At 36.4% G+C, this 54,564-nt stretch overlaps 1 protein-coding gene and 1 long non-coding RNA gene across 3 annotated transcripts; both read right to left on the minus strand.

The window, feature by feature from the left end:
* Positions 1 to 17,608: 17,608 nt before the first annotated feature.
* On the minus strand, positions 17,609 to 33,042 carry LOC140864829 (uncharacterized). 2 transcript variants are annotated; one of them, XR_012144367.1, is made up of 4 exons: positions 32,845 to 33,036; positions 32,704 to 32,750; positions 30,939 to 31,276; positions 17,609 to 17,880 (listed from the first exon to the last, which is right to left on the minus strand). It is a non-coding gene; the product is annotated as an uncharacterized lncRNA (long non-coding RNA). The 2 variants fall into 2 exon arrangements; XR_012144366.1 differs by lacking the exon at positions 17,609 to 17,880 and having other exon boundaries at positions 30,722 to 31,276; positions 32,845 to 33,042.
* LOC140864828 (uncharacterized) lies at positions 17,936 to 20,086 on the minus strand. The gene is made up of 2 exons (XM_073269212.1): positions 18,941 to 20,086; positions 17,936 to 18,837 (listed from the first exon to the last, which is right to left on the minus strand). Exons 1-2 carry the CDS (start codon positions 19,514 to 19,516, stop codon positions 18,643 to 18,645), a joined length of 771 nt encoding a protein of 256 aa, XP_073125313.1. The 5' UTR covers positions 19,517 to 20,086; the 3' UTR covers positions 17,936 to 18,642.
* Positions 33,043 to 54,564: the final 21,522 nt, after the last annotated feature.

The following is a 54,564-nucleotide window of genomic DNA, read 5'->3' on the forward strand; positions in this document are numbered from 1 at the left end:
CATAATATTCGGTATGAAAATAGCTTAAAGTTAACATATATCGGATAAATTCCGGCATAATATTGGCCTATTTTAGCACATAACAAGGGTATTCGAGCACATATATTTGGAAGAAAGATGTGTTACACTTTCAAAATATCTCATCTCCTTGAAGTAGTTTAGTGGTGGAAATAAAATTTTTGATGTCCTTTGCATCTAATGTTAAGAAATTATTTTTATATAATATTCGGTATAAAAATAGCTTAAAGTTAGAATATATCGGATAAATTCCGGCATAATCTTGGCCTATTTTAGCACATAACAAGGGTATTCGAGCACATATATTTGGAAGAAAGATGTGCTACACTTTCAAAGTATCTCATCTCCTTGAAGTATTTTGGTGGTGGAAATAAAAATCTTGATGTCATTTGCATCTAATGTTAAAGAAATTATTTTTACATAATATTTGGTATAGAAATAGATTAAAGTTAGCATATATCGGATAAATTCCGGCATAATCTTGGCCTATTTTAGCACATAACAAGGGTATTCGAGCACATATATTTGGAAGAAAGATGTGCTACACTTTCAAAGTATCTCATCTCCTTGAAGTAGTTTAGTGGTGGAAATAAAAATCTTGATGTCATTTGCATCTAATGTTAAAGAAATTATTTTTACATAATATTCGGTATAAAAATAGCTTAAATTTAGCATATATCGGATAAATTCCGGCATAATCTTGGCCTATTTTAGCACATAACAAGGGTATTCGAGCACATATATTTGGAAGAAAGATGTGCTACACTTTCAAAGTATCTCATCTCCTTGAATTAGTTTATTGGTGGAAATAAAATTTTTGATGTCCTTTGCATCTAATGTTAAAGAAATTATTTTTACATAATATTCGATATGGAAATAGCTTAAAGTTAGCATATATCGGATAAATTCCGGCATAATATTGGCCTATTTTAGCACATAACAAGGGTATTCGAGCACATATATTTGGAAGAAAGATGTGCTACACTTTCAAAGTATCTCATCTCCTTGAAGTAGTTTATTGGTGGAAATAAAATTTTTGATGTCCTTTGCATGTAATGTTAAAGAAATTATTTTTACATAATATTCGGTATGGAAATAGCTTAAAGTTAGCATATATCGGATAAATTCCGGCATAATATTGGCCTATTTTAGCACATAACAAGGGTATTCGAGCACATATATTTGGAAGAAAGATGTGCTACACTTTGAAAGTATTTCATCTCCTTGAAGTAGTTTATTGGTGGAAATAAAAATTTTGATGTCCTTTGCATCTAATGTTAAAGAAATTATTTTTACATAATATTCGGTATGGAAATAGCTTAAAGTTAGCATATATCGGATAAATTCCGGCATAATATTGGCCTATTTTAGCACATAACAAGGGTATTCGAGCAAATATATTTGGAAGAAAGATGTGTTACACTTTCAAAGTATCTCATCTCCTTGAAGTAGTTTAGTGGTGGAAATAAAATTTTTGATGTTCTCTGCATCTAATGTTAAGAAATTATTTTTACATAATATTCGGTATAGAAATAGCTTAAAGTTAGCATATATCGGATAAATTCCGGAATAATATTGGCCAATTTTAGCACATAACAAGGGTATTCGAGCACATATATTTGGAAGAAAGATGTGCTACACTTTCAAAGTATCTCATCTCCTTGAAGTAGTTTAGTGGTGAAAATAAAAATCTTGATGTCATTTGCATCTAATGTTAAAGAAATTATTTTTACATAATATTTGGTATAGAAATAGCTTAAAGTTAGCATATATCGGATAAATTCCGGCATAATCTTGGCCTATTTTAGCACATAACAAGGGTATTCGAGCACATATATTTGAAAGAAAGATGTGCTACACTTTCAAAGTATCTCATCTCCTTGAAGTAGTTTAGTGGTGGAAATAAAAATCTTGATGTCATTTGCATCTAATGTTAAAGAAATTATTTTTACATAATATTCGGTATAAAAATAGCTTAAATTTAGCATATATCGGATAAATTCCGGCATAATCTTGGCCTATTTTAGCACATAACAAGGGTATTCGAGCACATATATTTGGAAGAAAGATGTGCTATACTTTCAAAGTATCTCATCTCCTTAAAGTAGTTTATTGGTGGAAATAAAATTTTTGATGTCCTTTGCATCTAATGTTAAAGAAATTATTTTTACATAATATTCGGTATGGAAATAGCTTAAAGTTAGCATATATCGGATAAATTCCGGCATAATATTGGCCTATTTTAGCACATAACAAGGGTATTCGAGCACATATATTTGGAAGAAAGATGTTCTACACTTTCAAAGTATCTCATCTCCTTGAAGTAGTTTATTGGTGGAAATAAAATTTTTGATGTCCTTTGCATCTAATGTTAAAGAAATTATTTTTACATAATATTCGGTCTGGAAATAGCTTAAAGTTAGCATATATCGGATAAATTCCGGCATAATATTGGCCTATTTTAGCACATAACAAGGGTATTCGAGCACATATATTTGGAAGAAAGATATGTTACACTTTCAAAGTATCTCATCTCCTTGAAGTAGTTTAGTGGTGGAAATAAAATTTTTGATGTCCTTTGCATCTAATGTTAAGAAATTATTTTTACATAATATTCGGTATAGAAATAGCTTAAAGTTAGCATATATCGGATAAATTCCGGCATAATATTGGCCTATTTTAGCACATAACAAGGGTATTCGAGCACATATATTTGGAAGAAAGATGTGCTACACTTTCAAAGTATCTCATCTCCTTGAAGTAGTTTAGTAGTGGAAATAAAAATCTTGATGTCATTTGCATCTAATGTTAAAGGAATTATTTTTACATAATATTTGGTATAGAAATAGCTTAAAGTTAGCATATATCGGATAAATTCCGGCATAATCTTGGCCTATTTTAGCACATAACAAGGGTATTCGAGCACATATATTTGGAAGAAAGATGTGCTACACTTTCAAAGTATCTCATCTCCTTGAAGTAGTTTAGTGGTGGAAATAAAAATCTTGATGTCATTTGCATCTAATGTTAAAGAAATTATTTTTACATAATATTCGGTATAAAAATAGCTTAAATTTAGCATATATCGGATAAATTCCGGCATAATCTTGGCCTATTTTAGCACATAACAAGGGTATTCGAGCACATATATTTGGAAGAAAGATGTGCTACACTTTCAAAGTATCTCATCTCCTTGAATTAGTTTATTGGTGGAAATAAAATTTTTGATGTCCTTTGCATCTAATGTTAAAGAAATTATTTTTACATAATATTCGATATGGAAATAGCTTAAAGTTAGCATATATCGGATAAATTCCGGCATAATATTGGCCTATTTTAGCACATAACAAGGGTATTCGAGCACATATATTTGGAAGAAAGATGTGCTACACTTTCAAAGTATCTCATCTCCTTGAAGTAGTTTATTGGTGGAAATAAAATTTTTGATGTCCTTTGCATCTAATTTTAAAGAAATTATTTTTACATAATATTCGGTATGGAAATAGCTTAAAGTTAACATATATCGGATAAATTCCGGCATAATATTGGCCTATTTTAGCACATAACAAGGGTATTTCAGCACATATATTTGGAAGAAAGATGTGTTACACTTTCAAAATATCTCATCTCCTTGAAGTAGTTTAGTGGTGGAAATAAAATTTTTGATGTCCTTTGCATCTAATGTTAAGAAATTATTTTTATATAATATTCGGTATAGAAATAGCTTAAAGTTAGAATATATCGGATAAATTCCGGCATAATCTTGGCCTATTTTAGCACATAACAAGGGTATTCGAGCACATATATTTGGAAGAAAGATGTGCTACACTTTCAAAGTATCTCATCTCCTTGAAGTATTTTTGTGGTGGAAATAAAAATCTTGATGTCATTTGCATTTAATGTTAAAGAAATTATTTTTACATAATATTTGGTATAGAAATAGATTAAAGTTAGCATATATCGAATAAATTCCGGCATAATCTTGGCCTATTTTAGCACATAACAAGGGTATTCGAGCACATATATTTGGAAGAAAGATGTGCTACACTTTCAAAGTATCTCATCTCCTTGAAGTAGTTTAGTGGTGGAAATAAAAATCTTGATGTCATTTGCATCTAATGTTAAAGAAATTATTTTTACATAATATTCGGTATAAAAATAGCTTAAATTTAGCATATATCGGATAAATTCCGGCATAATCTTGGCCTATTTTAGCACATAACAAGGGTATTCGAGCACATATATTTGGAAGAAAGATGTGCTACACTTTCAAAGTATCTCATCTCCTTGAATTAGTTTATTGGTGGAAATAAAATTTTTGATGTCCTTTGCATCTAATGTTAAAGAAATTATTTTTACATAATATTCGATATGGAAATAGCTTAAAGTTAGCATATATCGGATAAATTCCGGCATAATATTGGCCTATTTTAGCACATAACAAGGGTATTCGAGCACATATATTTGGAAGAAAGATGTGCTACACTTTCAAAGTATCTCATCTCCTTGAAGTAGTTTATTGGTGGAAATAAAATTTTTGATGTCCTTTGCATGTAATGTTAAAGAAATTATTTTTACATAATATTCGGTATGGAAATAGCTTAAAGTTAGCATATATCGGATAAATTCCGGCATAATATTGGCCTATTTTAGCACATAACAAGGGTATTCGAGCACATATATTTGGAAGAAAGATGTGCTACACTTTGAAAGTATTTCATCTCCTTGAAGTAGTTTATTGGTGGAAATAAAATTTTTGATGTCCTTTGCATCTAATGTTAAAGAAATTATTTTTACATAATATTCGGTATGGAAATAGCTTAAAGTTAGCATATATCGGATAAATTCCGGCATAATATTGGCCTATTTTAGCACATAACAAGGGTATTCGAGCAAATATATTTGGAAGAAAGATGTGTTACACATTCAAAGTATCTCATCTCCTTGAAGTAGTTTAGTGGTGGAAATAAAATTTTTGATGTTCTCCGCATCTAATGTTAAGAAATTATTTTTACATAATATTCGGTATAGAAATAGCTTAAAGTTAGCATATATCGGATAAATTCCGGAATAATATTGGCCAATTTTAGCACATAACAAGGGTATTCGAGCACATATATTTGGAAGAAATATGTGCTACACTTTCAAAGTATCTCATCTCCTTGAAGTAGTTTAGTGGTGAAAATAAAAATCTTGATGTCATTTGCATCTAATGTTAAAGAAATTATTTTTACATAATATTTGGTATAGAAATAGCTTAAAGTTAGCATATATCGGATAAATTCCGGCATAATCTTGGCCTATTTTAGCACATAACAAGGGTATTCGAGCACATATATTGGAAAGAAAGATGTGCTACACTTTCAAAGTATCTCATCTCCTTGAAGTAGTTTAGTGGTGGAAATAAAAATCTTGATGTCATTTGCATCTAATGTTAAAGAAATTATTTTTACATAATATTCGGTATAAAAATAGCTTAAATTTAGCATATATCGGATAAATTCCGGCATAATCTTGGCCTATTTTAGCACATAACAAGGGTATTCGAGCACATATATTTGGAAGAAAGATGTGCTACACTTTCAAAGTATCTCATCTCCTTAAAGTAGTTTATTGGTGGAAATAAAATTTTTGATGTCCTTTGCATCTAATGTTAAAGAAATTATTTTTACATAATATTCGGTATGGAAATAGCTTAAAGTTAGCATATATCGGATAAATTCCGGCATAATATTGGCCTATTTTAGCACATAACAAGGGTATTCGAGCACATATATTTGGAAGAAAGATGTGCTACACTTTCAAAGTATCTCATCTCCTTGAAGTAGTTTATTGGTGGAAATAAAATTTTTGATGTCCTTTGCATCTAATGTTAAAGAAATTATTTTTACATAATATTCGGTCTGGAAATAGCTTAAAGTTAGCATATATCGGATAAATTCCGGCATAATATTGGCCTATTTTAGCACATAACAAGGGTATTCGAGCACATATATTTGGAAGAAAGATATGTTACACTTTCAAAGTATCTCATCTCCTTGAAGTAGTTTAGTGGTGGAAATAAAATTTTTGATGTCCTTTGCATCTAATGTTAAGAAATTATTTTTACATAATATTCGGTATAGAAATAGCTTAAAGTTAGCATATATCGGATAAATTCCGGCATAATATTTGCCTATTTTAGCACATAACAAGGGTATTCGAGCACATATATTTGGAAGAAAGATGTGCTACACTTTCAAAGTATCTCATCTCCTTGAAGTAGTTTAGTAGTGGAAATAAAAATCTTGATGTCATTTGCATCTAATGTTAAAGAAATTATTTTTACATAATATTTGGTATAGAAATAGCTTAAAGTTAGCATATATCGGATAAATTCCGGCATAATCTTGGCCTATTTTAGCACATAACAAGGGTATTCGAGCACATATATTTGGAAGAAAGATGTGCTACACTTTCAAAGTATCTCATCTCCTTGAAGTAGTTTAGTGGTGGAAATAAAAATCTTGATGTCATTTGCATCTAATGTTAAAGAAATTATTTTTACATAATATTCGGTATAAAAATAGCTTAAATTTAGCATATATCGGATAAATTCTGGCATAATCTTGGCCTATTTTAGCACATAACAAGGGTATTCGAGCACATATATTTGGAAGAAAGATGTGCTACACTTTCAAAGTATCTCATCTCCTTGAATTAGTTTATTGGTGGAAATAAAATTTTTGATGTCCTTTGCATCTAATGTTAAAGAAATTATTTTTACATAATATTCGATATGGAAATAGCTTAAAGTTAGCATATATCGGATAAATTCCAGCATAATATTGGCCTATTTTAGCACATAACAAGGGTATTCGAGCACATATATTTGGAAGAAAGATGTGCTACACTTTCAAAGTATCTCATCTCCTTGAAGTAGTTTATTGGTGGAAATAAAATTTTTGATGTCCTTTGCATCTAATGTTAAAGAAATTATTTTTACATAATATTCGGTATGGAAATAGCTTAAAGTTAGCATATATCGGATAAATTCCGGCATAATATTGGCCTATTTTAGCACATAACAAGGGTATTCGAGCACATATATTTGGAAGAAAGATGTGCTACACTTTGAAAGTATTTCATCTCCTTGAAGTAGTTTATTGGTGGAAATAAAATTTTTGATGTCCTTTGCATCTAATGTTAAAGAAATTATTTTTACATAATATTCGGTTTGGAAATAGCTTAAAGTTAGCATATATCGGATAAATTCCGGCATAATATTGGCCTATTTTAGCACATAACAAGGGTATTCGAGCAAATATATTTGGAAGAAAGATGTGTTACACTTTCAAAGTATCTCATCTCCTTGAAGTAGTTTAGTGGTGGAAATAAAATTTTTGTTGTTCTCTGCATCTAATGTTAAGAAATTATTTTTACATAATATTCGGTATAGAAATAGCTTAAAGTTAGCATATATCGGATAAATTCCGGAATAATATTGGCCTATTTTAGCACATAACAAGGGTATTCGAGCACATATATTTGGAAGAAAGATGTGCTACACTTTCAAAGTATCTCATCTCCTTGAAGTAGTTTAGTGGTGGAAATAAAAATCTTGATGTCATTTGCATCTAATGTTAAAGAAATTATTTTTACATAATATTTGGTATAGAAATAGCTTAAAGTTAGCATATATCGGATAAATTCCGGCATAATCTTGGCCTATTTTAGCACATAACAAGGGTATTCGAGCACATATATTTGAAAGAAAGATGTGCTACACTTTCAAAGTATCTCATCTCCTTGAAGTAGTTTAGTGGTGGAAATAAAAATCTTGATGTCGTTTGCATCTAATGTTAAAGAAATTATTTTTACATAATATTCGGTATAAAAATAGCTTAAATTTAGCATATATCGGATAAATTCCGGCATAATCTTGGCCTATTTTAGCACATAACAAGGGTATTCGAGCACATATATTTGGAAGAAAGATGTGCTACACTTTCAAAGTATCTCATCTCCTTAAAGTAGTTTATTGGTGGAAATAAAATTTTTGATGTCCTTTGCATCTAATGTTAAAGAAATTATTTTTACATAATATTCGGTATGGAAATAGCTTAAAGTTAGCATATATCGAATAAATTCCGGCATAATATTGGCCTATTTTAGCACATAACAAGGGTATTCGAGCACATATATTTGGAAGAAAGATGTGCTACACTTTCAAAGTATCTCATCTCCTTGAAGTAGTTTATTGGTGGAAATAAAATTTTTGATGTCCTTTGCATCTAATGTTAAAGAAATTATTTTTACATAATATTCGGTCTGGAAATAGCTTAAAGTTAGCATATATCGGATAAATTCCGGCATAATATTGGCCTATTTTAGCACATAACAAGGGTATTCGTGTAGCGACCCATCCCGGATCCACTACCTAATCAGAGATAAGAGCATAATAAAACATGCATTAAATAACATCGCTGCGGAAGACTTAAATATAAAAAGACCGGCGGAATACAACCGGTTAAACAGATTCGATCATACAACCCAATCGAATAACTTTAAATAAAACCTACAGCTAATCCTGCTGTCTTCAAGGTCACTGATTTCTCCAAGCTCCTGGTGCTCAAACCCTGCACCTAAATCTGCCCCGTCGAATAGGGTGTCCAGATATACAGAAAAGACTGAACGTGAGCTCTAAGCTCAATACGCAAATACGGATAAACATACAAATATGATGCATGCAAATGACACGGTATCCATATCTGGGATAACTGTATACAAACTGCTCAGACTGGCGCCTGGAATATAAGCTCGTCACATCGGGGTAGCTAACCACTGTGTGCGACCACTCATTCCCAAATCCCGGACGCGGACCGCGGAGTCCTCTAGATATCAGTACCTAAGGGTACTCAATATCAAACGTCCTAACAGGGCTGAGCAATCCTAACTGGCTCATCTCGAAAGATATACAGATGTACAGGCACAAGATGATATGCACATGTCGCATAACAATAATAACATGCAAACACATAAATGCAACATATAAGCATGCATATCCGCTGGCAATCTCAGTCAGTACTTACGTACCTTTCTAAGGCAGTCCTAGTAGTCCCACTCTAGGTTCCAAGCCTATCATCAAGTCTACAATGCAAATACCCATGCATCATTCAATAAGCGCTAAAAGCCTTAACTAAGCTATTGCATACTCCTAAATAATTTAAGGAGACCATAGCTATACCTGCGTCCGTCGTCAGCCCACTGATGGCGACTATCCCGCAACTAGGGGCACACCCCTGCTGCAGCTCCACAGCCTCGAGCGCTGCTCCGCTAAACGAGTACTGCTCAGCTACTATGTCAGACACTGTCTGACTATGCTAAAATATATTTTCTACTCCAACTCTAAAATAAGAGTACCCAAAGCCCTAAAATAGAGCTACTAGGCGAAGGAGAGGAACTCGGAATTGGCAAAAAATGAGGAGCTCGGACCTCATATTTATAGGCATCGATCGGAAGCTCCGTTCCTTGATCGGAAGCTCCGTTCGTTTAGATCGGAAGCTCCGTTCCCCGATCGGAAGTTCCGTTCGCTACGTGTCAATTCGGTCCACATGCAACCACACACCTGTCACCGACAGCCATCGGAAGCTCCGATCCTGATCGGACGTTCCGATCTCCCTGCTTCCGATGTGGTTCCGAACTCACCAAGATCGGAGGCTCCGATCCTGGATCGGTGGTTCCGATCCCACTCGAGTCATGAAACCCTCTAAGCCATTTTCGAGTGTCCTGGATCCATTTCTGGAATCCGTTAACCCTTCTGGAATTTCCTTAATCATGTTTTACTTAATCCCGACATGATTATACGATTTAATTACTCATTACTCATTAATCATTAGTTTTGGATACGGGCCACTACATTCCCACCACCTTAAAAGGATTTCGTCCTCGAAATCTAAGGTAAACCTTGGAATATAGTACAAACCACTTGTCCAATTCAGTAATAGTTCCGGTTCCAAATATTGGGTCGAATAACCTTCGACAGACCCAATCCTTGATAAAATAGTGTAACACTATTGGCTACCGTCAGTCATCCATCGATAACCTCAACAACAAGGCACCTTCGGTCCAAATTGCCCATTGAATCAGTCACACTGCCTACAAATCTTAGCAATGACACCCTTGCTAAGATAGTAATTAATCAGCAGTTATCTATAGATATGTACGAACTCCATCGCAGTCCAACTAGAGAACAAGATACAACACATTGTATCTCACTGGTCTAACGGTAACATCTCATCTCTTGATGTTATCGAAAAGCCCTAAACAATCGACCTAGATTCAACTCTCGGTCAAATACTAGATATCCTTTTTCCAAGAACTCGTGTGAGTTACTTTTTATCACGAAGGATAAAATATATTTTCCAAAACAGTACCTTATGCGAATAGAAATGGCAGCTACCGGCCACCCGCTCGTAGAGCAATCGCACCACTACACGCGACTCTAACCATTTGAAATCCTTAGAATAATTGCGATAAACCTTGATCCGAATCTCGCCATCGTAGATAGCATCTACTCGATTACATTAGTCATCCTGCCATGGATAACAACAAAATCCTGACAATTTCTGGCGTCATAGTATGTACTTTCAGTACTCACCCTGCCATTGGCCAACAAATGTTCCCAAAGAACAACAACTAGCAAATAAAGATTACTAACCCCAATTGTGATAAGATCCTTATACACAATTTCTTGTCTAAAAGCATTCTTCGAGGTCGTCGTCTCGAAATTCACTAACATCATGCTGAAGCTCCCAGATGGACCACACCATCCTCAGCAGTAGTCTCAATCAGATGTTTACTTCCATATCAGAACTAGAGATAGTATCAACGAAAACGATTCCGGTTAATCCTGTTCCAGATAACCAAACCCTTGGCTCCCTAGCGGGGATAACCAAACTGATTTACCGCAATCCCGCACAGAATCTATCAATACGGATGGCAATTACGTTATCAAATCCTTTCAATGACACAGCATATCAGAACGCACTGGGATATCAGTGACAACAATCCTGCCAGACTCAGAAACACAAGTCTCAGCTGTTGTCTCATCCCATGAAACAACTAATGCTATCATGCTAATGCTCATTGAAATCCAAAAGCACTTGTCGAATTACCGCTCAAGAACAACTCTTGAGAAATCTGCTGGAAGCACCCAAGCTGATCATTCCGACTAACAGTCTCCAAAATTCGTTCACTGACAACCCTGGAACAATCACTGAATCCTTTTTCCGCAACTGAATAAATCATTGCTAAAACCAAGCAATGTTCAGATCAAAATCCGTCACTGGTAGCCAAAGCAACGTTACCAACAACTACGATCGCAAAAGAAAACTAATGACCACTTTCGTGATCCGCAGAATCCAAAAGTCTCAATTCCCGCATCCCTGGAGATTCCTTAGCGACTAAAGAATTTCTTAAATGCACTTGAATCGCTATATCATAGCATACCATACTTAAGTACTATTCCAGCACTTCTTGATTCACTATATCCCAATCAGTACCAATTGGAATATTCTGATCAATCAAGTTGATCTACTGTAGCTCTTGTTATGCCTGACGATACAAATTCTAATCAGACAATCACAGATCAAAGAAAAATCCCATGGCCGATCACTATCAATGATCTCACTGCCACACGTCCGCAGATTCCAAATACTTGAAATCAAAAGAATCACAGCTAATTCAATCACTCATCTTTGACAGAGTCAGACAACAGTTACAAGTAGTCACTAGTGCTAAACCTGCACCAGTCTAGACATACTATCCACTGTCTATCTTCATCCAAGATGATCATAAGGACTTGTTCAACTCAAGCCGCAATACAAGTCCGAATGATTTCAACTATCGTTGAACATACTCCTGATAATTATATCTCTTGCTAAGACTGCAACAAATCGAGACTGAGGTTGCTTGCCGCGGTGTCCCACCTGAAATCACCACCAAGTGTACACTGGCACAAATCACGCTATCCTCACGCCTCAAATCGTCATGTACAATCCTTAGCATCGGATATAATCTATCACTGAAGGAAACCATCAATGCTGAAAGAAATACTAATCCTTGAGTCAAACGTTATAGGAAGTTCACAAACCAAACTCCTAGTTAGCCCCTATCACCAGAGCATCCAAACACCGACTAGATCCACTAGTCTAGCAGCAACCAATAGTCTAAAACTATCTGCTCAGAGTACGCACTTGTCAAGGAAATCCCTCCAAGACTGGTCCTTATGACAAAATCCAAAGCAACATCTCTGACGACAGTCAGACGATATCTAAACCACAGATACTTAAACAGCCAATATCTCTGACGACAGTCAGATGATATCTAAACCACTGATACCTAACCAAGGCAACTAATCCAAATTCATACCCCGTTGTGACTGTTACCACAACTCTAGACTAGTAGCCTTCCAACCGCCAATCCTGAAGCACGAAGGCTTCCAGACATTCTCCAAAGTACGAAAGACTCCCAGAGTAACATTGGCATAGGGTCGCGCTCCATCATGTCTAGTCATGGTCATAGTCCACAACTCTCGGTATATATATACTCGACTTGGTATCCCGATGAAATCCCATCATCACGAAGTCTCAACCTATGAAGGTTAATCAAGTTATTGATCTACGGAAATCACCTAGAACGAAACTCAAAATTCCAAAACAAGATCAATAATCCCATGCCCCCAGATGAATCATCTCATCAATGGCACTAACCCAGTCAAATGACTAAATAGGTCAATCCTAGGAAAACACCTAGACTAACCACACTTCAATTCGTTACCGTTGGCTTACCCAAAATCCATGAGCTAACCTAGTTGATTACCAATCAACTAATTCCAAGCCAAACTTTATAAAATTACTTGCAATCAATCACGAATTGCTGAATAAATAAAACATGTATCATTACGTCAAGTTATGTACAATTTCCTTTATTACAATCCCATGTAATACATACAGTATTCAAAATACAACGAATGTACATCCAATAACTTGAACTGATACAACCACATTCTGACGATTTATTACAACTGAAATACTGTTTACAACTACAACAATACAGTATTTAAAATCATCAAATCTTGTCTTCGTTCCTTGAGCATGAAGCTTCCCATCGACACACGCATCGATACAAGCATACTCTCGTCCAAGTCTCTCTACATGTCCTCCCGCGAAGAACTCCGGAGAAATGGCACGTAATAGCTAACCAGCTATGCTCTGCGTCAGTGCATGTCGGTCGATTTCTTTTGCTCGCGATCTACCATCAGCGTTCTTTTTGTATCCGAATCATGCTTTTGAACATGAAGTTTCCCGTATGCCTAACAAAAGCATCAATGCAAGCATACCGGCAAAACCATGTTCTGCATGAGTTTACAGACCTTACGCTAGGAACCTGCCATGCCTTAGGCACTCGAAGCATTCCTTGGTAAATATATATCTGACAATCTCTCCAACTACGAGTGGAGAATATTCGAGGACTGGAACCACATGGATTATTAAACACCATTCGTTCCAAAAAGCCCTCAGAGGTATCTGACGCGATATACTCGATCTTCTCTTCCAGTCTTCCTTGGCTGGAATGCATATATTCTTCGATCAACATCCCAATGCATCGAATGATGAACTGTCCACAGCAGTCAGTCTATCTATCGATATGCTACTACTGGTGTTCTCATCACTGTTGCATTCCTTATAGTAAAGACTTATGTCGCAAACCTCGGCAATGAAGAACCAAATCTTCTTTCGCTGGGCCTCAATCAATCCTACAAGGATAATCAAGAAGTCTAATTATCAATTTCCTAAGTCCCTTGCATGCATTGCTCTGATACCAATAAATGTAGCGACCCATCCCGGATCCACTACCTAATCAGAGATAAGAGCATAATAAAACATGCATTAAATAACATCGCTGCGGAAGACTTAAATATAAAAAGACCGGCGGAATACAACCGGTTAAACAGATTCGATCATACAACCCAATCAAATAACTTTAAATAAAACCTACAGCTAATCCTGCTGTCTTCAAGGTCACTGATTTCTCCAAGCTCCTGGTGCTCAAACCCTGCACCTAAATCTGCCCCGTCGAATAGGGTGTCCAGATATACAGAAAAGACTGAACGTGAGCTCTAAGCTCAATACGCAAATACGGATAAACATACAAATATGATGCATGCAAATGACACGGTATCCATATCTGGGATAACTGTATACAAACTGCTCAGACTGGCGCCTGGAATATAAGCTCGTCACATCGGGGTAGCTAACCACTGTGTGCGACCACTCATTCCCAAATCCCGGACGCGGACCGCGGAGTCCTCTAGATATCAGTACCTAAGGGTACTCAATATCAAACGTCCTAACAGGGCTGAGCAACCCTAACTGGCTCATCTCGAAAGATATACAGATGTACAGGCACAAGATGATATGCACATGTCGCATAACAATAATAACATGCAAACACATAAATGCAACATATAAGCATGCATATCCGCTGGCAATCTCAGTCAGTACTTACGTACCTTTCTAAGGCAGTCCTAGTAGTCCCACTCTAGGTTCCAAGCTTATCATCAAGTCTACAATGCAAATACCCATGCATCATTCAATAAGCGCTAAAAGCCTTAACTAAGCTATTGCATACTCCTAAATAATTTAAGGAGACCATAGCTATACCTGCGTCCGTCGTCAGCCCACTGATGGCGACTATCCCGCAACTAGGGGCACACCCCTGCTGCAGCTCCACAGCCTCGAGCGCTGCTCCGCTAAACGAGTACTGCTCAGCTACTATGTCAGACACTGTCTGACTATGCTAAAATATATTCTCTACTCCAACTCTAAAATAAGAGTACCCAAAGCCCTAAAATAGAGCTACTAGGCGAAGGAGAGCAACTCGGAATTGGCAAATAATGAGGAGCTCGGACCTCATATTTATAGGCATCGATCGGAAGCTCCGTTCCTCGATCGGAAGCTCCGTTCGTTTAGATCGGAAGCTCCGTTCCCCGATCGGAAGTTCCGTTCGCTACTTGTCAATTCGGTCCACATGCAACCACACACCTGTCACCGACAGCCATCGGAAGCTCCGATCCTGATCGGACGTTCCGATCTCCCTGCTTCCGATGTGGTTCCGAACTCACCAAGATCGGAGGCTCCGATCCTGGATCGGTGGTTTCGATCCCACTCGAGTCATGAAACCCTCTAAGCCATTTTCGAGTGTCCTGGATCCATTTCTGGAATCCGTTAACCCTTCTGGAATTTCCTTAATCATGTTTTACTTAATCCCGACATGATTATACGATTTAATTACTCATTACTCATTAATCATTAGTTTTGGATACGGGCCACTACAATTCGAGCACATATATTTGGAAGAAAGATATGTTACACTTTCAAAGTATCTCATCTCCTTGAAGTAGTTTAGTGGTGGAAATAAAATTTTTGATGTCCTTTGCATCTAATGTTAAGAAATTATTTTTACATAATATTCGGTATAGAAATAGCTTAAAGTTAGCATATATCGGATAAATTCCGGCATAATATTGGCCTATTTTAGCACATAACAAGGGTATTCGAGCACATATATTTGGAAGAAAGATGTGCTACACTTTCAAAGTATCTCATCTCCTTGAAGTAGTTTAGTAGTGGAAATAAAAATCTTGATGTCATTTGCATCTAATGTTAAAGAAATTATTTTTACATAATATTTGGTATAGAAATAGCTTAAATTTAGCATATATCGGATAAATTCCGGCATAATCTTGGCCTATTTTAGCACATAACAAGGGTATTCGAGCACATATATTTGGAAGAAAGATGTGCTACACTTTCAAAGTATCTCATCTCCTTGAAGTAGTTTATTGGTGGAAATAAAATTTTTGATGTCCTTTGCATCTAATGTTAAAGAAATTATTTTTACATAATATTCGATATGGAAATAGCTTAAAGTTAGCATATATCGGATAAATTCCGGCATAATATTGGCCTATTTTAGCACATAACAAGGGTATTCGAGCACATATATTTGGAAGAAAGATGTGCTACACTTTCAAAGTATTTCATCTCCTTGAAGTAGTTTATTGGTGGAAATAAAATTTTTGTTGTCCTTTGCATCTAATGTTAAAGAAATTATTTTTACATAATATTCGGTATGGAAATAGCTTAAAGTTAGCATTTATCGGATAAATTCCGGCATAATATTGGCCTATTTTAGCACATAACAAGGGTATTCGAGCACATATATTTGGAAGAAAGATGTGTTACACTTTCAAAGTATCTCATCTCCTTGAAGTAGTTTAGTGGTGGAAATAAAATTTTTGATGTCCTTTGCATCTAATGTTAAGAAATTATTTTTACATAATATTCGGTATAGAAATAGCTTAAAGTTAGCATATATCGGATAAATTAAGGCATAATATTGGCCTATTTTAGCACATAACAAAGGTATTCGAGCACATATATTTGGAAGAAAGATGTGCTACACTTTCAAAGTATCTCATCTCCTTGAAGTAGTTTAGTGGTGGAAATAAAAATCTTGATGTCATTTGCATCTAATGTTAAAAAAATTATTTTTACATAATATTTGGTATAGAAATAGCTTAAAGTAGCATATATCGGATAAATTCCGGCATAATCTTGGCCTATTTTAGCATATAACAAGGGTATTCGAGCACATATATTTGGAAAAAAGATGTGCTACACTTTCAAAGTATCTCATCTCCTTGAAGTAGTTTAGTGGTGGAAATAAAAATCTTGATGTCATTTGCATCTAATGTTAAAGAAATTATTTTTACATAATATTCGGTATGGAAATAGCTTAAAGTTAGCATATATCGGATAAATTCCGGCATAATATTGGCCTATTTTAGCATATAACAAGGGTATTCGAGCACATATATTTGGAAGAAAGATGTGTTACACATTCAAAGTATCTCATCTCCTTGAAGTAGTTTAGTGGTGGAAATAAAATTTTTGATGTCCTTTGCATCTAATGTTAAGAAATTATTTTTACATAATATTCGGTATAGAAATAGCTTAAAGTTAGCATATATCCGGTAAATTCCGGCATAATATTGGCCTATTTTAGCACATAACAAGGGTATTCGAGTACATATATTTGGAAGAAAGATGTGCTACACTTTCAAAATATCTCATCTCCTTGAAGTAGTTTAGTGGTGGAAATAAAAATCTTGATGTGATTTGCATCTAATGTTAAAGAAATTATTTTTACATAATATTCGGTATTGAAATAGCTTAAAGTTAGCATATATCGGATAAATTCCGGCATAATCTTGGCCTATTTTAGCACATAACAATGGTATTCGAGCACATATATTTGGAAGACAGATGTGCTACACTTTCAAAGTATCTCATCTCCTTGAAGTAGTTTATTGGTGGAACTAAAATCTTGATGTCATTTGCATCTAATGTTAAAGAAATTATTTTTACATAATATTTGGTATAGTGAAAATAATCACAATTTATTGAAAATAATCACAATGCAAGCAGAAGTTTATACTCACTAGCAAACAAAGATATGACAAGAAAGTAAAATTGGGCAGAAATGATACAAATTTAAAATTTCTACAAAATATGCATATTCATGTTTGCAACAGAAAGTATACCTACCCAGAACAAGAAGAAATAAGTCACTGAAAACAAGTCGAAATCACCACCATATAGGTACATGGCTTACGACTAACATTATAGAATAAAATAAAATAGAGTCTTGCAAAAGGATCAAGGGTATGATGCATCACTAATACTTCCACCGGATCGAGTAAACCGTTTTGTAGACGTGGTTTCACAAAGTCTGTGATCTACCATCCTCATTTTCCTATGAATTAGAAAACATATTAGTTTCTTTTTTCAAATAAATCATAATATTTCAAGACACAAATATAGGATGAAAATATTACTTGTACGCAAAACTACCAAAACATGTTAACAAAAAATAATCCAAAGGCTAGGAAATGGGTTCTTTGCAACTTCGTCGATTGTGGCCTTGTTTACGACACCGACCACACTTTGACGCCCGGAGTACTACTTGCGATGGTATCCTTTTTGTTCTTCTTCGACCAGGTTGGCTTCGAACACCGGGAGGATTGATTACAAGCATGTGACTGACATTAGATTCATGCATTTCAAATGTAGGAATTGGATTTAGGATTCCTGCGTAACTTTCATGATATAACTCCATCGTAAAGTATTTGTCACAAAAGTCATATATAAACAATGACTTGGACTCTATCGCGGCACATGCATGCTTGCATGGAAGTCTATTAAGCTGCCAGGCTTTGCAGGAACAACTTGTAGAAAACAAATCAACAGCTAACTATTTGTCCCCGTCCACAACCTCAAAACTCCAACCACTTGCCTTGCGTACTTGCAAGTTGCGAGATTCAGCATATGTTCTTGCAAGAACATTCTCTTTTGATGGACTCAACCTTTTTTTCATCTTCATTGTCGCTTCACGTCGTCTGTGCATCATGTCCATAATTTGAATGCGTATGTGGTCCACCATGCCCACAATAGGAAGAAATTGTGCCGCTTTAACCCAACTATTCCAACACTCTGCCATATTATTGTTTATTACACCTCATCGATTTCCACGAAACAATGCATTTGCCCACCTTTCTAGACATGAATAGACAATGAAGTCTTTGGAAAGTGGCATTGACGTAAGAATATTGTTAATATGTTGTTCAAACTTCGACTTCGATGGAGCATATGCAGCTTTTTTGAACACAGATGACCAATGTTTCTTGTTGTGAAGCGGGTATCTTCGCATCACCTACGTACAAAAAACGTATAAAATATTGTAAACAAAAAAATATATAATACTATAATATTTTAAAAAAATATGTCACGACAAAAACATTAAATTATTTACCAACCTGTTTCACAAAATTATCTACCAAATGACGTAGACAATAAGCATGTTGACTGCTTGGGAATATTAACTCAAGACCCTTGATTATTCCGGGATGCCGATCAGAGAAAAAAGTGTACTCATCGAACCTCGTACAATTATGTAAACACAGATCACCTTTAAGTTGGAAACAAAACCATCTCCAATTATCATCATTTTCAGCATCCACAACTGCGTACGCTAATGTAAAAAGATCATCATTAGCATCTTTCACAACAGCAACCAAAATATTTCCCTTGTGCTTACTTTTTATGTGTGTGCCATCCAAGAAAACCAATGGCCTACATCCATGGACAAAACCAGTTGCACATGCATTGAAGCATATGAATAGCCGTTTAAATTTATTACTGCATTGTTCAATTTCACACTCAACAATACTTCCAGGATTAGTTTCTTTGATGGCACTACAATACCATCTTAATTTATCATAAAACTCATCATCCACACCGTGAATGTCATGCATAGACAATTCTTTCCCTTTCCAAGCCTTGTGGTAACTGAGCTCGACCCCAAAATCTCTTTGTATATCTTTCAAAATCATACATGGTATATGACGGCTCTCCCCTCAGTCTTTCCACCACAATATTGGAAACCCAAGCAGAATCAGCTCTAGGATGTCCTCTAGAACGAAGATTGTCATCTCCACATGTATGTATCAGATTACATTTTCTAATGCCAAAGAGATTGTCAGCTTTATGTCGCGAGGCATAAATTCTCCAAGAACAATTGTTAGCAGCACACACAAGAATGATCTTCTCATTATCATTCTTTTTGTACAAAAAAGAACGTCTCGTACTAATTGCATAATTTTTAGCATAAACTCTAAATTCAGCAGCGTCTTTAAAAACCTGACCCTCTCCACGGATGCAGTAACTCCAAACGTCTATGGAGTTTCTTAAAAAACCAACTTCAAGATGATTATCATTACTACTCACCATCTCATCTTCACATTCAACCCTATTTTAAGTAATGGAAATATATGTTAACCTTCCATTTTGTACCTTCTACAAAATTATTTGTAGCACCAAGAACTTCTAAAATTTGAAAATCATGCCAAAAATTATTTTCAGTATTTATATTTTAAATTTCTTGAAGTTAATTGTTTAAGTTTCAGTTAAAGTTAGCCTTGCTTGACTTATTTGAATTAAATGCCTTGAACTGTTTAGTTAGTAATTTTTATCCAGGCAGGCGACGACGGTGGGCTTCGGTGGTTTATTTTCAAGATTTTTAATTTTAAGATTTTAAGTTAGAGGTAAAAGAGGGGTTTTGGCCAAAAATGCAAATTTTGAATTTTTAGGGGTCAAAAAGCAATTTTATCATTTTCTTGGGTTATTTCCTAAATTTTCCATAAAATAGGATTTTATTAAATCCGGGTTAGTGAAATTTCAATTAAAATGTTGAGAGTTGAAATTTTAAATTTAGAAGTTTGAAAATAGCAAAAAGTTTGAGGTAAAAAGTTTTAATAGTACAAGTAGTACTTTTGCTAGTACAAGTGAAATTTTAAAACACTACACACAATACACTACACTTTTAATTTACACTATCATTAAAATATTTCAATTAAAATCAAGACACAAACCCTAGCCCTAGCCGCCCACTTCTCCCCTCTCCCTTGAAGAAGCCGTCCAACCCCTCCAGCCGCCGCCCAGCCGCCGTCCGCCGCCGCCTGCCGCCGTCCCAGCCACCGGAGAAGCTCCCCTAGGTGCTTAGCTTGGTTTTTGGTTGAAGTTCCACTCTCATCTCCTCTTCTTGTTCGAAATTTGTTGGTAGATTGGTGAAGGCAAGTGTAACTATTTCTTTGGGCTAACATTCAAGCAATATCTACCCCCACCCCTAAGACTTCTTGCAATAATTTCGAAAATACATGATGTTGTGATGTTAGGGTTTTGAATTTGGGCATTTAAGGGGCTGATTTTGCTAAATGTGTTATGGGGTTGAGTTTATGTGATTTAATGTTGAGTATATGTGCAATGACATGGATTTATATGGATGTTCTTGCCAAAATTCGAATTTTCAGAATGTATAAGGACCTAAATTTCGAAATTTTGCATGTGTAGGGGCTGAAATTTAATTGATGTTGAAGTATTTAATGGTCTTGCATTGGTCTTGATTGATTGTTCAACATTTTGGAGTTTTGATGGTTAATTCTTGATGTTCTTGATATGTGTTGTGAAAGTGTGGATTGAGTGTAGCCCAAGTGTTTGGGAAAAGTCCTAAGAGAGGTTATTTGAGGTGTTTGGGTGTTTGGTGTGGAGATAAGTTGAGGAAAATGGGCTAAGTGTTTGAATTGTTGGAATTGGAGGTGTGTGAGGTGCAGGGCAGTACTGTTCACGGGGCAGGGCAGGGCTGGTCTGAGGTCTGGGCAGTGTTTGGTCTGAACCATAGTAAAGTTCGTGTCGTTGTGGTCGCATCGATATAAAATAGGCTCGATTCGGATAAGAATTGAGTGAGTTATGGATTTTTCAAAATTAGGTGTAAGTGCAGATTTTTCTTTTGAATAGGGGCTGTCCGATTTTTGTGTTTTGAAAATTTTCTCTTTTGATCTTTTGATGATACCACCTATTCCTTGGGATGATTTGGAGTGTTTGTTGAGTGTCGGTTCAAGCGGGACGGGTTTTGGATAAGGCATGACAAAGTTAAGGGCTTTTCGGTTTACTTGCTCGAGTTAAGTCAAGTTTGAGGATTTTGTTGGGTAAGTTGTCTTCTTTGGACTTAGGGGCAGCCACTCATCCACCTTAAACTCACATTTTCGAGTCGAGTCTCATGTCTTAAAGATTGCTTATTCGTGTGCATTTGACGTGTTCTTGAGTTTAATAAAGAAAAAGGAAGTTTACTTGTTTGCATGCCATTTAATGTATGAGTTGAGTCTTTATAAATGAAAAGGGAAAAGAAAGCAAATATTTTTGAATGAAGTGATCTGTTTGTGACAAGAGGGGTGTTGCTAGGCCGGGGGATGCCTCGGTCTACTCACCAAGAGGTTATAGAGGTTAGGCAAGGAGCAAGAGACATCTTGTTTACCCTTGCCACAGAGGGGCAATGTGGGATCGGGAGGCATCTTGGTCTCCTTGCCATAGAGGGGTTAAGTTCGTCGGGAGAAATCTCGTCGTCTTGCCGGCATAGTGCACTGCAGCCATGATCATGATCGAAACAGAGGGTCACAAATCAGGGATCGGATTTCTAAGAGGAAAAAGTAAAGAAAAGTTTAAAAGTTAAAGTTTCACAATTTTAGTTGACTCGTTTTGCATTGATGTCAGTCTTTCAGTTATGCATGAGTCTAAGTTGAATGTTATGAAAGTTAAAGTTTATCATAGTGTGAGTTCATTAATGCATGATTTCTATATCTTTCTAGTTTCATGCATATTACAGTTTAAGTTGAGTTTTTGCATCACGTATTTTAAACCCTTGTTATTATCCTAGTTATGCTTGTTGAGTCTTTAGACTCACTATGCTTGAATGTTTGCAGGTGAGGATTTTGTGGAGGAGACGGAGGGGCGTGATCTACTGGGATGAGGCCATCGGTAGTGCGAGGCCCAGTGACCGTTGCTTCCTTTTAGTTTATGTTTTTCCGCACAGTTATCAAATTTGTAATAATGAAGTATTATTTGAGATCTTGTAGTACTTATAGCCAGGATGTGCATTCCCTGTGCTATAGCTTATGTTTTGAAGTACGTTTTCCGCTTTTGCAAGTTTATGATTATCGTTGGAATTAATTTTAAATGCTTTAGTTTACTTTATGCTGTAACCGGGAGGTGGTTACTAGGATTGCATGTTTATGTTTAACGCACTTAAGTTTTGAAGTCAATTTTCTTTCCTTATTTAAATTGATGTTTGAGTCTTGATGGCTTATTTGTTTTACAAATAGGTCATGGCAAAATTTTTAAAAATCCGTAATTTTCCTTTATTTTAATTATAGTCTAGTAGCGAGTAGTTAGGGTCGTTTCAGTTGGTATCAGAGCACGGTCTTGGTTTGGGCTGAGCCTACTGCCGGTTGCTGAAACTCAGGGGATCTCGCCTCAAAGTCTGTAAGATTTAAGTTTAATGTCTCTATCTGTTTAAGTTTTGATGTATTAGTTTCTTGAGTTATTGAGAAGTTTAAATTTGAAGTAAAAATATTTTCTAAGGCATGAAATTTGAATGTTGGATTTTCTCAATGCGTTTAGATGGCTCGTCGTCGTGATCCGCGTGCAGTTATGCCTCCACCGCCGCCGCAGGTGGATATAGGAGGGCAGGTGCTAGCAGGATTGGCCCGTATCCTCAAGCGTCATGCGGATGCTCCTAGAGCTGGGATGGGGACTGTTTATGAGCAGTTCCGGAAGATGAATCCGAAGGACTTCGCTGGCACCACTGATCCATTGATAGCGGAGGGTTGGATTCGCTCACTAGAGGTGATCTTTCGCTACATGCAGCTGGGAGATCCAGATAGAGTGAGGTGTGCTGTGTTTCTCCTCCAGGATTATGCCGCCCTCTGGTGGGAGGGAATGGAGAAGATTGTGGACCCAGCTACTCTACCTTGGATTGAGTTCAAGAAGCTGTTCTTTGAGAAGTATTTTACTGCTGATGTGAGAGGCCGTTTGAAGACGGAGTTTATGAGCTTGAGACAGGGAGACTTGTCGGTGGCACAGTTTGTGGTGAAGTTCGAGAGGGGCTACCATTTCGTGCCTTTGATTGGAGATGATGAGAAAGAGAAGCTGGAGCACTTTCTTGTAGGGCTTCGACCTACCATCCGTAGGGATGTGCTGATGGCTGAGCCATATGATTATGCTTCAGCACTGAGGCGTGCCTTGAGGTCCGAGCAGACGCTGAGAGATATTAGCACGGAGGCGCATGGCAAGAGGCCCTTCCCTCATCAGGGACACTCTCAGCAGCAGCAGCACGGCAAGAAGCCGTATCATGGACCCCCGAGACAGCAGGGACAGCAGGCACCGCAGGGGCGTCAGGCCCAGAGATAGGTTCCTCCCAAGGCTGGGGAGAAGCCTATTTGTCAGTTTTGCCATCGTCCGCATTTTGGGAAGTGTTTGAAGGATGCTGGAGTTTGCTTCAAGTGCAAGAAGCCAGGACATATGTCTACCCATTGTCCAGAGCTGAGGAGGCCCGTGCAGGGCAGAGTGTTCGTGATGGAGGCCGAGCAGGCCGACCCAGACACTACTCTTCTCACAGGTAATATCTTAACTTTTGGGTTAGAGCAGTTAAAGATTTGTAGATGCATGTGACTCTAAGTCTTTGCTTGTTTGAGGTCTTCTCTAAGTATCTTGCTGTTTGTCTTAGGTCTTTTGACTGTTTAGCATGAATAGTATCTTGTTTGGGAATTGTTGAATTAGAATGAGCCTAAGTAGAACTCGTGGTTTTAACTTCAACCTTTTGTCGTTGTAACTAATGCTATGCAGGTAGGATTGTTGTGGCAGGCGTAGCCACGAGGGCCTTATTAGACTCAGGGGCTACCCATTCCTTTATATCGGAGTCTTTTGCCCTTGAGAGGGGCATTCAGAGCGAGGAATTGGAGGTTGGATTCTCAGTTACTATCCCCTCAGGGGAAGAGCTATCCACCAGGAGCTTGGTGAGAGACCTTGTATTGCTTTTGCAGGGTCAGTCAGTGGTAGCAGACCTCATAGTGCTACCTTTGCCAGAGTTTGACCTGATTCTTGGGATGGATTGGATGACGAAGAATGCAGTGATGATAGATTTTCAGCAAAGGTCAGTACTAGTCAGGCCTGAGGGCGAGGAACCGTTTTGGTTTGAGGCTGCTAAGAGCTTGAGGAAGACTCGAGTCATTTCTACTTTGCAAGCTCAGAGGCTTGTACTTAGTGGGTGCGAGTCATTTCTAGCCAGTTTATCTTTGACAGAGCTGCCAAAGCGACCAGTTATTTCTGATGTGGCTATCGTCAGGGAGTTTGAGGATGTGTTCCCTAGCGATGTTGTGGGAATTCCGCCCGATAGAGAAGTGAGTTTCTCTATAGATTTGGTTCCCGGTACTGTGCCTATCTCCAAGGCACCGTACAGGTTGGCTCCTACCGAAATGAAGGAGTTAAAAGAGCAGATTCAATAGTTGCTTGACAAGGGATTCATTCGCCCTAGTTTCTCCCCATGGGGCGCACCAATTCTCTTCGTTAAGAAGAAGGACGGTAGTCTAAGATTGTGCATAGACTACCGAGGTTTGAACGGAGTGACTGTGAAGAACAAGTACCCATTACCTAGGATCGAGGACCTCTTCGATCAATTGCAAGGTGCATCCGTCTTTTCGAAGATTGATCTTCGTTCAGGTTATCACCAGTTGAAGGTGAAGGAGTCAGATGTGGCGAAGACAGCTTTTAGGACTCGTTACGGTCATTACGAGTTCCTTGTGATGCCGTTTGGGATGACGAACGCGCCCGCGGTTTTCATGGATCTTATGAACTGCGTGTTTCAGCCTTACTTGGACCGCTTTGTCATTGTTTTCATCGATGACATCCTCATTTATTCGAAGGATAGAGTGGAGCATGAACAGCATTTGAGGACCGTTCTTGAGATGCTTCGAGAGCACAAGTTGTTGGCCAAGTTTGATAAGTGTGAATTCTGGTGGGAGAAAGTTGCTTTCTTGGGTCATATTATTTCTAAGAGCGGTGTGGAAGTAGACCCTTCAAAGGTTCAAGCAGTGAAGGAGTGGTCTATACCGAGGAGCGCATCTGAGATTCGCAGTTTTCTTGGATTAGCCGGTTATTACCGAAAATTTATCAAGGGTTTTTCCTCCATTGTTGTGCCTATGACAGCGCTGACTAAGAAGAACGCCAAGTTTGTTTGGAGTGCCGAGTGTCAAAGGAGCTTTGATACTTTGAAGGAAGCTCTTACGACAGCGCCAGTGTTGACCATGCCATCCGGGCAAGGTGATTTTGTGGTGTATACTGATGCTTCCAAGTTGGGATTGGGAGCAGTTCTGATGCAGCGAGACAGAGTTATTGCCTATGCTTCTAGGCAATTGAAGGAGCACGAGAAGAACTACCCTACTCATGACTTAGAGTTGGCAGCGGTAGTGTTTGCTCTTAAGATTTGGAGACACTATCTTTACGGAGAGAAGAGTCAGATCTTCACAGACCACAAAAGCCTCAAGTACTTCTTCACCCAGAAGGAGTTGAATATGAGGCAGCGTAGGTGGTTAGAGTTGGTGAAGGACTATGACTGCAATATTAGCTACCACCCTGGTAAAGCTAATGTGGTTGCAGATGCTTTGAGCAGGAAGACTGCAGTGATTACCTCCTTGTCAGTGTCTAGACCGTTGCAGGTTGAGATTCAGAGGTATGGTCTTGAGTTTTATGCGAGTGGTAGAGCTCCCCGTTTGTCTTCCCTTAGTGTGCAGACTACACTTTTTGATCGTATCCGTGCAGCGCAGTCAGTTGATGAGAAGATCAGGAAGTGGAGACAGAGAGATGAGGAGAAAGGCAGCGGTTTGTATGCTGTGGTAGATGGGATTGTGAGGTACAGAGGTAGATTTTGGGTTCCCGCAGGTGATTCTCTGCGAGTTACTATCATGGCAGAGGCACATACATCGCCGTACTCAATCCACCCTGGTAGTACGAAGATGTATCGGGATCTTCAGCAGCTTTATTGGTGGCCAGGCATGAAAAGTGACATTGCCCGATTCGTGTCAGAATGTCTGACATGCCAGTAGGTTAAGGCAGAGCATCAGAGACCTGCCTATTTGCTTAAGCCTCTCCCTATTCTGGAGTGGAAGTGGGAGAATATCTCCATGGATTTTGTCGTGGGATTGCCGAAGACATTGAGAGGTTTGAATGCCATTTGGGTGATTGTAGACCGTCTCACTAAGTCGGCTCACTTTTTACCGGTGAAGATGACTTTCACGATGACTCAGTTCGCGGAGTTGTATATCCGGGAGATAGTCAGACTACATGGTATTCCAGTCTCCATAGTGTCTGATAGAGATCCACGGTTTACTTCGTCTTTTTGGAAGAGTATTCATTCTGCTATGGGTATTAAGCTACTTTTTAGCACCGCCTTTCACCCGAAGACTGATGGCCAGTCAGAGAGGGTGATTCAGATTTTGGAGGATCTTTTGAGGGCATGTGCTATTGATTTTCAAGGTAGTTGGGAGTCGAGACTACCACTAGTGGAATTCGCGTATAATAACAGTTTTCAGTCCACTATTGGCATGGCTCCCTACGAGGCACTATATGGGAGGAAGTGTAGATCTCCAGTGTTGTGGGATGAGATAGGTGAGAGATCAGACTTTGGTCCGGAGATTGTTCAGTTGACCACCGAGGTAGTGGCTAAGATCCGTGATAGGATGAGGACTGCCCAGAGTAGGCAGAAGAGCTATGCTGATCACCGGAGGAGAGACTTGGAGTTCTCGGTGGGTGATCATGTTTTTATCCGTATTGCACCCATGAAGGGTGTGATGAGGTTTGGAAAGAAAGGGAAGTTGGCACCGAGGTTCATAGGGCCCTTCGAGATTTTGGATAGGGTAGGGGTACTGGCTTATAGAGTGGCCTTGCCGCCTAACCTTGATAAGATCCATAATGTCTTTCATGTGTCGATGTTGAGGAAGTACATCTCGAACCCATCCCATGTGCTTAGTTCGGAACCGCTTCAGCTATCTCCTCACTTGACCTATGAGGAGAAGCCCATCCGGATTTTGGATAGACAGGAGAGAAGACTCCGTAACAAGTCGATTCCAATGATCAAGGTGAGATGGCAGAACCATCCGGATGAAGAGGCCACTTGGGAAGCAGAAGAAGATATCAGAGTTCGATATCCGAAGCTTTTTGGTAAGTTTTAATTTCGAGGACGAAATTTCTTATTAGGGAGGGAGGAATTGTAGCACCAAGAACTTCTAAAATTTGAAAATCATGCCTAAAATTATTTTCAGTATTTATATTTTAAATTTCTTGAAGTTAATTGTTTAAGTTTCAGTTAAAGTTAGCCTTGCTTGACTTATTTGAATTAAATGCCTTGAACTGTTTAGTTAGTAATTTTTATCCAGCCAGGCGACGACGGTGGGCTTCGGTGGTTTATTTTCATGATTTTTAATTTTAAGATTTTAAGTTAGAGGTAAAAGAGGGGTTTTGGCCAAAAATGCAAATTTTGAATTTTTAGGGGTCAAAAAGCAATTTTATCATTTTCTTGGGTTATTTCCTAAATTTTCCATAAAATAGGATTTTATTAAATCCGGGTTAGTGGAATTTCAATTAAAATGTTGAGAGTTGAAATTTTAAATTTAGAAGTTTGAAAATAGCAAAAAGTTTGAGGTAAAAAGTTTTAATGTACAAGTAGTACTTTTGCTAGTACAAGTGAAATTTTAAAACACTACACACAATACACTACACTTTTAATTTACACTATCATTAAAACATTTCAATTAAAATCAAGACACAAACCCTAACTCCCAAACCCTAGCCCTAGCCGCCCACTTCTCCCCTCTCCCTTGAAGAAGCCGTCCAACCCCTCCAGCCGCCGTCCGCCGCCACCTGCCGCCGTCCCAGCCACCGGAGAAGCTCCCCTAGGTGCTTAGCTTGGTGTTTGGTTGAAGTTCCACTCTCATCTCCTCTTCTTGTTCGAAATTTGTTGGTAGATTGGTGAAGGCAAGTGTAACTATTTCTTTGGGCTAACATTCAAGCAATATCTACCCCCACCCCTAAGACTTCTTGCAATAATTTCAAAAATGCATGATGTTGTGATGTTAGGGTTTCGAATTTGGGCATTTAAGGGGCTGATTTTGCTAAATGTGTTATGGGGTTGAGTTTATGTGATTTAATGTTGAGTATATGTGCAATGACATGGATTTATATGGATGTTCTTGCCAAAATTCGAATTTTCAGAATGTATAAGGACCTAAATTTCAAAATTTTGCATGTGTAGGGGCTGAAATTTAATTGATGTTGAAGTATTTAATGGTCTTGCATTGGTCTTGATTGATTGTTCAACATTTTGGAGTTTTGATGGTTAATTCTTGATGTTCTTGATATGTGTTGTGAAAGTGTGGATTGAGTGTAGCCCAAGTGTTTGGGAAAAGTCCTAAGAGAGGTTATTTGAGGTGTTTGGGTGTTTGGTGTGGAGATAATTTGAGGAAAGTGGGCTAAGTGTTTGAATTGTTGGAATTGGAGGTGTGTGAGGTGCAGGGCAGTACTGTTCATGGGGCAGGGCAGGGCTGGTCTGAGGTCTGGGCAGTGTTTGGTCTGAACCATAGTAAAGTTTGTGTCGTTGTGGTCGTGTCGATATAAAATAGGCTCGATTCGGATAAGAATTGAGTGAGTTATGGATTTTTCAAAATTGGGTGTAAGTGCAGATTTTTCCTTTGAATAGGGGCTGTCCGATTTTTGTGTTTTGAAAATTTGCTCTTTTGATCTTTTGATGATACCACCTATTCCTTGGGATGATTTGGAGTTTTTGTTGAGTGTCGGTTCAAGCGGGACGGGTTTTGGATAAGGCATGACAAAGTTAAGGGCTTTTCGGTTTACTTGCTCGAGTTAAGTCAAGTTTGAGGATTTTGTTGGGTAAGTTGTCTTCTTTGGACTTAGGGGCAGCCACTCATCCACCTTAAACTCACATTTTCGAGTCGAGTCTCATGTCTTAAAGATTGCTTATTCGTGTGCATTTGACGTGTTCTTGAGTTTAATAAAGAAAAAGGAAGTTTACTTGTTTGCATGCCATTTAATGTATGAGTTGAGTCTTTATAAATGAAAAGGGAAAAGAAAGCAAATATTTTTGAATGAAGTGATCTGTTTGTGACAAGAGGGGTGTTGCTAGGCCGGGGGATGCCTCGGTCTACTCACCAAGAGGTTATAGAGGTTAGGCAAGGAGCAAGAGACATCTTGTTTACCCTTGCCACAGAGGGGCAATGTGGGATCGGGAGGCATCTCGGTCTCCTTGCCATAGAGGGGTTAAGTTCGTCGGGAGAAATCTCGTCGTCTTGCCGGCATAGTGCACTGCAGCCATGATCATGATCGAAACAGAGGGTCACAAATCAGGGATCGGATTTCTAAGAGGAAAAAGTAAAGAAAAGTTTAAAAGTTAAAGTTTCACAATTTTAGTTGACTCGTTTTGCATTGATGTCAGTCTTTCAGTTATGCATGAGTCTAAGTTGAATGTTATGAAAGTTAAAGTTTATCATAGTGTGAGTTCATTAATGCATGATTTCTATATCTTTCTAGTTTCATGCATATTACAGTTTAAGTTGAGTTTTTGCATAACGTATTTTAAACCCTTGTTATTATCCTAGTTATGCTTGTTGAGTCTTTAGACTCACTATGCTTGAATGTTTGCAGGTGAGGATTTTGTGGAGGAGACGGAGGGGCGTGATCTACTGGGATGAGGCCATCGGTAGTGCGAGGCCCAGTGACCGTTGCTTCCTTTTAGTTTATGTTTTTCCGCACAGTTATCAAATTTGTAATAATGAAGTATTATTTGAGATCTTGTAGTACTTATAGCCAGGATGTGCATTCCCTGTGCTACAGCTTATGTTTTGAAGTACGTTTTCCGCTTTTGCAAGTTTATGATTATCGTTGGAATTAATTTTAAATGCTTTAGTTTACTTTATGCTGTAACCGGGAGGTGGTTACTAGGATTGCATGTTTATGTTTAACGCACTTAAGTTTTGAAGTCAATTTTATTTCCTTATTTAAATTGCTGTTTGAGTCTTGATGGCTTATTTGTTTTACAAATAGGTTATGGCAAAATTTTTAAAAATCCGTAATTTTCCTTTATTTTAATTATAGTCTAGTAGCGAGTAGTTAGGGTCGTTTCATTATTAATGTAAGACAAATGAAATAATACTAGAGATCAAGATAACAAAGAAATGGATCAGTTATTTGACAAACTATACCCGATACATCATCAAGACTTATAACAAGCACACTCACAACATATCTCCACAAAACATACGATATAAAACAAGAAGAGAAAAATATATCATAAGTTGTACCATGTAGATGACTTACCAAATCCATGTGAGAAGTACATATTAATAAATAACTTTTTACCTCTATAGATTGCAGCCTTCCATTTCGTCCTTTCTCACTGCCCTCATATTAATTATTTTCAGTCTCATAGATGTGTGAAGATGAGTCATGATACGAACATCATCATCTTCATTCAATGTCACATACTTCTTTTGATGAGGGGCTAGATATTGCAGAGTCACGGTTTGCTGAGAAATATCCTTACATTTTCTCTCAAGATTAAGGAACAACTCCATTAAACCAAAGCCATTAAAGATGGAAATCATATAGATCTCATTTTTATATTCGCAGCTACACAGGAATGAAAAATTTGATGATCCAGATCCAGATTCCATTTTGCCAATAAATCAAACAAGTACCTGCGCCAACTGAGTGGTTAAATTTTTTAATGAAAATTACAAAATAAATAATTTTAAATAATTATTCACAAAAAAGCAGAATAAAAAAAATCTTCATTCACAAATTCATAAAACATTTACCAAATATAATAAAAGTCTTTATAAATTATAAAAACATTATAACAACAAAATTATAATATATACAACTAAAAAAAGAGTGGCCTTACGACAGATATATTACAATAATAACCACTAAATAAAAACACATAAATTTGAACAAAATACGCAACAATCAAGGACAATTTAAAAAAAATTATAATTCGAAGTACAATTACCAGCATACCAATAACATGTAGATGAATCACACAAACATAAGTCTTACACTTAAACCAACTCAAACTAAAGAGAATCCAAATATGTCCTACTGTTAGAGATTTATCTTTTTTCACTTTCTAGATTTCTTGGTATAATAAAATCTTGATAAGTAAAAAATAATGGCCCAAAACAAATATTTAGGAATCACTTCATAAATATAATAACATATATTAGTCATCATTGAATCATAACATTAAATTCACAAAATAATTACAGTAAACCGACATTAAAAACAAATTGAACTTAAAACACCACATCAATTCAACTATAATCATAAAATATCAGCACATGTTGACTCCACATAAATATCATCATTTATTTAACAATTGATGCCAGTCTCATAATTTCCAACACAACAAACAATCAGAAATATATATATATCATTACCATTGACACAAAGTAGATTGAAAACAAATTAATCAACGCACCACACAAGGAGTTCGAATGCAAAAAATAAACAGTCACCTTACTCCTCCGCCCCTTTAATGACGGCAGAATGCAGCTTAAAAACTTGGATAAAATGAATATAAATTAATACTTTGTCATCTCCATCGCTTTACAAATTCAAATAATCATCTACTCTATAATCATGACTTGAAAAATGGAATCAGCGAGGCTTCAATTTTTTAAAAAAAAACAAAAATAGATTAAGAGCATTTTGAATAGAGTCACTACTGCCTCTTATAAAATGTTTGAGCAAAATACTCTACTGCTACTGCTTCTTTGATTCGGTCATTTAACACCGTTCAAAACAACAAAATCCATTACATGCGCACCAAGAAAATTGAATCAAAATTGATTAATGGGGTTGAGTTTAAAATATTTTAATATTGTCGGTGTCCTAAAATAATTTTAGGTTGTATATTTGAAAGTTGTAAGGATATTTTGGTGGGTCTCATAATTAATAATAGCCCAATTAAAACTCTCGAGCCTAGAGGTTGCCCTGCAAGCGTCCACTGAAAAGGAAAATGATTTGATAGAGTCCTTAAATTTAACTACAGAAGAAAACAGAATCTTAAAAGATCTGTCGAAAACCTCTAATGAAAAGCTATTGGAAGTCATTAGAAAAATACCGTCAATATCATCAAACGACTTTCGCTAGTGATTTACTTTAGAATTCCTGAAATAGAGGAGAAGAGAAATCGTGAAGTGAAGATCGTATCCACGAGAAGGAAAAAAACGAAATAAAGAACCGAGGGGAGAAGATGATTTACCGTAGAATTTTTAGAAAAAGATTCCGCTTCCTCTACAGGCGCCTTCGTCTTCCATAGCTAGGGATTTACTGTGCGTGAAAGAGGGGATGAGAAAGAAGGGTAAAAAAACGAGAAGGGAAGGAAGAAAAATAAATATAAATTAACGTGATTTGTTGACTAGGGATCTCAAACAAATAATTTATGAGTATCAGGGAGTGCAGTAATGAATTTAGGGACATGGGGTCTGATTGTAAATGTGTGTTTGGGTATAGGGATTTATCACCAAATCCCCCTTAAATGATATTTTATTTGAATTATGAGACATTTTTATATTTTTTAAATTTAATTATGACATTTAACCTAATTATTTTGAGAGTTATGAATTTTTAAGGAAAAGTTGATTTACGATCGCGTAGACTGGACCGTGGACGAACGAGGTAAAAGTTTTCATTGAAATTAATGCCTAAGGTTTTCAAGAGTCCTAAATAATTATTTTAAAAATTAATTTATAAAAAATTATGGGTTATATATATATGACTAAAAGCCTATTTTTCACCTAATTAGGCCATTTTAAGGGCTTTTAGAGTATTTTAAAAATCATGTATTTACTTTGTACGAAAATTTGGAATTTTTAATGTCAAATTAGAATTTTTAAATATGATAATTAATGGGCTAAGCTTTATTAAGTGTTTTAATAAAAAGTCCAAGCTCGTTAATTACTCAAACAAATATCTCGATTAGTCTTCATTCTTCCTTCATCATTATTTTCGAAAACTTGGAGGAAAAGTTGAAGAACAGCAGCCATCACACACTTCACACACACCACACAAAATTTTGAAGAAAAATTCAAGAGATTTGGCATTTCGTACGTCCCATGTCATGATCTACGCAACCGTATAAGTTTTCCGTGCGTTATTAACGTAAAGACATGTTTTTATCCATATTTTCTCACTATTTAAATCATATATAAACTGTTTTATGATGAAAATTATGATGGTTGCATTGTATGTGATTTAGAACACGAAAATTACATGAATTCATGCATCATGTTCATGTTTTTTGCTTGATGGCTTGATTTTATTCCAAGGCTGGTTCGAGGGGATGCACCATGGTTCAAGGGTCGAGTTAGGGTTCCTTGGGGTCAGGGTTCAAGATGGGCTCGACCTTGGTTGGGTCGAGCATGCCCTGGACGTGAAGATGGAAGGGCCGCGCGTAGGGTTCAGAAGTTAAAAGCCATAGCTGCCCTGCCTGGTTCAGGCCATGGATGGTACAGGAGGACCAATAGGACCCTAGGGAGGTCCTGTCAGCAAGGCTCTGGCCAGGGGTGTTTGGAGCAGGGTGGCCGAAGGGTTGAAAGGTGGGCTGCGCAGGTTGGGAAGAAGGGAGCTTAGGGTTTCCAGATTTTGGGGAGCTCGGTTAGGGGCTCGGGCAAGGTCATCTGGGTCGGGTCTAGATGTTATTTGGGTCATGTCATATGGGTTTGGGTCCGAATTATTTTATTTCGGGCTCGGGTAATTTAATTATAGGCTTAAGTGTTTTAATTAATGATAATGAGCTTGAGTGATTAAAATGAACTAATGGGCTTAAGTTAGTAATTTAATTGAATCCATTAGCTTGTCATGGGCTTTTTATCCATGATAGCTATCGGGGTTATTTATGTTGTGCTAAGTGGTTAATGAGCCAGTCTAGGTTAATAGGCTTAAGTTAAGGGGCAGAAACTCGAACGAGTCCGTGTTAAGTAAAATAGTCCGTAATTATATATTTAATTTATATATATATGTATTTTTTTTATATAAGTATGATTTTGATTGAAAATAATTTAAATATATATTTACGGTCAAATTTTTAATGATAATGAAAAGGATTTTTAAGCTCATGATTGATACATTTATTTTATGAAACGATTAAGGGCATGTAAGAAAATATTTTTGAGAAGTTGATGTGATTGTGGCAATTCATGGGTTTGAAAGTCGGGATACCGGGCCCAATGAACTTTTCACTTATGTCAATGGCTTATGGATCCGGCGGTAAGGGCTGGTGAATTGGCAGCATAAAGACGAAGGGAATCTATATTTTAAGGTTTGGTGAACCTCGCCGCCACATACGTTGGTTTTTTAAGGTTTGGTGAACCTCGCCGCCACATATATTTGTTTCTAGATTGATCAATCGCTTATGTTTATGGTCACACATCACGGATATGACTCACACTGATGATTTTACGATTATGACATGTCGTATTTATGTTATGTATTATGATTATGATTATGGTTATGTTTACTATTCAGCATTACACATATGTTTTTACGAGCATGCATGCATAAGACTCTCATGATATTTTATTATGATACGTGCTTCTGTGATATTTTATTATATAATATCTGTTATTACTCGATAAAACATGCCGAGCATCTAGGCTCACTAGATTTAAATGGTGTGCAGGTGAGCATGATATTTTAGTTGAGGATATGGTCCCTACTGGTGGTGAGGACGTCTGAGCATCCATGGCAGCTAGCACACTCGTGACCATTGCACATTATGATATGATATATTATGGGTTTTACTATGGGATTTTTATCAATTATTATTTATTCCGCACATGAATACTATTTTATTTTATTTATTTGCATGGTTTTGAGATTTTGGACGTTTGCATGAGATTTTTAGTTAACTTGAGTATTTAAATTAATTGCATGCAAACGATTGTATTATGTATTATATTTATGAAAAAAAATTCAAGTATAAATACATATATGTATGCGCGTATATGTAGCATAAGTATTTTAAAGTAAATAAATTATTTTTTAAAAAAAAATTTAGTCGGGACGTTTCAATTTCGGGTCGTTTCAATAAGCCTTGAACAAATGCGATCCTACACTTGATCAAATATAACAATATGCGTGTGCTTGATCAGTTTACTTCAGTTGAGACTTTTTGAATGAAGAATTAAGTTTTCTGTGTGTCTCACTTGTATTGCATGTACATCTTAGTGTATCATTCGTCTCTTGCCCTTGCACTTCTTCTTGCTTCTCTGTGTATTACTGATCTCCATCTCCTCTATATAGGGATAGATTGCAACGACTCTTTAATTCAAATTGCATCCGTGCAGCGATAATACAATACCATTATATGGGTACTCTGACCCTGCATCTTTTGTGCCGTCAGCTTGTGTATGAGAAACTCTATCCACAAGAGATAGACTGATATCGGTGATTCAGTCTTGGTCATGCAGTATCGGATATTTCAGTCTTGAAAATTTTCAATATTTAACTTGACTCGCGGGAATAGTTTGACTTACTGAAAGACTGATTCAGTTTAGCTCCTTAAACTGAATGCAGTTTACTATATAAACTTAGTTTGGTTGTCTTGACCGATTAATGACTTCAGTTTGGCTCTGGCCAAAGTCAACTCAGTTTAGGCACTTTATTTTGACTCGAAATCTTGTCCGGTTTACGTCTTCACTTCAGCTCATTGGCAGAAACAGTTTAACTCAATATTTTTCCCATATTGTTTTATCAACACCGAAAATATGAAATACTCCAATACAACCAAAAACAATCGTCTTCAAAAGCTTTCAACAAAAAACACATACATCATAACACACATTAAAAAATCTTGGATCTATGCCTCTTTTGATCTCTTTTCTTATAAAAATTTTACTCACACCAAACATCTCTGATTTTAGTATCTTGAAATCATTTTCTCATCAAACAATAAAAATCTTTACACAAAACGTCATGAACGATTCACGTTTTTCTGTACTACATCATGCTCTTCAAAATTTCTCAAAATCAATGCAATGTACATTAAATACAAATCAACATACTTGTTTTTCATATCAAAAAACATATATTCTCGATTGGTGATTTCAAAAGCGTTAAAACTTATCTTTTCTCTTTGATAGGGAACAATCGGTACCTCAGGTTCTCGTCTTAGCCTTGCCACGAATAGATCATCAAATGATTTCTTTATCAATACTCCACAGGTGTATCTTTTGAATATTTGGGAGAAGGGAATGGGGATTGGCGGTTAGGAGAAGAGTGAATTCTCCCCGTATGCGCCAACTATGTTTGTATCTGATGGACTGATAGCTAGCCCATTAAATAAAGAAATACCGACTTTTAAATTACTCCCTCAATTGCTTTAAAACTTGGCTGTGAAGCCCAAATTTAAATAATTTGTACCAAAAACACTTTTAACTTAAAACTTAAATAACATACATCACATTTTAATCAAAAGCTGCATAATGGCTTTATACCTCTTTAAAATCCAAAAAACCTAGTTTGTAGGCTAGTCTCGATCCCTACGTCACCGGGATCAAACCCATACCTGAAACACATTAAAACTAACTTGAAACCATTAAATATAGGGTTAATTACATAATATTAAATTGTAAGGCCCGAAAATATTAAATTATTAATTATGAGATTTGAGAATTAAATTTCATATTATGGGCTAATAGTGATTTGAGAAGTTATGGAAATGATAGATTTAATTTCCGAGCCAAAAATATTTAATTTGAGAATGTACGGATTTTGCGAATTAAATTCCGAGAATTCTTAAATTAAAAGAATAAATATTCGATTTGAATATTTATGGAATTCGAGATTAAATTCCATGTTTCGGAAATTAAATAAGATGTATTTTGAAGATGAAACCCGATCAGGGGTTGATTGGAGAATATAGAAGATTCGAGGGCTAAAGTGCAAAAGGCCGGGATTATTGATTTAATCCGAATTTATTTAATTTTAATTTGAGTATATTTAATTTTGGAATATTTAGAGTTTCGATTTTAATTCTAATATTCTTAAATTATTTTGGATTGAAATTGAATTAAAATGAAGGACGATGATTGAATTGCAATTATTGAAGACTTGAGGGACTAAATTGTAATTTTATCTGAAGTTATCTGATTTTAATTATATGAATCAGCTTGCAACGTGTAATGTCAAATTACATTCAGAAAGTTGAAACAGAGGAAGCCGAACCCTCTTATTTCTTTTTCGTTTTCGATTTTCAAACGCCGATAACTTTTGTTTCGCTCGTCCGATTTCAATTCCGAAAGATGTTCTGGAATTCTTGCGACGAGGGCTTCGATTTGATGTAAGTATTTAATCCTTTCGGCATGTTTTGAAGATCGATATATGGCAGAGATCAGATTATGCATTTATGTTTGTGTTCTTGAGTTCGTATGCCGTTCGATATCGAAGTTGGATTGAAGAATGATGATCGTTTGTAATTGCTATGATATGACAGCATATATTTTGAAATCTATAGCTGCTTAGATGATGGTTTATGATGATATATTGCTGGTGTATGATGAATATGATGTTAGTGGAATTCGATATCGTTTTGGTTACCGATTTTATACCGTTATGCCGTTGGTTCAAGACTTTGATCATGTTTGAGTTTATAATGCTTGAGCTGAGTTAGATATGAGTTGGTTGCTGATATATGCAGCATGTTTACACTTCATATCAGATTATACTTGCATGTTTCGAGTTCGAGAAGCTACAATTCAAATCGGTCAAGAATTGAGCAAAGTTTGTAACTCGTTTTGCCTTGAAGTTTGAGTTATGATTGAGCTGATTTTTATGTGAGTTGTAGCTGATATAAATAGCTTGATATGATATGTTTCAGATTGTAAATAAGAGATTCGGACTCAAGATTTTAGCATTTGAGAAACGAGATCGAATAGCTCAAGGTTGAAGTTATGCTACCTTGAAGATTGGATGATGAACTTGAGCAAGTTTGATGGCTATTATTTGATGAATGTTGTACAGATTTGAAGCAACTACGACTCAATGAAACGAAAGGTATAATGACGACATCACGAGTCAGGGACTGTGAAACTCAAAAACGACTATTCTTGAGTTATCCCGAACAAACCACATACTTGTTTAAGTATTTGTTTTTGAGATAGAACTTATGTTATTGTTGATCCATCACAGGTAGTGGATCTTTATTACTTTTGATATGATTGTATATTGAATTGATTTTATGCCAAGGTTGCGGTTAACATTATTTTCTAGCCCAGAATGGCTACGATAGATGGATATCCATGTCAAGATCGGTTACGAATCTTGATGGCAATGAAGTGAAAAGAAACAATTCTTGAGATAAGCGCGCTATATAAATTGAGTTTTTATTTGAAGTTTGAGTCGATATATGCGTTATCTTTACTCTATTCTTGAGTTGATATGTTTAGAGTTGATATGAATTTATTTAACGCATTTATATGTCGATTATACTGAGAATGATTTCTCACCGGATTTTATCCGGCTATTGCTTTGTTTTGTATGTGTGCATTGCAACAGATAGGGAAGGAGCTGGTCTGAGATGACATTGACAGCTTGGGAGCGAGACTTAGCACGTGAGGACTCGAGTTTATAGCTGAACGAATATGTATTAGAATACATCAAACCTAGTAGAAGACTTGAGACTTGAAGCTCACTTATGACTTTAGTGTAGTATATGATTTAATGCCTTTTACATTATTTGTTTGATGTAAGAATCGCATGATTAGATGCTCAAGTTGTTGTAAATGATTATATGCATGTTCCTAGATATTGTAGCATGCTTTTGATCGATTTGTATTGAGGTTATTTGAGATGGATCCAAGTTTTGACAGCAAAAATCAGCAGCAGATTTCGAGCAAAAGATGGCTCGCTCGATCGGGTAAAAGTTACCGATCGAGCGAGGCCTGTTTTTTCATGGGCAGTGAATTCGATTTTATTGCTCGCTCGATCGGTAGCTTTTGCCCGATCGAACCAGGCCATTTGTGCTGCAGACCCGAGACATTTGTTTTGATGCTCGCTCAATCGGCTGACTTTGCCCGATCGAGCGAGGCTCTAAGATTTAAAAAAATATATATATATTTTCTGCTCTTGGTTTATTACTTTTAATTTTTTAATTAATCATTAGCTGCCCTAAAACAAGATTAGCAACCCGAGGTCCCCACATAAATTTGGCCCCTATTTACAGAACACGATCGGACCTTCCGATTGTAGTTCGGACGTTCTGATTTCTCCTCGGAGCTATCGATCGCCTGATTGGGGTTTCTGATCACTGTACACCGAACACGTGTCCGTGGTTGGACAAATTACTGCTGCCGACGGAGTTCATATATTCCAATATCTGGGTTTGGAGCTTCCAATTTGTCACCCGTTGAATCACCAATCAAAACCCATACCCTGTCTGGCTGAAGTACTTCGGAACTTCCGATCATGAGTTCCGAGGTTTCAAAATAACCCTCTGCATCCGAACTGCATCGCATCTTCCGAACACTTCGTAGCTTCCGAACTTCCTAGCTCTCAAGTTCGGACCTTCCAAACCACTCAAACACTTGGAACCCTCCTGACCATTTTTGTACGTCCTGAATCCGATTTTCTACTTAATAAACACAAATTTTGATTCTTTAATCATGTTTTGACCATTTAAACATGCTTAGTTATTATAATTACTTTAAATGGGATCGGGAGTGCAAAATATCTGGTATCTCTGCTAGACAGACGATATTTTGGGTGGCCTCAACCTTTTATGGTTTTAATCTTGTTTGTCCTAAACTAATAGGTTTAAAAAATACTCACATTGGAAGTTCGTAAAATTGAAAAAAAAAAAACAAACGTGATTGCCTAGTTATGAAGAAATAGATGCTGAAAAATAAGAAAAAATTTCAATTTGGAAAGATAAGGTGATGGTGGAAAGGACACTTAGGAGAAAGTGAGTTAGGATATCCTTGAATATTCAAATTGGTGACTAAAAAATATTTAGAAGGTTTCCCCAAAATTCTTTAGATTGTTTCGGGAATAAAAAAATGAAAGTGGTTTTGAGATTTTTATAAAGCTGACAAATTAGGGAAAAAACGTAAGTTAGTGGGTAGAGAAAACATTAAGAAGGTTGTAATGTGTAATTAGGATATAACTAAATAATGACTTGACTAGTTTATAATTCTAAATGGGACTTTAACAATTTATGTTGATAATTTAATGACCAGCGTACCATTTTATATGATTAAAATATTAAACAAGATTAAATGCTCATTACTCACGTAAATCAAGTTAAACACTTCGGAGTCAAAGGATTTTTATTCGGAACCTCTAAGATTTCAGATTCGCCGAAGTGATTTCAGAATCACCTTAAACTCGGATCATCTGAACGTAGATCGGAACGTGAAGTAAAGTTAGGCCATGAAGATTGTGAGGTGTCAAAAGTTCATGTACACGTGGGGGATTGGATCCACCGATCAAGGGATCGGACCGTCCGAACACAACTATCCACTTAAATGTCAAACGTCGTTGACATATCGATGCATACAGGAGTTCTAAATATCCAAACTGGGATCGGATCATCCAATCGTGGTCTATAAATAAGGCTCGGATTTCTCATAGTAGGTGCATGTCTTAGGTGTGATTTTTAGTCCAGTGTTTCTATTGAGTGCTTCTAGCCATATTATCGAGCATTGGGCACTATAGAGGTGCTACTGGGCTTGCAACGGAGCTATGCTAGAGTGCTGGAATTCGACAGCAAAGGACTAGCAATTGGTAGTACTCTTTGACCTAGTTAAGGCTTTCAGATAAGTAGAGTGATGGGGTATTCACTTGACTTGTAAGATTGAAATTTAGACTATTGTACTGCTAGACCAGTGAGTTGGGGTACGTAAGTATAGATTGAAAAATACAGATGAGTATGCATGTTTATGTGCTTCATTGTTATCTGTTGCATTAGTACTTGTGATATGATACATGTTTATATTGCCATGATTTTGTATGCAACATTTTCATACCATGTTGAGCATGTTATCCTTTGGAATAGCTACTTGTCTAGGGTCACTCAGCCCTAGTTTTCCTTTAATGATTGGGTATCTTGTGAGACCAACGGTATCAACTGTGCAATGTGAAACATCCTAGGACTTCTAGTATTTTTTTTTTTTTTTTTAAAACTCTCTGATAATAAAATAATAAATATAAATATATATATATATATATATATATATATATATATATATATATGCCCATACATATATATATCATACTTAAAAATAACTTTACTTAATTTAATATAAATCTACACATTAAACATAAATAATAACGAAAGTACATGCATGCAAATAAATACCTAACATTAATTACTAAATAATAATCCATAAGATTGTCATAGTAAAATTCCTAAATAATATTTCCTTGACAAAAATCCATGCAAACTTATAAAATAAATACTAAAAATCTAATAATAAAACATATGCGGAAATAAATGTTCTAGTCTCAACATAAAATTCATCTTAGAGCAATGGTCACGGGTTCTAGCCGCCTAGATACTCATACGCCCTCGCCGCCAGTCGGGAACACATTAACTTCATTATTATTCTGCTCACCTGCACCATTTAAATCTAGTGAGCCTAGAGGCTCAGCACGTTCTATCCTTATATAACAAAATGAAACCACACACAAGCACACATCATATAAAATACGTGAATAATAATTATACGTGCATGCTCTTAAAATATTATGAATATAAACATGAAATAAAATCATACTATTTAATCATCATGCTATAACATGTATCATCATAAATATCATAAATTAACTTATCATATTTTCTTAGTTCTCAACAGGTCGTATCCATGTCGGTGGCATCATACTGAGCGATTGATCAATCTATAAACCAACGTACGCGGCGGTGGGGTTTCCACCTCTGTGCTGCCACTTCACCAGCCCTCTCAGCTGGATCCATAAGCTCATCATACTTATACATCATTAGGAAGGTCACCGGGCCCAGGTATCCCGGCCTCCAACCACATCACTTTCCACCTTCACTTCAACTTCCATAAAAATATATTTTTCTTAACATACATTTAAACTTATCATAAAAATTCTTACATGATGCATGAACTTAAAAAAAATATCATTTATTTCTTTATTTCATGAAAATTTGTCCGTAAATATATATTTAATTTATTTCCTTACAAATAATACTTATATATCTAATAAAAATTCATGCATGAATTAAATATATATTTTCGAACATTTATTTTTCCAAGGACTTGTTCGAGCTGCTGACCGCTAGACTTAAACTCAAAAATTCTTAGACTGGCCCAAAAACCCAAAAGCCCAACCTGACCTGGCCCATTAAGCTTCTTGGGCCCTCAAGCCCAAGAGAAACTAACGGGCTCACTTAAAATATACTTTAAGCCCATTAACTAATTAACTTAACATTTAATTAATAAAAGTATGATTTAACCATTAATTATAAACTAGACCGATAAAATTATTAAACCCGACTACCCTTGGCCCAATAATTCTCATGGATCACACGGTCCATGACAAATTAGTGGGCTCACTTTCATAATTATTAAAGCCCATTAAATTAGTCTAATTAATTAATTAATCAATCCCAACCCATTTATTTACTAACTTAAACTCTTAATTAATTAAAATAAAAACAAGCCCAATTAATAAAAATCTAGACTCGGACTAAAATTATTTGACCCATAAATTTAGACCCGACCCGGACCCAAAACCCGGCCCGGCCCGGCCCGCCTAAACCCAAAACCCACACTGTACGACATCCCCCATTCTCCCTCCTAACACCTCACGGCAGACTCCCCTTTTTCTTTCCTTGCTACTGCCCGGCTCCGGCCACCCATGGCCGGAGCGCCGCCGGCAGGACCTCCCCAGGGTCCTGCCGGACCGACCAGACCAGGCCCTGGTCCAGCCAACCCCCTTAACTGAGCAACCCGATCCCCTCCCTTTCCCTTTTGCTGCGCAGACTGCGCAGCCCCCCAATCCAGGAACTTTCTGGCCAGCTCCGGCCACCACCGGCCGGAGCCCCGACGACTGGACCCTCCCAGGGTCCAGCCACAACACGTGACCTAGCCCTGGCCCAAACCAAGCCATGCATGGCTCGGCCAAGGCCCCTAAATCCCGAACTACAACCTGCTCGCCTAGCTGCTGTCACGGCCCCTTCTTGCATGGTTCCAGCTGCTTCCAGCCCTGAACCAGCCTTCCAAACCCGACCCTAAGGACCCTAGATCAGACCCCTAGCCCTTGGTCAGCCCCTCGAACCAGCCTTAAGCAGAAAACACAAAGGAAACCGGCCATGCACATGAAAAACGTGAGGAACATGCATGAACTTCAATGTTTTCTTTTCTAGATCATAACCTATGCAAGAACAGATCTTGTAAGCATAAAATATTTGTAATATGATTTAAATGGTGTTAAAGAATGGAAATCAAACGTGCCTTGATGAATATTTGATCAAAGCGTTGATACCGACGCGTATTCGGTTACCGGACGACGAACGACGAACAAAACTTGATAAAACTCCAAAGGTCGGTTATGGTGGTCTAGGAATCTGATGAGGAGCGTGGAGATGGGGAAGAGAAGAGGTGGAGGAGGCGGCTAGGTAAATTACCGTAGGTTTTATTTTTAAAGTGGTAGGATTAGGTTAAATCTTTAATAAAACATGGTTAAGATATTAAGTAATTATTGAATAAAATAAAATAAAATTAAACTCTTAAATACAAAATAATTAAATCTGATATTTAACTTAAATCCCGAAATATAAAAATAGGGGATTTTTTTTTTTTAAAAGTTATTAAAAGTCATTAAAATGACTTATTTTGGGTAAAAACTAGCACATAATTAAATATATATCTAAATACCTTAATTTTCTTCAAATTATACCATAAAATAATATTTTAAGGCTACTAAAAATATCATAAAATATTTTGGGTGTAAAAGTAATATTTCGTCCGTCCACGGTCCCGCCTACGCGATCATAAAATAAACTTTCTAAGATAAATTCATAAATCACATCATACCTATTTAAATGCCGAACAAATATTTAAAACATGCTAATAAATCATATAATTTAAATAATCACTCATAAAAACAATTTGACACATTTTCACATTATTTTAAAATTATTAAATCCCCTAGTTATGCATGCGGATTTACGTGCCGAATTTCTGGGTGTTACAATTCTCTCCCCCTTAAATGGAATTTCGTCCTCGAAATTGAAACGAACTCTAGGCAAGAACAAGTTTCCTCGTGTAGTTCCCAATCGAGCAATCCAAAAATGACAAATTTAATGCATTAAATAACATTACCCGTTATGCGCAAAGTATCCGGTGCTGCTTCCTCTGCCTGCATCACATAGACTCGTCCAGCAGCATTTTTCTTGGGACAATGCAGCATAATGTGTCCCGGTTCCTTGCAATGGTAGCACATGCCTGATCCCTTCATGCACGGTCCTGGATGGGGCTTCTGGCATTTCTGGCAGAGAGGTAGTGCTTCTGCATGAGGAACGATAGCTCCTTGCTGTCTCAGTGGATTTGGGCCTTTCGACGGCCCAGTAGACTGCTTCTTTGCATCCTTCTGTGGATACGACTCATGGTACGATGTTTGGAGCTGCCTCTTCCTCTGCTGTTCCCTCAAGATCTCCTTCCTACCATCCTCGGATCGTAGTGCCCTACTCACTGCTGCCTCATAAGTGGTGACGTCCAACATGCGTACATCATGCTTGATGTCCGCCCTAAGCCCATCAACAAACTGTCTCAATTTCTCCGGTGCACTGTCATACAATAAGGGGTACGAAGCAACACCCCCTCTCGAACTGTGTAATGTACTCCACCACAGACTTGTCCCCCTGACGGAGACTCATGAACTCCCGGATCATGCGGCTGCGCACATCCTCAGTGAAATACTTGGCAAAGAACATACGTCTGAACTCTATCCAAGTCAAAGTAGTTAGGTTCACGCCTCTAACAGCGCCTTCCCACCACGAGGCTGCATCCCCTCTCATCATATAAACTGCACACTTGACTCTGTCCACATCTGTAATCCCCATGTAGTCAAAGATAGACTCTAGTGATCGGATCCATCCCTCGGCAATGAGCGGATCAGTGGTGCCTGTAAACTCCTTGGGTCCCTTCTTTTGGAACCGCTCAGCCACATCCTCATCGTGTGAAAGCCTCGGACGTGCCGCCTGCTGCTCCAACAGAGCAGTAATCCCAGCCATCATATTCGCATTGGCCTGCTCCAATGCTGAAAGAGGATTCTGTGGAGGTGGAGGTGGAGGTCCCCCACGTCTGTTCACTGGTCTCGGAGGCATTCTGTACCACCACATATTTCTTTACGTAAATCGCCATGCATAACTAATATTTTTGACTTTAAGACTGTCATAACTTTAAATTCTCATTTTCATAAATAAATAAAAACATAACTCATGTGTCCCATGCATAAATCATAATTTAAAACACTTAAAACTTACAGACTGGCAGTGCGGTTTCTGAGCTCCGTGTAGCAGGCTAGTCACCCTCCAAGGACCAAGGCTTTGATACCAAATGAAACATCCTAGGACTTCTAGTATTTTTTTTTTTTTTTTTAAAACTCTCTGATAATAAAATAATGAATATAAATATATATATATATATATATATATATATATATATGCCCATACATATATATATCATACTTAAAAATAACTTTACTTAATTTAATATAAATCTACACATTAAACATAAATAATAACGAAAGTACATGCATGCAAATAAATACCTAACATTAATTACTAAATAATAATCCATAAGATTGTCATAGTAAAATTCCTAAATAATATTTCCTTGACAAAAATCCATGCAAACTTATAAAATAAATACTAAAAATCTAATAATAAAACATATGCGGAAATAAATGTTCTAGTCTCAACATAAAATTCATCTTAGAGCAATGATCACGGGTTCTAGCCGCCTAGATACTCATACGCCCTCGCCGCCAGTCGGGAACACATTAACTTCATTATTATTCTGCTCACCTGCACCATTTAAATCTAGTGAGCCTAGAGGCTCAGCACGTTCTATCCTTATATAACAAAATGAAACCACACACAAGCACACATCATATAAAATACGTGAATAATAATTATACGTGCATGCTCTTAAAATATTATGAATATAAACATGAAATAAAATCATACTATTTAATCATCATGCTATAACATGTATCATCATAAATATCATAAATTAACTTATCATATTTTCTTAGTTCTCAACAGGTCGTATCCATGTCGGTGGCATCATACTGAGCGATTGATCAATCTATAAACCAACGTACGCGGCGGTGGGGTTTCCACCTCTGTGCTGCCACTTCACCAGCCCTCTCAGCTGGATCCATAAGCTCATCATACTTATACATCATTAGGAAGGTCACCGGGCCCAGGTATCCCGGCCTCCAACCACATCACTTTCCACCTTCACTTCAACTTCCATAAAAATATATTTTTCTTAACATACATTTAAACTTATCATAAAAATTCTTACATGATGCATGAACTTAAAAAAAATATCATTTATTTCTTTATTTCATGAAAATTTGTCCGTAAATATATATTTAATTTATTTCCTTACAAATAATACTTATATATCTAATAAAAATTCATGCATGAATTAAATATATATTTTCGAACATTTATTTTTCCAAGGACTTGTTCGAGCTGCTGACCGCTAGACTTAAACTCAAAAATTCTTAGACTGGCCCAAAAACCCAAAAGCCCAACCTGACCTGGCCCATTAAGCTTCTTGGGCCCTCAAGCCCAAGAGAAACTAACGGGCTCACTTAAAATATACTTTAAGCCCATTAACTAATTAACTTAACATTTAATTAATAAAAGTATGATTTAACCATTAATTATAAACTAGACCGATAAAATTATTAAACCCGACTACCCTTGGCCCAATAATTCTCATGGATCACACGGTCCATGACAAATTAGTGGGCTCACTTTCATAATTATTAAAGCCCATTAAATTAGTCTAATTAATTAATTAATCAATCCCAACCCATTTATTTACTAACTTAAACTCTTAATTAATTAAAATAAAAACAAGCCCAATTAATAAAAATCTAGACTCGGACTAAAATTATTTGACCCATAAATTTAGACCCGACCCGGACCCAAAACCCGGCCCGGCCCGGCCCGCCTAAACCCAAAACCCACACTGTACGACATCCCCCATTCTCCCTCCTAACACCTCACGGCAGACTCCCCTTTTTCTTTCCTTGCTACCGCCCGGCTCCGGCCACCCATGGCCGGAGCGCCGCCGGCAGGACCTCCCCAGGGTCCTGCCGGACCGACCAGACCAGGCCCTGGTCCAGCCAACCCCCTTAACTGAGCAACCCGATCCCCTCCCTTTCCCTTTTGCTGCGCAGACTGCGCAGCCCCCCAATCCAGGAACTTTCTGGCCAGCTCCGGCCACCACCGGCCGGAGCCCCGACGACTGGACCCTCCCAGGGTCCAGCCACAACACGTGACCTAGCCCTGGCCCAAACCAAGCCATGCATGGCTCGGCCAAGGCCCCTAAATCCCGAACTACAACCTGCTCGCCTAGCTGCTGTCACGGCCCCTTCTTGCATGGTTCCAGCTGCTTCCAGCCCTGAACCAGCCTTCCAAACCCGACCCTAAGGACCCTAGATCAGACCCCTAGCCCTTGGTCAGCCCCTCGAACCAGCCTTAAGCAGAAAACACAAAGGAAACCGGCCATGCACATGAAAAACGTGAGGAACATGCATGAACTTCAATGTTTTCTTTTCTAGATCATAACCTATGCAAGAACAGATCTTGTAAGCATAAAATATTTGTAATATGATTTAAATGGTGTTAAAGAATGGAAATCAAACGTGCCTTGATGAATATTTGATCAAAGCGTTGATACCGACGCGTACTCGGTTACCGGACGACGAACGACGAACAAAACTTGATAAAACTCCAAAGGTCGGTTATGGTGGTCTAGGAATCTGATGAGGAGCGTGGAGATGGGGAAGAGAAGAGGTGGAGGAGGCGGCTAGGTAAATTACCGTAGGTTTTATTTTTAAAGGGGTAGGATTAGGTTAAATCTTTAATAAAACATGGTTAAGATATTAAGTAATTATTGAATAAAATAAAATAAAATTAAACTCTTAAATACAAAATAATTAAATCTGATATTTAACTTAAATCCCGAAATATAAAAATAGGGGATTTTTTTTTTAAAAGTTATTAAAAGTCATTAAAATGACTTATTTTGGGTAAAAACTAGCACATAATTAAATATATATCTAAATACCTTAATTTTCTTCAAATTATACCATAAAATAATATTTTAAGGCTACTAAAAATATCATAAAATATTTTGGGTGTAAAAGTAATATTTCGTCCGTCCACGGTCCCGCCTATGCGATCATAAAATAAACTTTCTAAGATAAATTCATAAATCACATCATACCTATTTAAATGCCGAACAAATATTTAAAACATGCTAATAAATCATGTAATTTAAATAATCACTCATAAAAACAATTTGACACATTTTCACATTATTTTAAAATTATTAAATCCCCTAGTTATGCATGCGGATTTACGTGCCGAATTTCTGGGTGTTACACAATGTGCATGTTCGGTTACCAAGGACAGTGGCAGTTCAGTATCACAGTTAGTATGAGTGGCACCTACTGTATCTTCGGAGAACCATGTACATACTTGAGGCGTCTTCGTTTTGAGCATGATATTCTAAAGTTTGATAATTATTTACGATATCATTCACGTCTCATGTTTAATGCATCGAATAGACCCTTATAGTCATATTTTACGTACGAATAATTACCGCTCATGTCCCGGCTATAATCATGGAAATACCATTTGATGCGGCGGTTTGCTGGTTGAACAAGAGATAGATCACTATTCAGTCAGTGACTAGATCCTCGGAGCAGAGGTTACTGGTAGTTTAGTTTAATCTTATTTGATTAACTTGTACTATATTTTATTGTGTTATCTTTACTTAGATCGGCAGTTATGATGATGGCAACATTCATGGTAGTGATGGGCGTTTGGATGGTAATGATCAAAGACATCCCCGCGGTCACCGTCATCGTAAATAGGATGGTCTTCGTAGGTTTGATCTGCATAGATTCATCCAGATATGACCTAAGCCTTTGGTTGGCAGTGTGACTCCTTACGTGGCTAATTTCTGGTTGGAGATAATGGAGTGTTGTTTCCGATCTTTCCATTTCCTAAAGGGCAAAAGATGCTATCAATTTTCTGTTTGAGGGACGGGACGTTCATGCAAGTGTTGGAGATCTGCATCTACACCAGTGTTTCATGAGCAAGAGTATGCTACTTGGGCTAATTTCCACAAAGGCATTCATGGACATGAATTTTCTTCCAGAACTCTGTCACGCGAAGTCACTGGAGTTGTTGAGCTTGAGGCAAGGGGAGATGTCTATCGATGAGTACAAGAAGAATTTCATAAAATTGTTTCCCTTTTCTCTGCATATCAATGAAAATTCGTCTGCCAAATATGACTATTTCCTACAATGGTTGGATCAGGAGATTTTTTTTTATCTCAAGTTTGTTTGAGATAATACAACATCCTACGATGGTTTAGTGAATCGGTGTAGGCAAGCTGAGATAAGTATCTTGAGTAGGAAGTCTTTGCTGGTTCGTAGGACATCGAGTGCTTAGGCATCGAAAGGTTAGTCCTTCAAGAAGTGAGGTTCTTCTTCATCTTCTGGGTTAGGGTAGAATTATTCCATTGGCAAGAGGAAGGTGCACTGTGATCATTGTGGGAGAGATCATCTCACTGAGAATTTTCTTGTAGTTGCTAGAGCTTTTTGTCATTTTGGTATTGTGGATCACTTCAAGAGGTATTTTGTGGAGCGGACATGGTAGCAAGAAATTTGAGAAATCGGTAAAGCAATGGAACCTATCTTCTCAGTTTGGAAGAAGTCAATAATTTTGAGTGCAGGGTCAGTTTTATGCAATTCAGGAAGAACATGAAAATAATTTTATGCAAGATAATGCCAGAGATGACTTTGGAGCCGATTTTTACGGTTAAGCTTGTGTATGTATTTTGTTTGTTTTCTTGGAAATGTAATAAGCAGTGAACTGAATCTGGGTTCTAGTGTATGTTCTTGGTTTAATGATTTCACTGTTTGAGTTTAGCCAGTTAGCGTTCAACTATTTTGACTCTTGGATTGCGTGAGTATCATTTAAATTGTTTATCCTAGTACTCATTTTGAGGATGAAATCTCTTGATAGGGGATAATGTAGTGACCCAAGTACCATTTTATATGATTAAAGAAATTAAAAATATTAAATGGTCATTATTCAAGTAAATCAAGTAATTAAAAAGTTTTAAATCAAAGGATTTGAGTTTGAATCCTCTGAAGGGTTCGGATCCATCGAATTGACTTCGGAAGTACCGAACAAGATCGTATCGTCAAAACGTAGGTCGGAACATCAGAAGTAAAATTAGGCTACGCAGATTATGAGGTATCAAAAATGCACGAATACGTGGGGGATCGGATAAACCGATCAAGTTCGGACCATCCGAACATGACCGTCTACTTAGGTGTCAAGACGTTGTCAACATGTCGATGCATACAGTAGTTCAGAGGATCAAATAGTCCGATCGTGGTCTATAAATATGGCTTGGATTTCTCACTAGGTGCGTGTTTTAGGTGTGATAAGTCCAATTTTTATATTTAATGGTTCTAGCCATATTATTGAGGAGGGTCTGACACTAGCGTGGTGCTAGTAGGTTTGTGGGTAAGTTGTGCAGGAGTTGTAGCCTTCGACAGAAAATGGCTAGCGACGGACGCAGGTATAAACTTGGATCGCTAGTATTTATTAACAGTAGTCTTTTATTTAGTGAAGGCTTTCAGATAAGTATATTGATGTGGTATTCACTTGACTTGTAGACTTGAAATTTTGAATATTGAACTGCTAGATTAGTGAGTTGAGGTATGTAAGTACATGTTGAGATAACCAACTGAATATACAATTTTATGTGCTGCATTATTATCTGTTGCATTAATAATTATCATATGATGCATGTTTATATTGTCATAATTTTGTATGCGACATTTGCATAGCATATTGAGCATGATATCATTTGTAGATAGCTAGTTGTATAGGGTTTCTCAACCCTAGTTAGCCTTACACGACTAAATTTTGAGCATGATATTGAGCATGATATCATTTGTAGAAATTAACGTGTTTTAGGTGTGATAACTGGCTAAATTTTTTTGGCTCATTTGATCATATATATATATAGTTCTTGGGGTTTTGCATGTGTCCCATTATATTGGCTGTAGTTACTGCTTCATTCATTCTCATCGGTTTAATTGAATGGAAAATTTGAATATTTTTGCTGGCAAGTTTTCTGGTGAAAATTAAATAGATACATGGCACACTATCATGCTCCATTGCCTTCTTTCGTATTATCCGAAGAGGTCTTGGGATTTCCTTCTCCTCCTTCGGCAGATTCGCCATTTTTGGTGTTGGATAAGGTATTTTCCTTTCCGTCCTCCGTAGGTTTGGCTTCTTTTAATTTGAGCAATACGGCATTTGAGATTTCATTTTCCTTCACGTTTACGGATTCATTCGAGGCGTTTTGGAGAGGCGCGGGGACGACGTTGGAATCTGATCTTTTGCTCTTGCTTTTGGTAACAGTACTGGTGCTGGCTGTCGCAACGGCGTGCTTTGATTCCCCGCAACTCATTGTTGTTGTTGTTGTTATCGGCTAGATGGAGAGGAAAGAGATTGTTGGATTCAATTTCCTTTCCACGGAGAAGAAATTTGAAACAGAGAATGAAATTAAAGGGGGAAATGTTCTTAGATCTCTTTTTTTGTCACATGTTTTTGTTCGAGTTTTATAGGGTTGAAAATGAAGCGTTTGTTCCGTTGGTGTAGGGTTGAGAAATGGCATTTAATTTTAGGCTTTGTTTCGTGTATTTTTGTTTAGTTAATTTAATTTATAATTATTTTCCATGTAAATTCCCTGTCATGCATTGGTTATTAACCATTCTTACCCCTTTATTCTTCCCTTAGAAATAAAATTTATATTTTTATAAAAGTAATTAACTACAAGTAAATATTTTTTTTATGAGGAGGCGATTGCAAAAACTCATTGGATACATTATCCATTTTTTTGAGGTGAACATTAATATGATATGAATTTTAATATGTGTAACATAAGCGCTATTTTACATCATATGAGCCATGTGAAGAAAATCAAAGTTAAATAAACATCTTTCATTTGATTTATAATGATTTAGGGGGAAAAAAAGACCAAAACCAAGAAAAACATTATATTATTGGATGTAAACCAAAATTTGACAACTTACGAGACTAAAATAAAAAGAGGCCAACTTATAGGATAAAATCTTAATTTTTTTACGAAAATATGTGACACATTAAATTTTAAAAAAGTAAGTCTATCGGAGTTGAATATCACAAAATTAATCCGTAAAACAATATCATATTAGTTTTCATGCTTTAAAAACAATTTATAAAATTAAGTGTTTGTGTAAATAATATATTTTTTATAATATTTATCAAAAACTTCATATAACACTATTTTAATTTTTCTACTTTTTCCCCAATTATTATTATTAACAGCAGCAATAATTGTTGTAAAAAAATATCAAAAATAATAAATATTATTATTATTATTATTGAATTATACCCACAAAATATAAAATAATTAATAATCAATAAAAAAAGAATTAATAAGGTATATTAAATTGAATAATATGAGAAAAATTAATAATTATATTATAAGAATCATAATTATATAATAATAAATAAATTTATCGTAATTAATGTCTAAAAACAATAGTAATAAAATCAAAACTAATCATCAAATAAAAACATCATGAGTCTAAAAAAAAATGCAGAGTAAAAAAAATAATATTAATATTAAAAATAAAAATAAAATTTTAATTATAATTTTAATATAATATTATTATTAATATCATAATCTTATTATTATTTTACATTTTATTTTAAATAATATATTATTATACAGATCTATTATTTTATTATAAATTTTTTTTCATTATTCTTATAATTAAAATTATGTAATATTATTATTATTATTATTATGGAGGGTATTGATGATAATGATTTTTTATTCAAAATTTGAAATTTAATTGGATAGTATCACTATTTTTTAACTTCAATTGGTTTTTTTTTTTGCTTAAAAAAATCGATAAATGCAATATATGATATTTTTGCAATTAATTTTCGGTTAAAAAATTAAAATTTGATCATATATCATCATTAATTTTTAATTTGAGTTAATTTTTTTATTCTAAAATAAAATCAGTTAATTTTTTTTTATTTCCATATATACGTTAAAAATATCCATAATATATATATATATATATATATATATATATATAATATTGTCTCAAATTTCGGTTTAAAATTTGAAATTTTCTCAGATGTTATTACTATTTTAATTTTTTGTTGATTTTTTGTGTCCATGTATATATGAAAATTTTCATAAATGATATATATATATATATATATATAATATTAATTTCAGTTTAAAATTTAAAAATAATTCGGATGTTAATACTATTTTTTAATTTCATTTTTTTCGTATTCATACATATATGAAAATTACTTTTCATAACCATGAAAAATAGATTTATATATTATAATGTACCGGTTTTCAGTTAAAATTTAAAATTTAATAGCATGATATCACTAATTTTTAAATTAAAATATTTTTTGGTTCATATATATGTGAAATTTTTTTTTGGTTTTTTGAACAATATCTAAAATATGTCAAATATTTTGTCCCTACCCGATGGGATCTCGAATATTCGGGTTCTGAAATGTATCGGGTATGAGATGGAGAGAAAAAACCTCCCAATTTTGTTTGGGAATAGAATTAAGTAGGAGGGTCACGGAATGAGT

Source organism: Henckelia pumila, chromosome 4, assembly GCF_033568475.1.
Source record: "Henckelia pumila isolate YLH828 chromosome 4, ASM3356847v2, whole genome shotgun sequence".
Taxonomy (NCBI): Eukaryota; Viridiplantae; Streptophyta; class Magnoliopsida; order Lamiales; family Gesneriaceae; genus Henckelia; species Henckelia pumila.

Coding starts and splice junctions, on each gene's coding strand:
- LOC140864828 (XM_073269212.1), bottom strand. CDS start 19,516: ATGATTTTGAAAGATATACAAAGAGATTTTGGGGTCGAGCTCAGTTAC. Junction 18,838..18,940: donor TAGATAATTTTGTGAAACAG/GTTGGTAAATAA, acceptor TTTTGTACGTAG/GTGATGCGAAGATACCCGCT.